Source organism: Vulpes vulpes, chromosome 16 (assembly GCF_048418805.1).
Source record: "Vulpes vulpes isolate BD-2025 chromosome 16, VulVul3, whole genome shotgun sequence".
Classification (NCBI taxonomy): domain Eukaryota; kingdom Metazoa; phylum Chordata; class Mammalia; order Carnivora; family Canidae; genus Vulpes; species Vulpes vulpes.
The window spans coordinates 78880415-78933766 of NC_132795.1; the positions used below are offsets into that span (position 1 = coordinate 78880415).

At 44.2% G+C, this 53352-nt stretch overlaps 1 protein-coding gene across 3 annotated transcripts; it reads left to right on the forward strand.

The window, feature by feature from the left end:
• The first annotated feature begins 320 nt into the window (after positions 1-320).
• STON1 (stonin 1) lies at positions 321-49901 on the forward strand. 3 transcript variants are annotated; one of them, XM_072741949.1, is made up of 5 exons: positions 620-796; positions 28141-28268; positions 34383-36359; positions 44357-44559; positions 46796-49901. In XM_072741949.1, the coding sequence occupies exons 3-5, from the start codon at positions 34430-34432 to the stop codon at positions 46868-46870; spliced, it is 2208 nt and encodes a 735-aa protein (XP_072598050.1). In that variant the 5' UTR covers positions 620-796; positions 28141-28268; positions 34383-34429; the 3' UTR covers positions 46871-49901. The 3 variants fall into 3 exon arrangements, with proteins under 3 accessions (XP_072598049.1, XP_072598050.1, XP_072598051.1); XM_072741950.1 differs by lacking the exon at positions 620-796 and adding an exon at positions 24826-25138; XM_072741948.1 differs by lacking the exon at positions 28141-28268 and having other exon boundaries at positions 321-796.
• Positions 49902-53352: the final 3451 nt, after the last annotated feature.

Consider the following 53352-nt stretch of genomic DNA (forward strand, 5'->3'; position numbering starts at 1 on the left):
GGAGGCATCTGTAAATATTTACCTCCTGCCCCATCCACACAGCTTGACCCCTCACAAGCCGTGCAGTGTCCTCCTCCTGGGTACTGACCCACCCAGGAAGCTGAGGTCCTGCCTGTACCTTTCACTTACCCTGACAAGGGCTGGTCCTCACCTGAAGGGAAAAGAGGAGGCACTCGATAGGCGGTTCAAAAATGATTCTTTAGTTTCCAAATCACAAGAGAAAAACCAAACAAAGCCTCAATGAAGCAGCGTGGAAAGCATGACCACAAAGACACCCTGCCTCCATCATCCCACACTCAGAGATGGTGACAAAGGCCCAGAAAGTGCAGGTCGGCTGCCTAGGGTCCCAGCCTCCTGCTTCCAGGGGGCGTCCGACGCTCCTGTGCTGCCGCGGACCTACCCCCGTCTCCAGCTCCTGTGGGAGGGAGCAGGCTCTTCCCCTTCCCCCTTGGAGGCCAGAGACTCCAGGGAAGGAAGATGCTCCAGAGGGAAGAGAATGGAGACTCGGACACCAGAAGGACTTTGGGGGGTCCCGGGCCGGGAAAGAGGGAGCGAGGAGAGAAGGGGAAGGGGAAGGGGGCCGGCGGAGAGCGGGGCGGGGCGGGGCGGGGCGGGGCCCGGAGTCTCCGCGGAGTGGCCGCCCCCTCCCCGCCCCGCGGCTGCGGCGGCTCCGGGCCCTCCCCCCCCTCCGCTCCCCTCCGCTCCCCTCCGCTCCCCTCCGCTCCCCTCCGCTTCCCCTGCTCCTCCTCCGGGGTGGATGGCGGCGGCCGGCGGCGGAGCCCCAGCAGCGCTGCGGGTGAGTGGCGGGCCCAGGGGACGGTCGGGGAGGCTTGGGGATCCCCCTGTCCTGTCCGGGGCGGGCCGCCCCCCGCGGCGGGGAACTCGGGCGCCCCCCGGCTCGCGGGCATCTCCGGGCTCGCCGGCGCCCCGCGGGTCCCCGCCGCCGTCCTCCGCCCCCGCCGCCCCGGGGCGCCCCGGGCGGGCCCCCCCGGCCTTCCCCCTGCACCCACCGCTGGGGGCGCCGGGCCCCGGGGCGGCCCTGAAGACGCGCAAAACTCCAACAGCAAAGAACCCGGCGCACTTCCGAGGGCGGGGGCGGGGGCGGGGGCGGGGGCCGGGGCTCCTAGCACTCCCCGACCCGAGAGGCCCCTCCCTGGGGGCGGTGGGTCCCCCTCCCGCGCCGGCGGGGACCGGGTCGGGGGCCGCAGGGGCCTCGCCCGCGGGGCTGCAGGGTGCCCTGGGCTCGCACGGGCTCGCACGCGCGTCCCTGTGGGTCCCGGGGGGGCGAAAGTACATTCCCTGCTTAGGATTTTACTATTTCGGTTGGCTGGACAGGTTGGCCCCCCCCCCCGCCCTTTTTTTTTTTTTTTTTTTGCTTTTCCAACTCTCCTTTCTGAATAATGTGACTTCATGTAATTAGCCTTTTTAATTCCGAAAAAAGTTAAAAGCCGGGGGAAAAAAAAAAAAAAAACCAATAGAAAAGAAGGGAGGTAAAACAGAATGCTTGCGGAAAATCCGGAGCAGAACCTGATCCCTGCAGAAGTGCTTCGTGCCCCGCTCAGCTGTCGTCGGGAGGTGGGGGTCCGAGGGCGCCCCATCAGGCTGCCCCAGCCCCGCCGCGGGGCCTCCCCAGCCCAGGTGTGACCCGCCCTCCCGGCGCCCCCGCGGGCTCCCCAGCCCCCCCCCCCCCCCTCCAGGCTGCGCAAGAGGCTGAGATGAGCAGGACCACGAAGGGGAAAACAGCCTCCCTTAGAGGCTGCTGCTCGAGCTTGCCTCCGACTGGGTGGTGAATGTTTAGTTCATTTGTGCGGTTTTATGTCTGGTCTCTTTCGGGTTGAATCAGTGTTTCCGTGGCAGGCTTCGTCCTCTGGGTGCTGAGGAGGGAGGAGCTCGTTAATTCTCGGATGGGTCTGGACCCATCAGGTCTGGCATCTGGAGGGGTTTGGTTGGGTTTGGTCTTAGGGACCCATCTGGGTTGAAGGCCAGCCTCTGCCCACTCAGAACTGGAGGGAGGTGGGAGGGAGCCCGGCTGGGGTTTGTGTCCACATGACTTAGAGGAAGAACAATCTTTCCTGAGGAGTGAGCTGTGTGAGCAGAACCACAGGGGGTGTTGAACTTTTATTGTTTTCAGGGAGAAAGCTCTTTTCAAGAACTGGAGGCATTCCCGTTTTTCTGTGTGAACACTAAATATGGTTGTAACAAATGTATTAAGGTCAGGTGCTGAGCAACCTGTCAAAACAGGTCAAGGGATTGAACCATTTGGAAGTAGAGTTGTTGTTGGGTTTTTTTTTTTTTTTTTTTTAAGATTTTTATTTATTTATTTGAAAGAGAGAGAGAGAGAGAGAGAGAATGTGAGCACGGGCCTGGAGGGTGCGGAAGGAACAGAGAGAAGAGAGGGACAAACAGACTCCCCACTGAGTAGGGAGCCTGACTTGACTTGGGGGGGTGGTCGTGGTGGTGGTGGGGGGTGATCCATCCCAGGACCCGAGATCCTGACCTGAACTGCAGTCAGCAGCTTAACCAAGGGAGTCACCCATGTGCTCTGGAAATAGATTTCTTAAAAAAGAAAAAAAAAAAAAAAAAAGAAAGAAAGAAAAAAAAGAATTCATTAGAAATACAGGAATTTAGTTTAAAAAGGATGTAATTCATTTTCTCCACTAATTCAGCTTGACAGTTCCCCATTAGTATGAATCAGTAAGGTTTTACTGTGGTCTCAAAATGTCACTGATAAGAAGTGTTGTTAACTCCCATTCAAGTAGAAAGCCTGTAAGTCTTGAACTTGTTTTTCCCTGTTAGTTAGAAAAACAATGCACTCAGATAAAAATCTTTTGTTTCTTCCTCTTCCTGAGAATTTTTTAATAGTGTATTTACTGCTCTAGAAGTCAGCCTTATGCTTTTGGGAGAGAAATTGCCTTTCTGCCTTACTAAGCTTTCGTGCCACTTCATGCAATCCTGAACTGGGTGGTTCGTCATCTGTCACAAGTGTTGGCTGTGCAGCCGGACAGGCTGTCCTGCATGATGGGGACATAGTGAAGGCCAGTCCAGTGGAGGCTAAGAAGCAGTTAGTCTGGATGGCAAGAAGAAACTGCATCCCCAATTAGCTAATAGAAAGCAGCCAGTTATCAGCTGGAGGGTCCAGTGGGTTGGAAGTACATGAAGTGTGGGGTCTGCAGAGCAGAGGGAGGGCAGGGATTGTTAAGAAGTAAAATAACCCAAACGATGTGGCCTTTCAAAATCATACCGTATAAGAATACAGAATGACACAGAACATCCTTAGGGTGTGTTGTGAAGTTTTAAAAGCAAGTTATGAAATAGAAAGCACTGTACTCTCACTCTTTGAAAATATATCCGGAAAATATTGGGATTATATATATCGAAGTGGATGGTGGGATTATAGGTGTTTTTGAGTTTTTTTTGTGCTTGGCAGTATTTGTCAAAAAATTTTTTTTCAGTGGTAATAGCAAACATTTATTGAGTACAAAGCACTTGCATATGGTATTTCATTTCAAAACTCTGTGAGGTAAGTACTGTTATTATTCTCATGAAACTATTATTCTCATGTGACTAAAATCAGAGGGGTAACTTGTCAGCATTGCATAGCCACGATGTGCTAGAATCAGATCTTGGATTCAGGTCAGTGCCCAAAGCCTACATCTCAATCACTACTGTCTACCATCATCCAGCAATATATTCTTCATATTATTTATTTATTTATTTATTTATTTATTTATTTATGATAGTCACAGAGAGAGAGAGAGAGAGAGAGAGGCAGAGACACAGGCGGAGGAAGAAGCAGGCTCCATGCACCGGGAGCCTGATGTGGGATTCGATCCCGGGTCTCCAGGATCGCGCCCTGGGCCAAAGGCAGGCGCCAAACCGCTGCGCCACCCAGGGATCCCATATTATTTTAATTATAAGGAAAAAATATATAGAAAAGGGAAGGCAAAGTATTTTGTACTTTTACTAAGAACTGATATTTTAGTTAATTATAAAATGTCTGTCTTCCATCTCTTCTGTCTCTCATTGTCACTTCTCTTCGGAAGTCCTTGGAAATTGCTCTAGACTTAGCCAGAGGTAGCTCACCTTCCCTTGGGAGCCCGCTGTACCCACAAAAGGTCTCCTGAATTCATCAGAAGCTTCCCAGGCAGCCTGGAGTTCAGGAACTCCATGGGATCCTAGGGCAGTCCTGCTAGAAGGCAGGATTTTTAAAGTAGTTAAAGCAATTTATGTCTTCAGAGCCCTGCAAGTACGGGCTTTCATTGCTCTTGGCATTGTCTGGGAAGTGTGAGGCATAGGAAGACCCAGGGAAATCTTCCAGGCTCCCATCGACCTCTGTATTACATGGAATCTCAGGGTGGATAGGTCAGAAATTCACCATGGAACAGGTAAGGGAGAGAACAGCTTATTCCCTCTTGATGCTTATTACTCTGAAAACACAATCATAAATTATTTTTTGGAAGCCTGGCTATATGAGTGATCCCATGCATTGGCAAAATGAATTAATTTAGTGGAGGTGGCAATATTTAGTGTGAGGGATTCTGGGGCAGTCTGGGAAAAAAGGCCCACATCCTAAACCACCAGGTACCCTCACGGGCAGCCAGAGGTCACCTTATCCATTCTCCTGGAAAATACCTAAAGATCCCCAGAAGCCTGGGTTGTTTTTTTTTTGTTTTGTTTTTAACACATTCAAATAATACATCGTAAGTAGGAGACTTTATCTCTTATATTCTTCTTTTTTTTTTTTTTAATTTTATTTATTTATTTATTTTTTATGATAGTCACAGAGAGAGGAGAGAGAGAGAGGCAGAGACATAGGCAGAGGGAGAAGCAGGCTCCATGCACCGGGAGCCTGATGTGGGATTCGATCCTGGGTCTCCAGGATCGCGCCCTGGGCCAAAGGCAGGTGCCAAACCACTGTGCCACCCAGGGATCCCTCTTATATTCTTCAAGGAAGAGATTCTGGAAGGCTGATGCTTCTAAATCATGTTGTTGAAAAAAACAATTGTAAGAGTCAGGGACTTCTTTCTCAAATTATTTTACTTGGACCAATGTTTTAGATCTTGTTTGTATCCACTTAATTATGTGGGAAAGGTCTTTAAAGTCTCAGGGTCAGGAATGGTTCTTGGAGCAATTTGGCTGTTTTGTTTTGTGGATGCTGTGAGTACTTTCACTGACATTTCCCGTTTCTTATTTGGCCCACAGGAAGCACAAAGCCAACTTAGTGGCTTATATACATGCTTCAGCATGTATAAAAGGTGTTATTAGATACCTTGTATTTTCTGCCTATATTTTTCCTTCAGTCCCACTTTTCTTAACTACTTTATAGCACCCCTCAGAGATATTGTAGATTTGGTTCTGGACCACTTGCAGCAAAGGGAGTATTGGAGGGGAGCCTGGTTGGCTCAGTTGGTTAAGGGTCTGACATGTGGCTTTGGCTCACTTTCTGATCTTGGGATTCTGGGATCCAGCCCCACACTGGGCTCTGCGCTCAGTGTGGAATCTCCTTAAGATTCTCTTCTCTCTCTGACCTAATCCGCATGGTCAATCTCCTCTCTCTCTCTCAAAATAAATAAATAAAATATTTTTTTAAAAAGTGAATATTCCAATAAAGGGATCCAGATGAATTTTTTGGCTTTCCAGTGCATAAAAAGTTGTGTTTACACTATATTAAGTATGCAATACGATTATGTCTAAAAAAAATGTACATACCTTAAATTAAGAAAATACTTTATTGCTAAAAAATGCTATCATCTGAGCTTTCAGTGAGTAGTAATCACTAATCACAGATCACCATAACAAATATAATAATCATGAAAAATTTTGAGGGGTGCCTGGGTGACTCAGTCAGTTTAGCATCCAACTCTTAGTTTCGGGTCAGGTCATGATCTCATGGGTTGTGGGATTGAGCCCCAAATCTGGCTCTCTGCTCAGCAGGGAGTCTGCTTGAAAATTCTCTCCCTCTGCCCCTCCCCTCACTCTCTCAAATAAATGAATAAATCTTTAAAAAAATAATAATGAAAAAGTTTGAAATATTGTGAAAATTACCAAAATGTGACACAAGGACATATAAGCAAATGTTGCAAAAATGGTGCCGATAGACTTGTTTTATGCAGGATTGCTGCAAGCCTTCAATTTGTAAAGAATGCAGTTATCTGCAAAGTGCAATTAAAACAGGTTTGCCTGTACACTGTTTTGTTTTATTTATTCAATGCATTTTGGAGACTGCTACTTTGATGCCCCATTTCTTCCTTCTGAGTTCATTTTTCTCATGTGAATTTAGTTCTTTCATAAAAGGGCTTTGGTAAACTTGAAAGTATTGATATTCCTGAAAATGTCTTTATTTTGCTCTTACAAAGGAGAGTTTGAATGTAGAATTTTTTAGACTTAAAATGATTTCCCCTGAGTACTTGGAAGATATTACTCCATTGTCTTGCATCTGTTGCTATTCCTAAGGGTACCAAGTAACCTTGGGCAAGTTACCTGATTTCTCTCAGTCTCCTTGTCTAAAAAATAGATAATGTTATCCACTTCAAGGATAATTGTGAAAAGATAATGTATACAAAATATTAGAAAAGTGCCTGCCATACAAGGAAGCACACGTTAATTGCTAGCTCTTAAAATTGCTTTTATATTTTTTTCATAATTTCTTGGCTTCCTTGGATTTTCCTAGTTCATAAAAATGTTAGTTTGTCTAGTTGCACGTAAAGACAAAATCATGTTGGGATTTTTTTTTTTAATTGAAATTGCATTCACGTTATATCCCAAGGAACTGACACATTTACAATATTAGGTCTTCCCATCTCCTTTTATTCAGGTGGATGGTGACTGGTAATTTTTCCCTATAAATGGCTTACACGACTTTTTCTATGGGTTTTGTTGATATTTTAGATGATATCTTTTTCTTTTTCTTTTTTTTATGATATCTTTTTCTTATTTTCAAGTTGGCTATTTGCTGGCCCATGGAAACATTTCTTATTTTGGGATTTTGATCTTGTATCTAGCATCCCAGCTGACTTCTTTTATTAGTTCTAAGAGTCTTTATGTAGATATATTTGAGTTTTCAAGGTAGACAACCACAAAACAATACAAATTTGTCTTTTCCCTTTCATTTCTTATGACTCCTTATGATCTTTTTCTTGTCTTATTGCATTGGGTAGACCTTCTAGTACAATGTTCAATAGTAGTAACATTGATAGCTGACCAACCAGCATCCTAACTCACATTCATGTGAAAGAAAAGGCTTTGTGGAGAGGTTCCTGTTCTTTTTGGTCATGGAGATGATATTCTTCCTCTGCTGGACATGTGGATTTACTTGTGTCTCTCACAGTGCAGACAGATTTCTACTGAAGGGTTGATTCTTTATGTGTGGCTGGCAGCATCTCCGGGAATGTTGTTTGATATCAGCAGAGCCTATTAATAGGAAATATTTAAGGAAATCTATATAAGCATACCTTCCCCATACCCTCCCAACAAAGCCTATTCATTTAAGGAAACAAATCAGCAAACATTTTTGGACTTATCTGGTCCCCACATCAGCCCTATGTGATAATGGAGAAGAAATAGACTTTGGAGTCAGGCAGATCTGGGTTTGAGTTTAAGCTTTGCCACTAACTAGCTGCATGGCTATCTTAGTGTGTTTGGGTTGCTTTAACCAAGTTCTATAGGCAGGGTGACTTATAAACAACAAAAGTCGATTTCGCACGATTCTGAAGATTAGCAGTCCAAGGTGAAGGGGCCAGCATGGTTCTGGTGAACCAAGGGTTGCAGACAGCTATCTTCTTACTATGTCCTCACATGGTAGGAGGGGTGAGGGAGCTGTCTGCGCCTTTATTTTTAAGGCACTGAATCCATTCAAGAAAATTCCACCTTCATGACCCAGTTACCTCTTAAAGTCTCCATCTCCAGATACCATCACCTTGGTGGCCAGTATTTCAACATACGAATTTTGTGGGGGACATAAACTTTCAGACCAATAGCAGTAGCCTCAGGCAAGTTCCTTAACATATCTGAGGCTAAGTTTCCTTCTCTACAAAACAGTGATAACAGGACTTGCCTTAAAAAGTTATTCTGGGGGCAGCCCTGGTGGCTCAGCGGTTTAGCGCCACCTTCCGCTCAGGGCGTGATCCTGGAGACCCTGGATGGAGTCCCGTGTCGGGCTCCCTGCATGGGGCCTGCCTCTTCCTCTGCCTGTTTTTCTCTCTTTCCCTCCCTCTCACTCTGTGTCTCTAATAAATAAAAAAATCTTAAAAAAAAAAAAAGTTATTCTGAAGGGGCACCTGAGTCGCTTAGTGGTTGAGTGTCTGCCTTTGGCTCAGGTTGTGATCCCGGTGTCCTGGGATTGAGTTCCCCATCGGGCTCCCTGCAGGGAGCCTGCCTTTCCCTCTTTCTCTATGTCTCTAACTCTCTCTCTATGTCTCTCCTGAATAAATAAATAAAATCTTAAAAAAAAAAAGTTCTGAAGATTCAATGAGAAAACAGGAAATAATGGGGACCAAGAGGTTGACATATATTGAAGCTCCCAGGTGGTGGTCTCCTGTCACGTCCCCTCCCTTGCTCTGTTTCAAATCAAGATTGTTCTTCAGACTAATCAGACGTCTTGGGAGAGACCATGGGTATACCTCCTAATAACTTCTGTTTTCTTGGTAATCAGTGCAGATTTCTCATGGATGAATGTCTTTAATACTTTGAATCACCATTTTGATTTTGCTTCTGTAGCAACAGCTCTTAGGTGCCCTCCCAGCCTGTTGAGGGATCTTACTGTTGAGTAACCATGTTGTTACTTAAGAACCATGCCCCTCTTAACCACAAGTATCTCTCTACTTTATTGGTGTTCCTGTCCTTCTGAAGATAAAAACTCTTCATTTCCTTATTGAAGATAACATTTTAAATGCAAAGACCCCACGAGTATAAAAGAAGTGAATAGCAAACTTCTGAGAACTAAGTTTTCCCTGGAGGGATAGGGTCGTTGGCGATGGGGAATTGACGAAGAAGAGGCAGCCATAGCGGAGCAGAAGAGCAGAAGAACCGAAGGTATCCCTTGACAGTTTCACGAGACCAAAATCTGCCTATTTTACAACATCATTTCTCTGGGCCTGGTGGAGTCTGTACTTGGCCTAGAAGTTTTTTGCAAACGTCTTATCAGAAAGAATGATGATAGCTATGACTGTTCTTACGTACATGAAAAGAGCATCATGAAAACAAAACATAATTGGAGTTATGGGGGATGTGCCTCCATATAAATATCTGGAGCACAAATATAACTTTTCCATTGCAGAGCTAAGCCAAGAGTTTGATGGAAGCAACATTGAGAATCTAATTTAAAACACCCATGGCCCAGAAATTCAGGCAAGACTGTCACACCGGCCTCTGTTCATCCCTTGGGAAGTGTTTTTCGCTAGCTCACGGTTACTAGTACTCAGGGCCAATCTGGATGCTACAAACCTTACTTTTGTTGGCCTCAGTTTAGCATTAATACCATCATAATGTTACTCTCACGTCTTTATTTTATTTTAAAGATTTTATTTATTTACTCATGAGAGACACACAGAGAGAGAGGCAGAGACACAGGCAGAGGGAGAAGCAGGCTCCCTGCTGGGAGCCCAACGTGGGACTCAATTCCAGAACTCCAGGATCATGCCCTGGGCCCAAGGTAGGCGCTGAACCACTGAGCCACCCGGGGATCCCCGACTCTCACGTCTTTACAACTGAGAACCTCCCCTAGTGCAGCTCCAGGCTTGTTGCTTGTTTGTAGCTTGAAGCAGAACCTCATAAATTTTGTGAAAATCCCTGTGGAGGCTGCCAGTCATGGCTTCAGTGGAAGGTGCCTGGTTGGGGTCAGTGTAAGTACCATAGTGGCTACTTACCAGGAGCCCCTGATTTTCAGAAAATTACCTGGAGGGTAAAAAAAGTGATCAGGCATTCCTGGGAACTGGGTGCTAATGTCAGAATCTGCCAGTTCCAGGGAGGTTCAGACTTGCCTGGGTGAGCTTTTTTCCCCCATAAAGGAAGAACTGGTTATTTCAGGCTTTCGATCTCATCCTCTTTATCATTCTTTGACTATGAACTCGCGGTGGGAATGGCATCCTGGCACACGTGATGCGGGTTACCCAGCTTTCAGCAGCCCTCTGCTTGTCAGGATCTGCCTGCTTCCCACCCACACAGTCCCCTCTCCTCCAGATGTTCTACTGAACTGCTCACACGTGCCCGTTCGCTGGCGCAATGGGCGTTAGCCAGCCGCTGGCGGGCACCGCGCTGTCAACACCAGCCCTTGTGGCCTGCCTCCTGCCCGTCCCCCGGAGGGGGCGCCTTCCCGGATTCCCAGGAGAGCACTGCATGGGCAGGCCCGACGGCTCTCTGCCTCCAGAGACAGGAGACGTTGGAATCGCACCACCTGAGACTGGTGCTGGCTCCTTTATGGGTGTCCTAGTTTGTGAGCTCTTTGCCTTCCATTCTTGGGAAAACAGTTTTTTATTGTTGTGTTTTTTAAACAACTTCCCTCTTAGAACTTTTCCGTTCGTCTTGTTTTTGACTTGTTGACTTGCTTGGACTTGACTTCTCTGTACTTCTGAGCCCCTGATCTTACCGTGTTTAGCAATTCTCCACTCACACCCTTTTGATGTATATGTCGGTCATGCATGCAGCCACCACTTACTGAGCACCTGCTCTGTTTGAAGCTCCTGCACATCGCGACTGATCGTGCCGCAATGGCTGACATCACGTTCCTGTTGCCACCAGGTCACAGTGGAGATGGCGAAGATGATGTAGTTCTGCAAAGCTCTGGGAACTTGCCCCCGGGCCGTGAGAGATGTACATGAGCACATCTCTTCTCGCCTCTTGTATTTCAGAATTTAAAACCGGTGTGTGGGGACTCCTGGGTGGCTCAGTGGTTTAGCACCTGCCTTCGGCCCAGGGCGTGATCCTAGGGTCCTGGGATTGAGTCCCACATCGGGCTCCCTGCATGGAGCCTGTTTCTCTCTCTGCCTGTGTCTTTGCTCCTCTCTCTCTGTCTCTCATGAATAAATAAGTAAAATCTTAAAACAACAACAACCAAGTGTGTGCAGGCAGGAGCTATGAGGTTCAACCCTGGTTTCTTTCTTGCATTCCGACTCTCGCCTCCTGTCTGGTTCCCTGCCTCCAGCATCATCACCTTCCAGTCCATCCTTCACTGTCAAAGCTTTTCTAAAATTCTGATCTAATCCTGTTTCCTTTCTCTAAATTCATTCACCACATCCTATGGCCTTTAGGATAAAATGAAACTCCTTGGCATGATACAGAAGGACTTCTGCACCTGACTTCTCTATCTGCCTCTTTGACAGCAGCACTGAGGTAAGTCCTGGCACCAGCTGGGCCCATCTTCTTGCAGAATCAGTTTCTCCTCTGCTGCTCCCCTGTCTGTGCGCATACACTCACCTCTCCAGTCTGCTCCACCTAATCAATTCATATCAGCCTTCAGGATTCAACTTAGAAGCCTGGTCTTTCTGAGGCCTTTTCCAACTATCAGGACTGGTAGCTTCATCCGTCCACTGTGTGGACATATGCACCCATTACGTGCGCTTATTACCATCGCTCTCCCTGATCTTAACTAAGCATCTGGCTCTGGGTCCCCACAGTACCCTGCATTAACACAACATTTGGGAATTGTCTGTGCTAGACAGAGGGTGCACTGGGGTAAAAGACTGTGTTGATGCTCAGCCATCGTTGAATGAATGTGTATATGTATGAAAGAATGAATTAAATCCCTACACACCCAATCCCAATGGGAAGCTTACTTCAAATCTCACTGAGAATATTTACAAAGCACATAGTAGGTGCTTAGTGAATGTCTGTTGAGTCAAAGAAAGAATGAATGCACATATCCACAAACTACAAAAAATTTACCCCAAAATGTACTGAGAGCCACAAGATAACTTCACTTCCTCTTGACTGCAGTAGAAAGAATGTGGGACTAAACAATCAAAGATTAGAGTTCCTCTTCCTGGCTGTGTTACCTGAGTGAATCCTTTTGCCCTTTGAACCTCTGTTTCCCCATCTGTCAAATGAGGTGTTAGAAAATATATTTAATGCCTACCGAACATTCTAGTTTCAGTCTTCTATAAAAGGCTGAAAGTCAAACGACCAGCTGCTTTCTGTGAAGTGGCGTGAATTCAGGAATCTTATTTTTTGGTCTCATTGTGGAATATTGTTTATGACAAGCCCTTAGCAGTGGGCAGAGCAGCAGAACCAGGACCATCTGGGACCAGAGTTTGCCCAAAGGGGTAGGAAGAGGCCAAGACCTAGTTGGGAAGCAAACACAGGTAGGGGTTATGGCCAGGATGAGATGCTCTGAGCAAGGCAGGGGCAGCAGTCAGCATCCCACAGCAGTCTGAGGTCAAAGCTAGCTAGAGATCACCAGGCACAAAGCAATGAAGAGGGTTTGAGAAGAACATGCTTTCAGGGGTGTGCTGAAGATGCATACCCTTCCTGGGTAAGTCTGTGGGGAGACCCAGTGCAGGTCATCGACATGAGCTGTCTCCAGTTGTCTGAAGAACAGGTAGGTGAATAAGTGTTTAGACGTAGCCTGTGTCCCTGCAGAGCATAGTTGGAAGCCAGGAGGAAGTTAATTTGGGGTTAATAGGAGGGAGAAGAGTTTAATCCTGTCCAAATGAGATGAACTGGCTTATAAAGTGATACAGTCTCCATAACTGAAAGAGTTCACGCAGCAGCTGGATAATTCCTCAGCAGAGATGTTGTGTTAGAGGTTCCTCACTTGTGAAGGTTGGACCAGATGATGTTCGAAGTATTTTTCTGATTCTCAGAGAGCCTTTGCTGCTTATGTCCTCCCCAAGTCTTGTTTGGGGATACACTCTCAGATTTCATTGCCCATCCTTCTGTGATGTGGTCTCAGCACACCCTACTGTCCTGGTGACCGGGCTTTGGGAATTCTTTATTCAGTCTTTGAATGTCCCCCTTAAAGTGGAGCACTGTGGATTGGATATCATGTGCCAGGATGTGGCCTGGCTGGTGCCTTTCTGAGGACATTATACAATTTTTGTAGGAAGTGGCCTATTAATACCTCATATCTCTCCTTGCTCTGAGCTGAGCTGTGAAAGCAAGCAGCAGTGAGCCGTGGCTTCTGGTAGCTCTCATGCTGCCCCAGGTGATAGATGGACTTCGTTTCTTTCTATCCACTTTTCTCTGCTGAGTTGAATTTCACATGTCTCTGTGGTGGATCTTCTAATCCAGACACTGACTATTAGGTTTGGGGCATCTCTTCTGTACTAGGAACTTCCATGGCATTCCATCTGGGCCTCCTCAAGTGCCTCACATTTCACCCCAAATGTCTTCTTGCTCTATTATTTGTTCCATGTTTCTTTCCCATCTCTTCTCTCTCAACCCTCCATGCCCGCTGAATACAGCATTTCAACTTGTGCAGTGTTTTTCTTTGCAAATTCTTTGCCTTCTTGGCATCCTGGTGAATAGGAATGCGGGTGGCCTGTCAGTTCCATTGTGCATCTGAAGAAAAATGCCCAGTGAGGTTAAGTAATGCGCTTAATTTTACTGGCAGGGCCAAAGAGGCCGGAACCTGGTTTCCTGACTTCCGGCCCAGCCCGTGGCCTGGAGCTCATGCTGCATTTGCTCATGGCACTAGAGTTGCAGAGAGCATCAAGCTTTGCTCTGTGTGTGGTCATTGTACCAAAAGAGTTTACTCGGGGAACAGTCCCAGTCCTCTAGAGACTCAGTCGGAGATAACACTGAAGTATACAAAGTAAAGAGCAAAAGAATTTACAGAGTGCTTCATATTTTTTGAAGAAACTTCTGAGTCCTTCAATTTATTTATTTATTTATTTATTTATTTATTTATTTATTTATTTATTTATAGATTTTATTTATTTGTTCATGAGAGACAGAGAGAGAGAGGCAGGGACACAGGTAGAGGGAGAAGCAGGCTCCATGCAGGGAGCCTGATGCAGGACTTGATCCAGGGGGTCCAGGATCAGGCCCTGGGCTGAAGGTGGCGCTAAACCGCTGAGCCACCTGGGCTGCCCCTGAGTCCTTCACCTTCCTTATATGATGCTCCCAAAGCCCTTTGAAATGGAAGAGCTCATGGGAGCCTCATTTTGCAGGGGAGGGTCTTGGGTGGAGTCCAGGCCTGAGGTGGGTGGAGGAGGCCCTGGGCAGACACTGGCTCCTGGTCCACAAATTTTCCATGTGGCTGTGCTCCATGAAAACTAGGGAAAGGAAATGAGTTGTTTCCCTCTGGTGTGAAAGGCAGTGGAGACCTAGAGTGCAGCCCTGGGGTTCTGGGTTTGGAGGTTGGCCCAAGGAACAGCCTCATGCCATGATTGGAGATGGGAGCTGGGCCAGGGGGCTAGGGTAGGGGCAGTGGGGCAGACTCTGACCCTGGAAATCTGGCTAGCTCCAGCAGGCTGGAATATAGGCCGGATGGGAAGGAAGCATGCAAGCGTGGAGAGTTGGTTGTTGAGATGTGGGTGAGGTGGGCTCCGGTTCCTGCAGAGATGGCCTTCTAAGATCTGGTACATACACCAGTGGGGATTCTGCGGAGCGGAGAGGAAGTGCTCTCACCAAATGTGCGTCTTGTTACAATCTTGGGGTTATTGGCCATTTATCCAGCGGGTACCAGTAAGTACCTACTGAACATAAGAAAATCTCTAACATATTTATAGTTTAGTTTTTCTTTTTTAAATTTTTTAAAAAATTTATTTATTCATGAGAGACACACAGAGAGAGAGAGAGAGAGAGAGAGGCAGAGACACAGGCAGAGGAAGAAACAGGCTCCATGCAGGGAGCCTGACGTGGGACTCGATCCCGGGTCTCCAGGATCACGCTGTGGGCTGAAGGCGGTGCTAAACCACTGAGCCACCCAGGCGTCCCTAGTTTAGTTTTTCTTATGAGGACTTCCTATGCATGAGTGTATATTTATCTATCTCTATATATCTGTATCCTCATTAATGTGCATAACCAAACCGTGGAAGTACAAAGTATTTGCCTTCATTTATCATTATGAAACTGCGACCCAAAGAGGGTAATTAGTTTACTTACAGCCCCACAATTACTTAGAAGCTAAGCCAAGTTCAAAATTCATGTTTCTTGAACTCTTTTATTGGTGCTTATAACTACTTTCCACATGCTAAGCAGTTTCTAACCTTCAAGGTGTATGCTTTGAAGAGAAATAGAGAAAAACACCTTTGTAATTAATACTCCGGTTTTTGCTTTATTTTTAAAGGCTGGTAAACCTAAATGCAGAGTTGAAACATAATGAGAGCCCTTTTTGTATAAATCCCAAACGGGCATTTGGATGGTTGTTATTCGCTCTTTATGTCAACCAGAAACAAATCCTCTTAGAGTCGGGATTCACGTCTGTGCTCTGCTGCGTCCTGACCTGTGTCGGGTGCCCTAGTTTCGTGGCCCAGCGGAGCAGTCCAGCATCAAGAGAACGGTGGGTTTCCTTGGCAAAGTGGTTATGGGTGAGAGGACAGGGGTCATGGTGCAGCCAGCCTGGCTCCTGTAGTGAAGGAAGGTCGTTGTCCTAAAGTTTCCAGGGCTCAAATCTGTGACTTAGCTCATCTTCCCAGTGCCCACAGCCTGTGCTAGGGCCAAGGCCTGAGCCCCTCCAGCCACTCCTGCTCCTGTAATGGGCACACGAGGCTCTACTGCCCTGAGCCTTGGGAACTCAGTGCGACGAGCCCAGCAGGGCTGATCCCTGAGATACCTTGTCCTGTTGGCTCAGCCCCATACCCTTCCCAAGGTCCCGTCAGGGGCCTGGGTCAATGTGGTGCTTCAGTGGAGATCCTGCACTTCGCAGGAAGCCTGGGCCTGGCTGTGGATTTTTTTCCTGTTGCTGCTACCTCTCCCTTCCCTTTCAGCCAGAAGCAGCTGTTCTGCACTTTCTTTGGCACCGTTCTTGCCCTACAGGGAGCCCATAAGAAACTCTGGCATGGCCCAGAACCTGGCTTCAGTTTCAGGGACATTTTTCACTCACTCACCAAATGTTTATTGGGCCTCTCAGCCTGTGCCAGGGCAGGGCACCCAGGCGTGAATAGGATCCTGCCAGTCCCTCTCTGGGGGTTGTGCCAGCCTAGAACAGAAACCCCAGCAGACACCCAGCCTTCTGTGATGGGTGCTCCTGGGAACTCCAGCCTGGATTCCTGGCCAGTCACCTACTCTGAGGGTGAGTGCCCTGGTGCTCTGTGTTTCTGCCAGTCTTCCCAGCTCTCGAAGTCTGCCTTAGGAGCCTTGCTCTTCTGTGCCAGGGCTGCGTTGCCCACTGCTCCACATATTTATTGCTGTAGAACAACCACTCCAAAACTCATCCATTGATGAGAGAGTAAACAGACTGTGGTATACATGTACAATGGAGCATTTTTTAGCCTTAAAAAGAAAGGCAATTCTGGCATTTATTTCAACATGGATGCACCTTGAACACATTATGCTAAGTGACATAAACCAGTCACAAAAGGACAAATAATGCATGCTTCCCCTAATACAAGGGCCTTAGAGTCATCAGATTCAGAGACAGAAGGTAGAGTGGTAGCTGCTAGGGGTCGGGACAGGCGTGCAGAGTTAGGGTGTAATGGGTACAGAGTTTTGGTTTGGGAACATTAAAAGTTCTGGAGATGGATGGTAGTGATGGTTGTGTAACAATGTGATCGTACTTAATACCCCAGAACTGTGCTCTTTAGAGTGGTTAAAAGGGTAGCTTTTATGTTAATGTATATTGTACCACACAAAAAATGTAGAGGGTTAAAATCACAACTTAATATCATCTCTCCTGGTTCTTTGGGTTGACTGGGCTCAGCTGGGTGGTTCTTGCTTGGGGTTTCTTTCCTTTTTTTTTTTTTTAAGCATTTTGGAAAACTGTTTTATTTAACATGTTCTGAATGGATTTGGCTGGTCTTTTCCATTAAAGAAAAAAAAAAAATTCCCCCAAAGAGGCCACAGACTGGGCACAGCACACCCCAGCCCAGGCCACACAGGAAGTTGGATCTGGGCTTCCAGCAACAAAAACCAGGCCTCTGACCCCTCGTCGTCGTCGGGTGGTTGAGGCTCCTGGCTCTCAGTCACAGCTAGAGATGTCACAGGGAACCATACCACATCTTCCCTGCCTGCGGTGCCCCCTTCCCCAGAGAGGTGAGCCGGGGTGATGGCACCAAGGCTGTCTGGACTGAAGGTGAGCAAGGGGAGGACTGGGTGGGACAATCCAACTTTCCCTTATGGTTTCAAATTCCTTGTAGGCTCCTCTCCTGAGGTCTGAGAGGCAGTTAGTAAACAGATTTGGGGGGCTTCCTGCAGCTGGACCGGCAGGGCTCGTCCCCCCATGCCCTCCCCCCCGCTCAGCACATGCTCTGGGTGTGCGCTGTTGGCTTGCCCACCACTTACATCCTTCTTGCTTGGGGTTTCTCATGCAATTGTAGTCAGATGGCGACTGAGGCTGGAATCAGTGAAAGCTCAAGTGTCCAGATGTTCATGATGGCATCTCAGTATGGTTCCCCTGCATGGCCTGGGCTTCTTAGGTGGTGGCTCAGGGTGCCACAAAACAGCAAAGGCAGCTTCTTTGTCACTTCAGGCCTGTGGCCAGAATAGTCAGTGTTACTTCAACCACCCTGTGGTAGTCTGAGCAATGACAGGCCCACCAAGATTCAAGGGAAGGGGAAATAGAGCTTCCCTGCTCTGTCACATTTCAGAAGAGCATTAGATGGGAGATATCGTTGTGGCCATCTTTAGAGAATTTCTATCCTGAAGCATGGTTGCAGGAATCCTGAAGACTTTGGATAGGAAGGGGTCTTCAGGGAGGCACATACTTCTCTGCACACCTCTTTTTTTAAGGACAGTTCATCTTCATAGATTGTTAGATTTTAGATCTTCATAAACTATTAGGACTTTGGGAAACGACTTGCTAGCAATGACTTGTTTTAACTTATAGAGCCAGAATAAAGCAGAACTGGAACAGCACTTCCCGAGCACTGACCTCCTGTCTTCCAGGCTGGGCAAACGGCTGTAGGGAACTCGCGCAGAGGGACATTTCTTGCTGGGAGCAGTAGTCGGGGTCTGGTGGAGAGATGGGTATGGCAAGAGAGGCCCTGGGGGTGTCCAGTGGAGGCCTGCCCACATCTTAGAGCTGGGTGAACCCCTTGTGCTGGGCTGACCTGTCAGCACCTTGTGGGCCTCACTGGGCAGTGATATGCAGAGGCACCTGGGTGCTCTGTGAGGACACTGGGAGCTACTCATTTCAATGGAGACTCAGAGTTGAGACAAAGGAGGCCAGTCTACTACTGGCTCAAGCACCCAGGCTGATATGTAGAGATAATAAGTATTTTTTTTTAGTGTTTTTTTTTTTTAATTTTTTATTTAAGTAATCTCTACACCCAACATAGGGCTTGAACGAATGACTCTGACTGAGCCAGCCAGGCACTCCATGATCTGTTAAGTTTAAATCTAATGCCTGTCACTGAGAATATCAGTGGACAAATCTATTCATTCACACCTACTTACATGTTTCTAATCAGACTTTGCTGTAAGTGCAAAATTCTTTGTTAAAGCTTTTAGTGGCCTCTGAAATGCAATAAAGTTCACAAATATTTTGTACACGCTCCCTGCAGAGAGACACAAATATTATTTTTGCATGTGATGTCTGCATTTGAGACTAAGAGCCCAAGTAAATGTTGATCTTCTGTAGTTGGTTTATAAACAGGACTTTCATAAGTGATTCTTAAAGTCTTAGAATTGCTTGGGTTGTTACTTATGTGTACACATGTACCTTCAGAGAATTCCCGGGAGTGGCTAGGCTTGAGCAAACGTGCTTTGGTTCTCTGTAAGTCAGTGGTTCCTGCCTGTGTATTCACAGTGATGTGGACATTTCCAGGTGAGCTTGGTGGTCAGCAACAGCCCAGGATGGGTCATGGATAAACCAAAATGCATTTGATCTGAGGCTCTCACACAGCCCGGATCACAGGCTGATGTCATCTCTGGCTTGTGGCCCAGTTTGGACAGCCAGAGGGGAGACCTGCCATAGTAACAATCAGCCTGTGCATAACTGGGTTTCTTGTCCATTTAGTGGGGAGGACTCTATCTTATGCTGGTGTCAATTGGCACATGAGCCAAATGCATAGGAGCCTGGGCAGAGGGTATGGTCACTGCCGTATCATCTGCTGCCTCATGTCTCTGCCCCAGCAGATGTCCCCTCCCCAGGGAGCCTCCCTGCCCCTGAGCCAGGGCTGCCCCCTCCCAAAGTCCCAGTGTGCTTTTAAGCTCAGGAGGGTGAGCACATTTTGTCTTTCCTACCAGTTTATAAGCACCTTAGGAGTAGGAATCTAGTGACAAGGTTCTCTGTAAGTCAGTGGTTCTAGCCTGTGTATTCGCCCTTTATGCCCTCTATTTATGCACCTGCCATCTTACAGGTGTGACTTGACTTAGTGTCACTAGAAGCCTGTCTCAGTGTGTTCTGGCTGCCATGACAAGAAAACATGGTTTCTGGGGCTTAGCAACAGAAATGTGTTTCTCAGAGTTCTGGAGGCTGGAAATCCAAGATCAAGGTGTTGGCAAGTTTGGTTTCTTCTGAGGCCTCTCTCCTTGGCTGTATCCTTATGTGGCCTTTCTCTGTGTGTCTGCCTGTCTGGTGTCTCAGTGTCCTGTCTTGCAGCGGTCAGACTGGCTCAGGGCCTACCCTAACAGCCTCATTTTCACAGAATCCACTCTCTAGAGGCCCTACGTCTAACTGCAGTCACATTCTGCAGTACTGTGCATTAGGCAGAATTTGGGGGAGGGCTCAGGTCGGCCCAGAGCAAACACTAAAAGTTAGGTGTCATTATCCTTTTAAAAAAATATATTTTATTTATTTATTCATGAGAGATACACAGAGGGAGGCAGAGACACAGGCAGAAGGAGAAGCAGGCTCCCCTCAGGGAGCCCAATGCAGGACTCAATTCCAGGACCCCAGGATCACGACCTGAGTGGAAGCCAGAGGCTCAACCACTGAGCCACCCAGGCGTCCCTCATTATCCTCTTTTTCACACCGGAGGAAACTGAAGCTCGGGAATTAACATAACCTGCCCCTTGTCGCACAACTGGTCAGTGGCTGTCCCATGATTCACATGCAATCTCTCTAACTTCCAAACCCTTCTTTCCCCACCACACAGATCAGGTCTTACTGGTTTCTGTTGCCTGCCTGATGTTTCACCCAGGGCCCAGCACTTAGAAAACCCTGCAACTGTTTGCTGAGTGAATGCACGGAGGTGGGGTGGGGTACGTGAATTTTTACCAGAACACGAGGCAGAAGGACCCCAGAGCCCAGAATCCAAGGATCAAGGTCCTGGGTCCTCCCAGCAGCTGATGGTCGTCCTTACCTTGTCAGATCATTCCAGTCTGAAGGCAGCATGATTAATGTGTGGGAGGGACTCCCATTCTAAAAAGCCTTAAATATCCTTTCTGGGCCATTTACCTACAACTTCTTCTGAAAACACTAAAAGTAATTACATGGTAATTAAGATAAATTACTTGACCAATTTTCATAGCAGAGTGGTTGATATTGGCTCCCCCCCAGCCCCCAAATATTTAAGTCCAGAGAGAGATCTTTAAACTTCCAGGGCTTTTCTGGTTATCCTTAGGCGGGGAGGGGGGCGCCTGGGCCTGCAGAGAAGATGGGAAGGAGGAGATTTGCATGTTTATGATGTGTGATCTGAACCAGGCCCCCTGCTGCATGCTCTATCCCACATCTTTTTCATGGTTTCCTTTGAGAATTCAGAATCCAAATCTGAGAGCCACTATCCAGTAACCACAGTGCCCTGCACCCCCGCCCAGCCCTGGGGGCCCCTGAGGAGAGAATTGCCCTTTCTCATTTCCTACTCTTGAGCGCCTTGCTCTTCCCACTGGAGAGCCCACGGGAATATAAATACCAGAAGGCAGCCCTGAAAGCAGGCCTTGTTTGCTGGCCCTCCCCCGCACCAAGGCTCGCAGGTCTGCCTCCTTCCCCTGGCCGGGGGGCAGGCTGGATTTTTTGGAGAGTGGGAAGCCCTGGGGCCCTTTAGTGCTCCTAAGACCAGAATGTAGATAGGGTTCAAAGAGGGGGGTGATTACTAGGCCTGCCAGGAACCCGTCCACCTGGGAGCTGCAGAAAGCCAGGAGGTGGGGACGGAGGTGGCCAAGATGAGGACGGCTGTGCCCAGCCTCTGCCTTGTAGGCTCCAACATCGAGATTCCCTTTGCTTCTGATTTTCTCTCCAAATACTGTCTTGTGTCTCTAGCCCCTTGCTAGATATTTCCAATGGGGTGTACCTCAGACCTGACTTCTTCATGTTTCTCCTGTGGCTCTACTTTTCTAAGTGGAGAACCACCGGGAAGAGCCATATGGAGCCTTGGGTGTGGGTGATGAGTGTGGCCCCAGGTTTTCACCTTACAGAGGCCAGCCCCATGTAGAGAAGGATTGCGTCATTTTTTTTTTTTTTAATTTATGATAGTCACAGAGAGAGAGAGAGAGGCAGAGACACAGGCAGAGGGAGAAGCAGGCTCCATGCACCGGGAGCCCGATGTGGGATTTGATCCCGGGTCTCCAGGATCGCGCCCTGGGCCAAAGGCAGGCGCCAAACTGCTGCACCACCCAGGGATCCCGGATTGCGTCATTTTTGAGCAGTCTTTTCCCCCATTGCTTTGGACATCTCCAGGTGCCATGCCCACTTGCATCAGTAGCGCTTTTTATTTCACAGCTGAGTTCAGTCCATGCTGGCCTTGCTCCGTACTCTTTTCTTGCCAGAGAATGGGAGAGCATTCGGGGCTGGACAGCGATCCCGGGGTCCTCACTGGTGTCCCCTGCAGGCCTGGCACAGCCTGCTCTTGGCCTGGGGCTGCTGGCAATGGTCAGCGTTGACTCAAGAACCCCTCTGTTGTGAGCACTGGGCTACCATTTTTTGAGGGCCTGTGAAGTAGCATTTTACTTACTAACTTAGCATTCATTAAGTAGGTGTTATTCATTTTCACTTTATAGATGAGGACACTGAGGATGCTAAGTAACATGCCTCCGGGATAACAAGCAGAGGAAGCGAGATGAGAGGCCAGGTGACCCGGGCACCAGAGCCTGTACGCTAGACTTCTGTGCTCCTCTGCCTTTGTGGGTTGAGCCTTTGCTGTGACTAAAGGGTAGGAGCCCATGAAGGACTCCTCTTAAGTTAGAGGGGCTCCTCTTAACTCTCACTCAGGAGGTCCCCATCTTGCCACCGGCAGGTCCTTAGGGCAGAGAGCAGATGTTTAGAGCAGGCAGGTGGCTGGTTGAGACCGTAAGTCCCAGCCCTGTGTCCACACCAGGGGGACCTTGATTGAGGTAGTTTCCTTCCTTCACACCATGGACAAGACTTGGCTATGGAGTGTGCTCGGTGCTCACTCTTCCCTAAGAGAATAGCCCAGGAGTTCAGCAGCACTCACCAAAGTGGCAGATGAGTGCTGACCGCAGCCCCATGGCCCCTCATGGTTCCCTCTCTGACCTTCTGTAGTAGGAGACTGAGGAGTGTCTAGGAGCCCTGTGAAGGGAAGATGAACAGGTGCTGGGGCTTTGTGGGGTTGCGGAGAGACAGGCTGCGGTTCCATGGCCCCAGGCTGAGTGTGCTCTGGGCATCTCACAACATTGCAGAGCCTGGTTCCCATGGGAGGGTCCAAGGGCCCCCTGCCTTGGCCAGGAGAGCCCTGGTCCTGGGGAAGGGAGGCTTATTGCTGACAGTCAGTGAAGGGAGCTGCCAGATGCTGCCCTCAAAGCCAGAAGATGACCTGGGGAACAAAACTTTCACATGCTTGCTGAGCTCAAAAGTAAGAGTTCACTCCAGTCATGGTCTATCTGGAAGACCTTTGGTCTTCTGTCTGTCTCGGTAAGCACAGCGAGTCTGTCCTCCTGTAAGGACCACTGGTGTCCCCGTGGAAGAACCTGTGGCTGCTGCTCATCCTGAGAACAAAGCTGAGACTCTGCTAAGCCAGGGAAGCTGCGGTGGGTCCAGAGCTAATCCTCACAGCCAGAGCACTGACAGTGGCAACAGAATGAAAAGGCCAAGGTATTCAGAATTATATAGGTAGACTGTGTGTTTTCTAGTTCCAGGCATTTTATTGTGGAAGAGCATGTTCCAGAATGTTCTGAGGCAAACCATCCATGTGGATCTTTGAGGAGAGGTGCATTTTACCCCCTCCTGGAGCCCATGAGAACGTTAGCATCCTATAGGCTCCGGAAGGGAGTGCTGTGAGGCGACCTGGTTAAACCCTTGTTTAATCCGAATTTGTCAAACACCTTTGACCATGGATCTTCTTCCCCATGCCTGTTAACTTCTCTCCACTTTGGGAGGTGCCATCTTCAAGGAGAACCAACCCCTGAGCAGGGATTTAGGTTCGAGGGACCAAGATAGGAACAGATCATGTCTGGAGAGCAGGGTAGATAGAGGCACGGTCATGTGGCAGACAGAACGGACACCCAGTTTTAGAAACAGATTTGTAGCAAGTTGACCTGATGCTAAAGCAAACTGCAGAGTCTGAGCAATTATCTTTCTTCCTGGCAAGAGAAAGGAAAGCCAGGATTGGGAGACAAGGGAATACAAAGGAGGGAAAGAGAGTGTATACCGAGTACCCATTATGTGGCAATTTATCTATGAGCTGGGGCATCTGGGGGGCTCAGTGGCTGAGCGTCTGCCTTTAGCTCAGGTCATGATCTCGGGGTCCTGGGATCGAATCCTGCGTCGGACTCCCCACAGGGAGCCCGCTTCTCCCTCTGCCTGTGTCTCTCCCTCTCTCGGTGTCTCTCATGAATAAGTAAATAAAATCCTTAAGAACATTTATCAATGAGGCAAGTATCACCATTTTGCAGATGAAGAAACAGGCTCAGAGACCTCTGCTCAGCAGATTTCTATCATCTGTGACACAGACATGAACATGGTGTGCCTACTTGCTAGCAGTGCCATGGTGAGAAGAGTGACGTTCTGAAATTAGAATGGCCCACCCAGCCCCGGATCTTTTCTTTGTTTGTATAAAGACCATCTCCTGGGACAAGTCAGTTTGGGTTGGTATCTGTTTATACTAACGCTCTAAATTTAGGAAACGAGCAGATGATTTACAAGAAGTTAAAAAAAAATAGCCAGGACCCAAATTCATCCTGGAGAAGTGGAGGTTAAATCCATGGGGGTGGCGCAGGGTTGGGGAGCTGAGCTGGAACCGACACAGATAATATTGGAAGGCATGGATAGGTTGTGCTGTGGTTTAGTATTTTACAAATGGCATTTCCTGTCACATAGCTGAACTAAATACCACACATGTTTGTGATTAAATAGGACTGGCTGCGGAACATCTGTGGTAATAGTGCCGGCACTCCACGCAGCGGGCACATCTGTGACCTAAGGTGAGGGTGCAAGCTGTAAGGGTTTTCACTTCACATAGAGTTTTGTGTTGTCTTAGGGTTCCTTTCTGTTTCAAAAGCTTGGTTGCCCCTTTAAAGGGAGAAGTTCTATAGGAAGGATATTTTAAACCCTCGCATAGCAAACCTTGAATGGATGCCTTCTGCACACAGGGCTGTCCCTGACTTTGGCTTTGTTTCTGGGACGTACATCCCGGAATAGCAGAGGAGGGGAACTAGACTGCAGACCCCCAAGCAAACAAGAACCACAGGGAGGCTTTGCACATAGAGCCCCGGTCTGGCCCCAGTGTTGCAGTTGGGGAGTCCAGTCCTGGGAGAGTCCGAGAATTCCTTCTTTGGGGGACAGCCAATGAAACTACACAGATACTGGCATGAAGACATTCTTTCTCTAGATTATGCAGCATTGTTGTGGAGCAAAAAAGGCACAGACATAAAAGGACTAAATCCAGCCCTTTGCATAAGGCTTGGGTGTTGCTGAGGGTCCAGATGTGTTCATGAGGCTCGAGTCGGAGCCAGCCTGACAGTGACAGTCGGGCGGAGCAAATAGCAGGAGGTTACTGCTAGGTGCCTGTGATGCTTCCCTGAGCTGAACACCCCTTCACCGTCTGTCCTCCTCCAGCATCTGGCAGCTACAAAGAAGCCAGGTCCTAGGGACCATCCGAGAGGGTGGTGTTCTCCCCAGGTGGGGACGGTCTTCAGCTGCAGATGGAACAGGAATGCTGATTCGCCAACCAAATGCATCTAATTTGATTTTGATAATCTGCAGGAAAAGGTAGAGCTTCGTTTTTACACTTTATTTGACTGGTTTCTGAAGAAAAGCAAAGGAAATCTACAAAGAACAGCAGGAGGAGACCCTCGAGAGTAGAGTGGGGGTGGGGGTGGCATGGAAGGACAAGTCGGGGAGTTGCATGAAGTTTGGAGAATTCAACAGTCTACCAAGATGGCCCTAGTACTGGAAGAGGGGGTGGCATCTGAGGGAATTTATTGGGCAGCAAGTCTGAAAAATTGTTCATCGCTAAGGGTGGGGATGCAGTCGAAAAGGGACAGAAGCGAGGACAGGCTGAGTTATGAAAGCCGGTCTCAGAATTGACCCAAATTTTTACTGAGCTGTTGTTCTTGAGCAATCACGGAGAAAACTGTCTCAGAGTTTGTCTTTCCCACAGCCTGGTATCCAGGCAGCAGGGAGGTGTGGTGGGCTCTGTGGAGAAGTAGGCTCTTTTCAGGTAGGAATAGCATCTTTCAGGCTTAGAGAGCTCCTGCCTCCAGGGACTCTCCTTCAGTGAAAAGTAGAGAGATGGGAAGTGTTCAGAAATGAAAATTAGGACCCCAACACCAGCAAGTAATCAGATCTCCTGGGACTTCTGGGGTGGTGGATGGTATGGGATCAGACCTGCCTCTTTCTGGCTGGGTGATGTTAGGCAAGTAGCGTCACCTCTCAGAGCCTCATTTTCCTCTTCTCCAAAATATTATTACCTAATGGGGTTGTGGGGATTAAATGCACACACGGCCCTTAGCGTACGAAGAACACATGGCAAGTATTTCATAAATGTTTGTTGGTGTGGTTGATTGAGCAGAATACCTCCAATTCCTGCCTAACTCTGAAATGGGGTGATTCTTTGAACTGAGGAGGGCAGTATAGAGATTTCCTTTATGGGAAACTGAAAAAGACTATTTAAAAGTATTTAGTCCAAAATGTACTGAATTGCGTGGTGATGTCAGACATTCGAGGGCAATGTGGAAAGTACCCTAACGAGTGAGACAGAGTCTTTCTGGAAAAGTTTTATACTCTGACTCTCAAAAAATATATGAGTTTTTCCTGCAACAACTTGATAATTTTTATCCCCAATTCTTTTTGGTGAGATAATTATCCCATACTCGTGCTGCTTTTTCATAAGGCTTGTTGCAACTAGTTTGCAATAGTTCTAATAATATTTAAGGTGTTGCTATTTTTTGAAAGGTTTACTTTTTAAAACAATTTAGAATGAATGCATATATTCCATGATATTCTTGGAAAAATTCCAGGATGATTTCTTCAGTGAAAGAAAAAGGTGGGGTCCAGGGATTGTGTGTAAGGGCAGACTTTCTCGTGTTTGCTATGGCCCGTGGCCTACCTTTCCTGATCCAACATTTAGAAAGGTGGGGATAATTATTTCAGGGCTTCCCTCAATATTTTTGGGGCTGTTAAACTCTGGGTACATCCAACAGAATGTGCCAGGCCCTGAATGCCATCTGTCACATGTATTGAGGTATAAGGTTGAAGACCATTGTCTACGTGTATCCTTGTTATTCCCAGGGTGAGGAGGCACGTGCACTTACTTTTAATTTGTGCTTGAGTTCAGCGTACTCTGATGCTACTTCAAAAGTGAGCAGCTCAACAGGATGTCTAATAGTTTAAGGAGAGGCAAACACTCCCTTAGAAACCTTCAAACCTCAGAGATTGATTTCTAGCAGCTTCCACCCTAGTACATTTTTCTTTTCTACCTGTGCCTCATTCAGCCTTGGTGTCTTGCCCCGTCTCTGAATTTTATCTGGCATTGTCTTCCAGCAGTTAGCAGGATAATCCAGATAGGCTGAAAACAGACCCAAGCATTAGAGCACGTGGGGGTGGGATGCAACCCACAGCAGAGGAAAAAGCCATGGAATCCAACCAGAGGCACTTTCCTCCAGAGGAAGGCAGCTGGGGATGTTGTGCCCGGGATCCTGGATTCCCAGCTCTGCTCTAAATGGATCCTGGACCTCAGAGAAGATGCCTGGGTGCCGTGGTCTACTCTGGATTGTCATCAATGTAAATGAGATGTTGCCTGTGACGGGGCTCTGGAAATGGTAGGACTTAGGGCCCCTCGGGGAGGCACAGACACATATTGAGATCCTGCCCCATTTGCAGTGCAGAAGAAATCCTGAGGTTAATAGGTGCTGCGGCTTGAATACTCTTGGTTCCAATGTCTTGAAGGAGGTGGGGTGAAGTTGGAGATGACAGAGGTAGGCACATTCTTGACTTCTCAGCCCTGAGCTTTTGCATCCCTCCCTGAGACCCCGAGGGGGCCTTGGATAGATGGAGGTTCTGGAAAGGATGTGGCCTTCTTTCCCAGCTGAAGGACGGGGTGAGTTAGGAGGGAGGGGAGGGAAGGGGAAGCCTTAGATGGAATCGATTCTAGTTGTTGATTTTGGGAAAACTGACGGGGGTGGGGTAGGGGAGAGACTTTGAGGTCGTATGAAAGGAAGGGGCAAAATAGGTCAGAGAGAAATGAAATGTGTGTGAAAAGGGGTTGGTTGATAAGAAGCAAGAGGGAGGCAGAAGAGGAGCCAGAAGAGAAGAGTGGGAAACACACCTGCCCTTGACCACGGCGAGCCAGAGTCTTAGCCCCTTATTGTAGGAGCATCCGAGTCCTGCCTTTTAAACAGGGACAAAGGTTTGGGCTTCTCTTGGGCACCATACAGAATTCTGTTTAGTTGTATTAAACTCACAGTTGCTGAGTGCCTCCCGTGGAAGAGTTCTGCTTTATTTAAGGTAAGAGATATTTTTGTGAGGTGTGTTTCCTGAAGTTCAAGGGTCACTTAAAAAGTCATAAAATTGATTTCTTTATCTGGTTTATGAAAATTACTTTCCTTTTTGTAAGAAGCAAAAACTCTGAAGAAACCAGTATCACTGTTCGAAATTTTGCAAAGCTACCGGTGGAAAACAGATGAAGCAAAATGTTTTGTAGAGATCAGAATAGTATTCCTCTAAAGCGGGCTTTATTTCTTCTCTTTTTCTTTCTTGTTTAATAAACCCAGCTAACGTAAATATTTACATGATGTCTCAGTCCATATGAAGAGTTATTTTGGCTGGAGTCCTTCCGAAGACCATAGGATAGGATGGGTCAAGAAACAGTGCTGCTGATTCCCTGCCTCTGAGCCTCCTGGTACGTCCCATTGAAACATGGTCTGCCTGCTTCCAAGGGAAAGTGCTTTGTGGCAACTCCAGCCCAAGGGCAGTGACAGTAAAATGCCCTCCAGAGAGAGCCAGCTGGCCTGGCCTGCTGCTCCACTGTGTGTTTTTGTGTCCTCAGGAATGTGCGGATTTAGCAAATGACAGCACTGAGCGTGCCCTGTCCCCAGTAGAGCCCCGGGCTTGCTCGCTCTCTATAGGTTGGCTCTTTTCCAAGCGTGAATGATTGCATTGGTTGAGCCCTCATTATCCACCAGGGGAAACGTGAAGGCCGGCTGGAGGGAGACAAATTCGCCTTTCTCATGGGCTTTATTCCAGCAGGTTTTGAGTTTTCATATCATTGAGTTTCACTCATGCAGTTTTACTCTCTGTCAACTTGGAAGTTTTGTCAAAAATCCCAGTGGCAGGGGTGCCTGGGTGGCTCAGTTGGTTAAGCGTCTGCCCTTGGCTCAGGTCATGATCCCAGGGTCCTAGGATCAAGCCCAGCATAGGGCTCCCTGCTCAACGGGGACCCTGCTTCTTCCTCTCCCTCTGCCCCTCCCCCCGCTCATTCTTTCTGTCTGTCAAATAAATAAGTAAAATCTTAAAAAAAAATCCCAGTGGTAACATAATATCTGCTTTTGAAAAAAAATTCAATTGGATGTCAGCCACGACAGAATTATTTTAGAGTGGGAAATGACCTCAGAGATGATTCTGCTCGAATGGCTGAATGTCCGGAGGGGCTTTGCACACAGCTAGTGAGTGACAGAGCAGCGCCCAGCATTCTGGGTGCCCAGCCCCCAGGTCAGTGCTCTGGCCCTTACAGCTCATTGCCTCTGATGTCATTAGATTAATCTCAGTTATTCATGTTGTATTAGATCAGGCTCAAATTCTGGTTCTTTCCCAACTTAGGTATATACTTGAGAAAAATGATCACACAAAAACTTATATAAAAACTTAGTATTCATAGTAGCCAAAAAATAGAAATAAACCAGATGTCCCTTGACTGATGAATGGATAAACGAAATGTGGGCTGCTTCACAATGAAATATTCTTCAGCCACCAAATGAAATGGAGTACTGATATATGCTATATTGTGGATGAACTTTAAATGTCCAGACCCAGAAAATTAAAAAAAAAAAAAGTAGATGAGTAGCTGTCAGGGGCTTGGGGGTGGTCGTGGGGGGAATGAAGAGTGACTGCTAATAGGTACAGGGTTTATTTTGGGGGTGATAACACTCTGGGAATGTGCTGGCTGCACAACTCTGATTGTACTAAACACCACCGAATTGTTATTTTTTTTTAAAAAAAAGATGAATTTTATGTGTGTGAATTGTATCTTAATAAAGCTGTTGTAAAAAAAATCCTAGTTCTGTCTCTTAGCGGTTGGGCAGCTTGTAGGCAGTGACTCTAAACCTAAGCAATCTCGGTTATGAAATAGAAATGATGATATATACTTCCCAGGGTTGTTTTGATAAGTTAAGTCATGAATTTGAAAAATGCTTCTAAACAATAAACCTCATATATTTTGGGAGCAATCAATGAGTTATAAGTATAAACTCATTATGAATTGGGTTTTTCTCTATTTCCTATAACACTAACAAGGTCTGACTGCACAGTCATTCAAATAAAGAGTTTCTGAATTGATTAGAGTCTTGCAGTTTTTTTACTTTAATTATTTTTGCAGTTTTTAAAAATTGTGATAAAAAATAACAAATTTTTAACAATCTTTTTTACCCTCAACAAATTTTTAAGTGTACAGTACATGTTGCCAACTATATACGCACTGTTTTACAACAGATTTCTAGAACTCTTTCATCTTGTCTAAAAGTCTATACCTGCGGAACAGCCACACCCCTTCCCCCCCAGCCCCACATGCTCCTTTCTGCTTTTATGCATTTGACTACTGTAGATACCTCATGTAAGTAGAATCATATAATATTTGTGTTTTTGTGCCTGGCTTATTTCACTTACCATAATGCTCTTAAGGTGCATCCATGTTGTAACCTGTGCCAGAATTTCCTCCCTTTTTAAAGGCTGGTATGTACCTATACCACATTTTCTTCACCCATTCATCAAAGGATGAACATTTGGGTCATTTCCACATTTGGCTATTGTGAATAACGCTGAAAGGAAGATAAGAGTGTAGATCATCTCTTTGAGATCCTGTTTTCAATTTTTTTTTTTTTGATAAAATTCCTGAAGTGGGATTGCTAGATCATATACGTGGTAGTTCTATTTAAAAATTTTTTTGAGGAAACTTGATACTTTCTTTTTTTTTTTAAAGATTTTTTAAAAAAAGATTTTATTTATTTATTCATGATCGATAGAGAGGGAGAGAGAGAGGAGCAGAGACACAGGCAGAGGGGGAAGCAGGCTCCATGCAGGGAGCCTGACGTGGGATTCGATCCTGGGTCTCCAGGATCACGCCCTGGGCTGAAGGAGGCGCTAAACCGCTGAGCCGCCTGGGCCCCCTTGATACTGTCCTTCATTTTATATTCCTACCAACAGTGCACAAGGGTTCTAATTTCTCCACATCCTTTTTGTGGGTTTTTTTTTTTTTTTTTGTAATGACCATCTTAACAGGTATAAGGTGATATCGTGGTTTTGATTTGTACTTCCCTGGTGATTAGTGATGTTGAACATCATTTCATCCACCTGTTGTCCATTTGTATGTCTTCTTTGGAGAAACATCTATTCAAGTCTGTTGCCCATTTTTAAATTGGTTTATTTGTTTGCTTTTCTGCTATTTAGCAGGAGTTCCTTATGTATTTTGAATATTAAACCCTTATCAGATGTATGGTTTGCAAATATTTTCTCCCACCCTATAGGTTGCCTCAACACTGTATTGTTTTCTTTTCCATGTGAATTGGAATCCGATGAAGTCCCAATTTGTCTATTTTTGCTTTTGTCGCTTGTGCTTTTGGTATCCTGTCCAAGAAATCATTGATTGCCAAGACTAATGTCATCAAGCTTTTCCCCTATATTTTCTTGTGAGAGTTTTATAGTTTCAGGTCTTATGTTTTAAGTCTTTAATCTTTTTATAGTTGATTTTTGTGTATGGTATAAGGTTCTTTTTTCCCCCCCCTATGGATATCCATTTTTCCCAGCACAGCTTGTGAAGACATTATCCTTTTCCCATTGTATAATCTTGGCATCCTTGTTGAGGATCATTTATCCATGTGTGTGGGTTTATTTCTGGGCTTAATATTCTGTTCCTTTCGTCTATATGTCTGCCTTAATGCTGGTACCATACTGTTTTGGTATTTGTAATATGTTTTAAAGCCAGAAAGTGTGAGGTCTCCACCTTTATTTGTCTTTCTCAAGGTTATTTTGGCTATTCAAAGACCTTTGAGATTCCATATGAAATTTTGGGTTGTTTTTTCTATTTCTTCAAAAAATGTCATTAGGACTTTGGTAAGGATTACACTGAATCTGTAGATTGCTTTGGGTAATATGGACATTTTAACAATATTATGTCTTCCAATCTATGAATGCGGGACATCTTTTTATTTGTGTCTTTTTTCATTTCTTTTTTTTTTTTCTTTTTTCATTTCTTCTAGCTATATTACTATGTAGTTTTCAGTGTAAAAGTCTTTTGTTCATTTTGTTAAGTTTATTTCTAAATATTTTATACTTTGTGATGCTGTTGTACATGGGGTTGTTTTCTTAATGTCCTTTTTGGAAGGTTAATTGTGTATAGAAATGCAATTGATTTTTGTTTGTTGATTTTTATCCTGTGACTTTGCTGAGTTTTTATATTACTTCTAATGGTGTATGTGTCTGTGTGTGTAATTTTTAGGGTTTTCTATAGATAGATCATATCATCTATAAATAGACAAAAATGTAATTTCTTCCTTTCTGATTTAGGGATGCCTTTTACTTCTTTTTCTTGTCAGTTGCTCTTGTTAGGACTTCTGGAACTATGTTGAATAGAAGTGGTAAGAGTGAAGATCCTTACCTTGTTCCTGATCTTAGAGGGGCTTTTAGTTTTTCACCCTTGAGTATGTCTGATGTTAAATATGGGCTTTTCATAGATGGCCTTTATCATTACTTTGAGATAATTTCCTTCTTCCTAGTTTGTTGGCTGGTTTCTTATCATGAAAAGGTGTTGAGTTTTGTCAGGTGCTTTTTCTGTGTCTATTGAAATGATCATGAGATATTTATGCTTTGTTCATCATCTGGTGAACTGTCCTTGCATCCCAGGGATAGATGCTGCTTGATAATGGTGTATCATCCTTTTAATCTGCTGTTGAAGTTGATTTATTAGTATTTTATTGAGGATTTTTGCATTTTTATTCATCAGAGATATAGTATTTTTCTTTGCTTGTAGTGTCTTTGGCTTTGGTATCAGAGTAATGCTGGACTCATAAAATTAGTTTGGAAATGTTCCCTCCTCTTCAATTTTTGGAAGAGTTTGAGAAGGATTGGTGTTAATTTTTCTTTAAATGTTTGGTAGAATTCTTCAGTGAAGCCATCTGGGCCTGAGCTTTTATTTTTTGGGAGGTTTTGACTACCAGTTCAATCTCCTTACTAATTATAGATAGGTCTGTTCAGATTTCCTATTTCTTTATGATTCAGTTCTGGTAGATTATATGTTTCTAGGAATTGGTCCATTTCTTCTAGGTTATCCAATTTGCTGCCATAGGATTGTTCATTCTGGTCCCTTATAATCATTGTTTTATTTCTGTGACATAAGTGTATTATTTTATAATAAAATGCATCTTTTATTTCTGGTTTTGAGTATTTTCTCTTTTTTTCTCAGTCTAGCTAAAAATTTGTCAGTTTTGTTGATTTTTTTGAAACAAACCAACTCTCAGTTTCCCTTTTTTCCCCATTTTATATTCTCTATTTCATTTATTTATGCCCTAATGTTTAGTCTTTCTTTCCTTCTCCTAACTTTGGGGTTAGTTTGTTTTTCTTTTTCTAGCTCCTTGAGCTGTAAAATTAGGTTGTTTATTTGAGATCTTTCTTCTTTTTTAATGTAGGCGTTCACCACTATAAATTCTACTCTGCTGCCTTTGCTACATCCATAAGGTTTGGTATGTTGTGTTGTTACTTTGCATACCTCAGAATATTTTCTCATTTCCCTTTTGATATCTTCTTTGGCCTATTGGCCAAATTCAAGAGTGTGTTATTCAACTTCTACATTTGTGAACTTTCCAGTTTTCTTTCTCCTGTTGATTTCCAGTTTCATTCTGTTGTGGTCAGAAAAGATACATGGTATGAGTTCAGTCTTGATAAATTTGTTAAGACTTGTTTTGTGACGTAACATGTGATCTCTCCTGGAGGATATTCTGTGTATGCTTGTGAAGAATGTATATATTCTGCAGGTGTTGTGTGGAATGTCCATTTGGTCTATCGTGTTGTTCAATTTGTTTCCTCATTGATCTTGTATCTGGATATTCTATCCATTATTGAAAGTGAGGTATTGAAACTCTTATATTACTGCATTGCTGTCTATTACTCCCTTCAGTTTTTTAATTGTTGTTTCATATATTTGGGTGCTCTGATGTTGGCTTTATATATATTTGTAATTGTTATATCTTCCTGGTGAGCTGACCCATCATTATATAATGTGCCTCTTTGTCTCTTGTGACAGTTTTTAATATAAAGTCTATTTTGTCTGATATAGTATGGCCATCCCTGCCTGCTCTCATTTCTGTTTGCAGAGAATATCTTTTTACATCCTTTCACTTTCAGCCTGTGTGTCCTTAAATCTCAAATGAGTCTCTAGTTCACAGCATATCTTTAGATCTTGGTTTTTTGTTGTTGTTAATCCATTTAATCATCAGAAGTGTTAGAATTCTTAAGCATTTCTTTGAACTCAGTTAATCTGTAAATCTGGTTGCTTTTAATTTTTTTATTTTTGAACTTTTATTTGTGACAATATTTTATTTTACCTTTGTTTTCTTTTTAAGTGAACTCTATGCCTTACATGGGGCTTGGACTCATGACCCCAAGGTCAGGAGTCACAAGCTCTACCAACTCCAACCAGGGTACCCCCTGGTTGTTTTTTAGATCTAAGTATATTTCTCAGAACTAAAGTAACTTGATTTTCCTCCCCCTCCTCATTTAATATTCGTATTGTCTCTTTCTCCTTTCACAGACACTGCATATCTGATTCATAGACAAGACCACGATTTGATTCCAAAGATGTGTTCCACAAACCCAGGCAACTGGGTCACATTTGATGATGACCCTGCTTTTCAGTCTTCTCAAAAGTCAAAGAATTTACCTCTGGAGAATCAAGGCATTTGTAGGCCCAATGGACTTAAGCTGAACCTTTCTGGTGCTAAGGAATTTCCCAGTGGATCTTCCTCTGCCAACAGTACGCCTCTCTCCTCTCCCATCATAGACTTTTACTTTAGTCCAGGACCTCCAAGTAACTCTCCTCTTTCTACACCTACCAAGGACTTCCCAGGTTTTCCTGGCATCCCCAAAGCAGGGACTCATATGCTTTATCCTATCCCAGAATCATCCTCAAACAGTCCACTAACAACATCAGGAGGAGGCTCTTCCTTATTGCCTACTAAATCAACTTGTTTATCCCACACTTCCTTACCCAGTGAGCACGCATGTACACATCCTGCTCCCAAAGTGGGTCTTCCAGATGAAGTTAGCCCTCCCCAGGCCGAAAGCCTAGGGTTTCAAAGTGATACTCCCCATTTTCAGTATTTTCGGGAGGACTGTGCTTTTTCAAGTCCATTTTGGAAAGATGAAGGCAGTGTTTCCCAGTTTGCCTTTGACCCTCCAGGAAGCAGAAAGATGTACGCATCAAGAGACAAAGACGTGCCTGTCGATCAAAAAAGCTTAAATCAGTGTTCACTCAACTACATCTGTGAGAAACTTGAACATCTCCAATCAGCTGAGAACCAAGACTCCTGTGGAAACTTGTCTATGCAATGTCTGTATGCTGAAGACACTGCCTCTTCCTTTGTCCCCCACACACTCTTCAGGAGTCAGCCCAAACCTGGATGGTCTTTCATGTTGAGGATTCCTGAGAAGAAGAACATGATGTCTTCCCGTCAGTGGGGACCAATTTTTCTAAAAGTCTTACCTGGTGGAATTTTGCAAATGTATTATGAGAAGGGCTTAGAAAAACCATTTAAGGAGTTACAGCTTGATTTGCACTGCAGGCTTTCTGAACCCAAAGTTGAGAACTTTAGTGTGGCAGGAAAAATCCATACTGTGAAGATTGAACATGTGTCTTACACAGAAAAAAGGAAATACCACTCTAAGACAGAAGTCGTTCACGAACCAGACATCGACCAGATGCTGAAGTTAGGGTCCACAGAGTACCACGATTTCCTCGACTTCCTGACTACTGTGGAGGAGGAGCTGACGAAGCTGCCAGCTGTTTCGAAACCAAAAAAGATCTATGAGGAACAAGAAATTTCCCTGGAAATTGTGGACAATTTTTGGGGTAAAATCACAAAAGAAGAAGGAAAATTGGTTGAAAGTGCTGTCATAACTCAAATCTGTTGCCTCTGCTTTGTGAACGGGAACACGGAATGCTTTTTAACCTTGAATGACCTTGAGCTGCAGAAGCGAAATGAACGCTATTTTGAAAAAGACCCAGAAAAGAAGGGGATTGATATTCTTGACCATCATTTTCATAAGTGTGTGAAAGCACAAGAATTCGAGCAATCAAGAATCATTAAGTTTGTCCCGCTGGATGCCTGCCGGTTTGAGCTGATGCGTTTTAAGACTTTGTACGGTGGGGAGGATCTTCCCTTTACCCTCAAGTCTGTCGTGGTTGTCCAGGGGGCGTACGTGGAGCTTCAGGCCTTTGTCAACATGACCCCATTGACTCAGAGACCATCCTGTGCCAGTTCCTTGAGGTCCTGTGACAACATAATGATACACTTTCCTGTCCCATCACAGTGGATTAAGGCCCTCTGGACCATGAACCTCCAGAGGCAGAAGTCCCTGAAAGCCAAAATGAACCGCCGGGCGTGTCTGGGGAGTTTACACGAACCTGAATCTGAACCTGTTATACAGGTCACTGTGGGCTCCGCAAAATATGAGAGTGCCTACCGGGCCGTGGTATGGAAGATTGACCGGCTTCCCGATAAAAATTCAAGTAAATAGTCAACATGCCAAGTTGATTTTCTTGGGAAATAGTTTCAATGTTTTCATCCCCCTCCTTGGGTTGAAACCCGGCTGAGACACATGATAACTTCAATCCCCAGGGGCCACACTCACATTGCCTGGTGGGAGGCAAAACATTTAGTCAAACAGCTGAATTTGTTCTCTGTGCCTATTTCTACCAGATAAGTTTAACTTAAAAAAAAAATTTTTTTTTAATATCATTTAAAAAATACCCTCTGCTAAGATTTTGTTGTGGATGGTGGCACTGAGGGAAGATTTCTAGTTGGACTTTTTGACATCAACCACCAACCTCAAATATTAAAAATATTGCTCACAGAGCTTAGATTCCCTAATTAACCTTTAAAGATCTCTCATCCATGAACATACCTGCACTTTTTTGTATTCTCAGCCACTACCGTGTTCTCTTTAGGTTTTGTTCCCTGCTCTCTGAAATAAGACTGCCTTTCATTTTTACCTAAATTGATTTCTTTTGTAAAATTTTTTAAATCAATCAATCAATTAAATTGAGAGAGAGCAAGCATGAGAAAGAGAGAGCACGAGCTGGGGTAAAGGGTAGAGGGAGAAGCAGACTCCTGGCTCAGCGTGGAACCCAATGCAGAACTCGATCCCAGGACCCTGGGATCATGACCTGAGTGGAAGGCAGATGTTTAACTGACTGAGCCACCCAGGTGCCCCCCAGAATGATTTCTTTAGCTGAATTAATTTGGCCATCTTGACTAGTTGTTTCAGAATTAAGTAGACACAATCCAAGCATTAAAAAAATCAGTTAATGTTTTAAATGTTTACAAAGCAAACGATGAATCTAGAAGTTCAAAACTTTGAAAAGACAGTCCTTGCACCACGTTTATTTTAGAATAGTAGCTTCGTTGTGGGTGTATATAATAGAGCAAAAAAGCAAACTTTGAAATTAAGGCTGCTCCCTGTTTTAGTTCAGTTATTTCTAGCAGAGCACTGGGATATGGAGGCAGATTTGGGGGATCTGCGTTGATGCAGTCACTCATTCAATCAAACCTTTATTGAGCACTGACTGTAAACCAAGTACCACATCAGGTGCTGGGGTTAAAGATGAATAAGATCTGAGTCCTGCTTCTAAATAGTTCACAGCTGATTTAGTCCTTCGGGGAAATTTAATTTCAAATTGGGACCCTTCAGGCTGTGGACTCTGGAGGAAGCACTTTTATCTGGGGTGGGCTTATAACAGTGTTTCTCAAACTTGGCTGTATGTTAGGATAGCCTGAGAGCTGATAGATAATTTTAATGTTCAGGCTCTCTTCCATGCAATTGAATCAGAATGTCTGGGGGAGGGGCCTGAGCACCCGTATGTTTTGAGAGCTCCCCAGATGAACGTAATTGTGTCAGGCTTAAGGAACTGCTCTGTAGGCTTTGGAATGTTCTGGGAAGGAAGGGCAAACCTTAGACTGTATTGGACTTGAGGGGTAGAAGGGATCATGCCCTTGGGCGCAGAACCATCCTGTCCAACTTGGAATTTACTAACTTTAACAGCCCTTTGGACTATAATTTGGGCAAAGGATAGGTTCGAGCAGGCGAGAGAGACAGCTGGGTGGCTGAGGAGTCCCAGGGCCTCGTGCAGATGGGAAGCCACTGCACAGTAGTCCTCCTTGACACTGCCCCCACCTCTCGGTTGATGCCAAATTCTGCGCTGCAACGTTCTCATGATTTATGTTAGTTAGGATTCTAGTTCCAAGGAAAATGAAGAACAGCTCAAGCTCAAGGCAGGACAAGGTGGCAATGGGGTAGCATGGTCACACAGATGGCTTCTAATAGTGCCTCCTGGTCAACTCCAGCGTGATGGGAATATGTAACGTGATACAATCCACAGAGGTACTGTTTCCTGCTTTCTTTTATAACTTTGTTGGAGAAGCAAGTTGAAAACTATTCTCAGGTTATCTTCATCCTAGGGAACAAGTTTTGAGGTTGTGAGTACAGGGTTCCAAATGCTATTTTCCAGGTTATCTGTGCTACTTTTACGTGAGGGGATTGTAGAAATCAAATTATTGCCTTTTATTTTGCTAAACACAAAGAGAAAGAGAGGAAGGCAGGCTGGGATACCTACTATAATCTCCTCAATTTATAGATGTCCCCTGCTGTCCGGGTGATAACCTGACTGCTGCATATGCCTCAGAGAGGAGCAGGAGGGCTCATCCTGCTGGTTTGTCCAGATGGGGTCAGAGGCACAGGGAGACAGGCCTGCAAAGAGCCCATTCCAGTTGCTGTGCCTCAGAGGAGACACTGGTTAGATCTCATCAGAGCAACTATGCTTATTTTTCAAACTGAGAATCCATGCAAATCATTCTTTTTTGATTTTGGAAGGGGAACAACATGGAAATGTTCTTGTGAAAATGATCTTGTTTATAACACTGCATTTTCCCAGAGCTAACGGTATATAATTAATTGATTCGATCACCAAGAACATATTGAGAAGAGGGCTCACTCATTCATTTCACAAGCACCAGTAAATTTCCCTTAGGTGCGGGCTCTGCACTTGGTGCTTGGGAAACAGAGGCAAACATGCTCCTCGCTCCCCAGAACTGCAGCAGCCTAGCAGCGGAGGCAGATCTAGAAGCAAGTATGCAAATACCGTGTGGAATTGTGCTGCACTCTAGGCATGAACAAACATACATAGTAGGGATTCCAGAGAAAGGGTGATACACCGCAGGGGCCCCTCAGGAAGTCTTTGCTGAAGAAGTGATGGATAAACTTGGTGTGGAACAATCAGTAGGATCCTACCAGGGAAGAAGAGCAGAAACAGGCACGTAGGTGGGAGGTCTTAATTACGATATGGGACTCAGGGAGCAGTAAGAGAATAAGCCAGCGCATGAAGGATGTTGTGAGCCATGACTTGGGATGTGGAGTCTGTCAACAGGGCATCCGGGGTGTTTTCAGGTTCGACTACGACAGCATTATACGTTGTTGTAGGAAGTTAGGCATACATTGCAGAGAAGGGGTTCACGAGTATAGACATGGGGAGGCTAGTAGAAGGGGAGGCCTAAGAAGCAAGGCCAGGGGCAGGAAGAAGGAGTGAAGGATGGGTGAGGGAACTCAGAGGAGATGCCCTTAAGGACGGATTACCTATGGGCCTGGGAGGAAGGGAGGGGTGCACGGAGGTTGGAGGCTCTGGCTTTGGTGAACAAGTGGGAGGTAGTGCCATTAACTGAGATAGCTCGGGATCCTTTCACTACTTTTATTTAAACGTTTTTAAAAAGTATTTATTTATTCATAAGAGACCCAGAGACACAGGTAGACAGAGAGAAGCAGATTCCCTGTAGGGAGCCCGATGTGGGACTCGATCCCAGGACACTGGGATCACCACCTGAGCCAAAGGCAGACGCTTAACTGCTGAGCCACTCAGGCATCCGTTGCTACTTTTAAAATCTGTTTTCCAGCCCCGGCAGCATGTTGGAGTCCTTAGAATTATTAGAGGTTAAAAACATATCCCTATTTAGGCTCCATCCCGACCAGACTCTGGGGGGGGGTGAGGCCCACGCATTGGTGCTTCTAAAAGGCTCTCCTACACCTGGGGGTTGAGAACTATCAGCCTAGTAGCTCTGCTGTGAAACTTGTTAGGATTCTGTAGGCACCGGTCATTCCTCCCTTCTCCATGTACCCAGGTCTCCTAGAGCTATTATTGCCTCCCACCCATATTTACTAGCAGCTGAGCTCACTAGGAACAATTACAAGAGTGGATATTTCCAGAGAGGCTGGCCTTCAGGAATTCTCTTGGAAGATGGTCATAGCACCAGGCCTGCACAGAACCGTGTTTTACGAGCATTCCAGCCAATTATACGGTGAAAATTCACGGAACAAATTCTTTGGGATCAAAGAGGCTTTGTTCAGATCAGATTGGTGGCCCAAAAGCGGCCAAGACAAAAGGCAGAGGGCTGGGTCAGGTGAAGTCTAGAGGGCAGGGAGAGGCTGGACTTGGACACCTGGGATCCCCTGGCCTGTCCTTGGCTTCACCATTGTGGGTGGGGAGCATCATGCAAAGTGAGTGGGTGCCTGGCAATTTGCCTCTGGTGGAGAAGCATAGAAAGAGTAAGGTCAGGGCAGAGAGGAAATCTGTATTCTCAGGTAATGTTTCTTAAACTTGTGTGTGCACTTGAATCACCTTTTAAAATGTAGACTGATTCAGTAGGTGAGGCCCCCCAACAGCTTCCCACGTGGCTCACATGATGCCAGTGCTGCTGGCTCATGGACCACACATGGAGGACCAGTTTCTTGGGATGCATCTTTATTTTTCTATACAATTGTTAAATCGCTTAGGTATTAGGAGAACAGATTTTTTTTTCTTTTAAGTCTTTAAAACATTACCCTTTATCAGGGAGCCTGGGTGGCCCAGTTAGTTAGGTGTCCAACTTTTGGTTTCGGCTCAGGTCATGATATAAGGATTGTGAGATCAGCTTGCTTCAGGCTCTGTGCTCAGCAGGGAATGTGCTGGAGATTCTCTCTCTGTCTCTCTCCCTCTGCCTCTCCCCCTGCTTGCACACTCACTATCTCTCTCAAATAAATAAAATCTTAAAAAAAAAAAAGGTAAAACAAACATTACCCTTTTCCAGCAAGTTTCTGAAGAACCAGTATCATTAGAATATTTTAAAATTGAAACTTAAAGAGACTATATGAAGCTAGTCTACTGTGCCCATCATTAAAAACAAACAAACAAACAAACAACAACAACAAAAACAGGATCCCTGGGTGGCTCAGCGGTTTGGCGCCTGCCTTCAGCCCGGGGCATGATCCTGGAGACCCGGGATGGAGTCTCACATCGGGCTCCCTGCATGGAGCCTGCTTCTCCCTCTGCCTGTGTCTCTGCCTCTCTTTCTCTCTCTCTCTCTCTCTCTGTCTCTCATGAATAATAGGTAAAATCTTAAAAAAAAAAAAAAAAAAGACCTTTTTTTTTTTTTTAATTTTTTAAAACTCATGATCTGAGATCAAGACTTGAGGTGAGAGTGAGTCAGATGCTCAACTGACTAAGCAACCCAGGCACTCCTTTCCTGTGGATTTTTGAGATCGGTATTGACTTTTCTTTTTCATTACCATGTGATTTCAAAGGAGGTAGGAAGGGATACTGGCCCATTCCATGTCTCATTTGCCAGCATGCCAAAACTTAATATTCCTTTAACAAAGTGGGGAAGTCTTTCATTTAACAGCAAAGGTTGGCCTTGGGCAGGTATCTCAGATAGCTTATTCGCACTAAAGTGTGAATGACCACAGAGAAACAGGAAACTTTCCTGACCACAGGCTTTGAGGGGTAGGGTAGCGGAGAGTGGAGAAGGACAGATGAGAACACTGGTTAGCCACAGGAGGTGCAGACACAGCCTAGAATTAGAAAGGGGAGTGGGAGTAGTGGAGTGGTGGAGGGCCAATTAATAAATGTATCTATCTCTACCTTCCAATGTTACCAATTTTTAGATAAAGCTTGCGTTTTCCATTGCTGTCATCAGCACGTTGGTGGCTCTCTTTCCACTTGTGTCATCTCCTAACATTTATTCCCTCCAACTCTCAACAATTCACTTTGAGGTGTGAAATATGTTGGTTCAAGAAGGACCAAATATCAACTCCACTGAAGTAGAGTTTGTGACTCCTCTTTCCAGTCCTAAACAGTTGGGAGAGGGTAGCCCTTACCAAAGCCCAAGAGTGCCCCCTGCTGGAAACTACTGAGATAAGTAACGTGATTGACAAATGTCCCTGGAGCCTTAAATGTGCCTGATGGTACCTCTTTGCACAGAGATCAAAGTCTAAAGGGGAGAGTATGTGATTAAACATTGTAGAGTATTTAGAGTTTTTAAAAGCCAGGAAAAATATGTAGGAAAACTTGAAGCGAAAAATGCTGTCCTTTATCTTTTACCACTTTTCTTTTTTTTTTAGAAAAGCGGATAGAAAAAGGGTTGTTTCTAACATTTTTGGAATACTACTATGTCTTCAACTTGAGTCTTGTTTCCAAAAGAATTTTTTCCTTTAAAATGTGAATATCAAATTACACTGTCTCCGATATCATTTTCAGCTCCAAAAGCGCAGAATTCAGTCTCTTAATTATCAAAATTACAGTCATTAAATCATAATAGTGAATTTATTATTGAGTAGCACTTTGCAAAGTAGTCCTATACAGCCAGCACTTCTGTGCCACTCTCGTATGCCACGGCTCTAGAGCTCTCTGTGTGACGACTGGTTTGTGGGTCCTCACAATGATCCTAGAAGGTTCATGTTAGCATCACCCACATCATTCTCATATTCAGATGAGGAAACTGAGACTCAGAGAGATCAAGGAACTTGCTTATGATCACACAGCTATTAAGCAGCAGAGTTGGGTTTGGGCTCTGGGCAATCTGGGTCTTGTGTTTGTGTTCTCAGCCACCGTGTCATGGATTTAAGAGTGCCCGAATTAAGTTTAAATAAATTTACTGCCTCTTTGCTGCAGACAGAAAACTAGAAAGGGTAATGGATTGTGGAATCCCCTCTAGGGGTGTGTGTGTGAATAAAGTTATCACTTGCCTGCAGTGATTTGGGTAGCTTTAGAGCACCTCAGAGGCCACTGTTGTCCTGCCCTATGTGTAAGTGGTGGAGATGGCTAATGAGCTTCTGTTGGTTAATTGATTGATGACTTTTCAAGCCCTTTTACAGCCTTAGAATTCTATTAGTCTGTCTACAAGGAACAGGTTGTAAGGAGTGAAAGGCAATTTATCTTTTAAGAATTAAGTGAAATCCTTTAAACTCTTGTTTTTGTGTGCCTAAAGCTATATGCTGATGGAAATGTTCTTTCTCAAGGTATGTCAGTGGTAAAGTAATTTAATCTGGCTTTTCGAATAACTGTCATCTCATACATTTATTTAAATAAAGATAGCTGTGTTGGATATGTAGATGCTGTGGACAACACAACAGGATCCTGGAACTTTGTAGCCTTACTATAGTGATTGCATTGGAAACATTTTTTACTCCATTGTAACACGTGCACGCACATACACGTTACAAGACCCCATTTAAAATCTTTGTGTAGGGATCCCTGGGTGGTGCAGCGGTTTGGCGCCTGCCTTTGGCCCAGGGCGCGATTCTGGAGACCCGGGATCGAATCCCACTTCGGGCTCCCGGTGCATGGAGCCTGCTTCTCCCTCTGCCTATGTCTCTGCCTCTCTCTCTCTCTCTGACTATTGTAAATAAATAAAAAATTTAAAAAAATAAAAAATAAAATCTTTGTGTATATCCAATATTCTTGGGTCTGGCACAGAGCCTGGCCTAGCATAGAGTAGATGCTCAATACATGGCAAATTGAATTAAGTGGAAACAAATATTAGATTAAAACATTGAAAGCAATATGCCCATCTCTACACTGTACATCTGTTCCAGGCAAAGCTTTTAGGGGATGAGCAAGAATTACAGCAGTAACAAATAATCTGTTCTACTGAAGAAAGAATTCTTGGCCTAGAGGAGTTTCTAAAATGTAATAAAATTTTTAATAAGTTTAACTTAAAAAAATTAGAATTTTTAATAATATGACCCAATTTGGGCTGAAGTTTACCTTTGTATTATCTATCAAGAAACAGAGTGGTAAGAAAATTAATAAGGTTACAATTATTGTAAGAGCTTATTCAGTCTACTTAAGGGAAAGGGTTTGTTAAAACACATCCAATTGTACATTATAGCCAAATAAGGATACTTCATACAAATATTAGTCATATTTAGTTAAAGAAACAACATACTGTTAATTAAAAACACTTCAGGAGTTAATATATATATAGTAATGAACTTGTACTTGTTTTAAAGCTGGTACTTAAACACAGATTTCCCCTACTTAGTACAAAATTGTGAATTTTGATGGTATGTTGTTTAAACAGAACTTAAACTGCCACAGTGCTAATGGAGTTGTCTATTAAAGAGAGGGATGAGTGCTGCTTGTGTTTAAGAGGAATGTTCAATGGCCGTTGAAATATTTTGACCATTTGATTTTTTTTCTTCAAGGTCCTGATCATCCCCACTGCCTGTCTTACAAACTAGAACTTGGATCAGACCAAGAAATTCCCTCTGATTGGTATCCATTTGCAACTGTTCAGTTCGGAATGCTTGACACCTGTGCCTCAAAGACGGAGGTCAGGTCTCTGGGGGTAGAGAGTGATGTCCAGCCACAGAAACATGTTCATCAGCGAGCTTGCTACAACATTCAGGTATGTCCCAAAGCCCCTTGGTTCAACTTGAGGCTTCTGGAGCTAAGACCTGATTTGGCTTTAGATATATGTTTTGCCCTCTTAAATGACCGTGTATGTGTGTATGTAAGTGTGTTTATTTGATCTAGAAAAGAGCCCAGTCATGGAAACTTGATGGTCGCCAGTGAACCAAGTTTCTCTCACTCCTAGAAAACATCAGGAGCCTGAGCACACAGTGTCACTTAATTCTACTCTCAAAGAAACACAGGGCATTAAAAAACAAATTCACATTTCAGAAGCATCTTTAAAATAAAGTGTGTTAGAATAGCATTTCCCCAAGATGTGTTCTCTGGAAAAAATATAATGATCCAAGGAAAAAATAAGTTGAGGAATGCTGTACACTATGCTAATCTAAATAAAGGCTCTGAGAAATTCTGCAATAAATTAACTTGTTAGACTTAACTCAATTTCCCCCAACTCATTTATTATACAATCTTGTTTCTAGGGGCATGTGCATGTAGCACACCTATCAATACCTTCTGAAATAGTATTCTGTGGAGCAGTCTTTGGGAAATGCTGGGTTACTCTATTTTAACAATTTTAAATGCTCACTGCCAGGTCTTCTGTATTTTCATGCCAGATGAGTTAAAGAGTGACATACACTTGCACCTGTTTCCAAACTTGCTTTTCCTTCTCATCTTCAAAGTTAGCGAATATGGAGATAAGCTCTGCCACACATTTCCTACAGCATCGTGAAGTGGTGTGATTATATAAGACATCATTAACATCAACTGGTAGTTTTAAAATATAGTAATATTATAGTAATTTAGTAATAGTATAAGTGAGGATTTTTTCTTTATTCTGGACCATCTGTTTATAAACCTATGTGTTTGGGTCCAGTGATTTTTTTTTTTTTTTTTGTCCTACTGATAAAATTAATGATGGGTGAGTGTTGTGGTGTGCAGCAGCCCCTTTGGGACTAAAGGACTTAACTCTCTCAGCAGCTAGGAATTGCTCTGCTGAAGTAAGCTGCCTTGCCCCAGATCACACCCCCTTCCTGGTGGATGCAGGTGTATCAGGACCCTCTTGCCTCAGCCTGGATTGACTCTGCAGTCCTCCCAGCTCCAGTTCTCCCGGGAGATCAGCTGAAGCCTTTATGGTGACTGCACTGCCATCCAACTTCTTCCTTTCTGCCTTCTTCTGTTACCTTCTTTCCCCCACAGGCGTCGACCCAGACAGTACTCCCCAGTAGCTTTCTGCTCATTGGTCTCCGTCTCAGAGACCGCTTCTTGGAGAACTTGACCTGTCACACTTGGCATATAAGTATTATGTGTGACTGCAATGTTGGCCAAGCACAGTGGAGAATTCATTTATGCCTATTTTCTTATGCATGGGTTGTTTCAGGTTGCTGGTGTTTTTTAGAGAAATAACCAAGTCTCTGCCACTTTAATAGCATTTACTAGTTTCTCTACACTTGGTGACAGTCAGGTTCAAAAAGGTACGTTCCATCTCACAACTACTTATCGAGCAATTTTAAAGTGCCAGGTACCGCCCTAAATGCTGGAGACACAAAAGTGAACAAGAGATAGGTTCCCATCCTTGTGAAGCATACCTTCTAATGGGAGAAGAGAAAAATCATTCATAAACAAATAAGTAGTGTCAAAGAGTGACAGAGTCTAAGAAGAGAGTAATAAACTAGGGGCACGGGACAGAGAATGATGGAGGGCTTCCTGATCTCAGGTGGTCCAGGAAGGCCTCTGTGAGGAGGTAACATCTGAGATGAAATGAAAAGGATGAGGGGTAGGGAGATGGTTCTGTCCAGCTGGTTACTAGCTTGTAACCTCGTTCATTTTAATTAGATGACTTGGGGTGGGTTATAAATCTCAAGTGGGCAAAAAGCTATATAGTTGATACTTGGAGGCATAACTGATTACATGTCTGGCCAGGACTCTGTCTTATCAATATGTGTATTCTATGTACATTTTATTAACCCTATGTCTGACTGGATGGGAAAGGAGTTTCAGTCCTCTTCCAGATTTGACGCTAGAGAGAAGGATTTGGGGGGCTCTGTTGCCCAAAAGGAGAGCAGCCTGCCTCACTCTCACTAGGAGCCAGCATGAAAGGGTGGAGGCGCTGTGTCTGTGTCCAAAAGATGAGGTGGCTGTAGTCCTTGCGTCCTGTGTGAAGTAGGACTGAGTGACTGAGCGGTGATAGTGCTGTGTTGGTTAATGCTGCCATGTTTTGCTTTTGCATACAGGTCGAAATAGAAAAGAAGAGGATTAAAATCGATGGAGAAGACCCAGATAAAGCTGGTGACTGTGTAACTCAGTAGGAGCAGCAAGAGTAAATGACGACCCACTTTTCAAATATGTAATTCACAGCAACCACACAAAGATCTGCTTCTGTGTCGTGGAAATGACTTCTCAATAGAGGGCTTAGGACAGGCCCAGTGGTCATGTGTAGAGAAGTGAAGACCTGAAACCGAACAATCAATATTTTATGCTTTTGATATGGTTGTGCTCCAGAGGTTTCATATAAAATGTGTCTATCATTTGTATGATGTTTTTGCTTCCCATTAAGACTCAGTCGCTGTTGCTCAATGTGTTACCAGACAGCCAGCTTGGTTAAAGGGTTTTGGATTATTAATTACGCAGTGGCTGAATGTTTTGCACTCTGGATCACCTGGGTACCATATTTATCATCTTCCAGTCCCCATCTCTTCGTGCTCTGTTAGCACCTCTTCGGGGGGGTGAGGCAGTCAAAGGAGACATAAACCGAAATATTCAATCTTTCCTCTTGCTCATCTCTGGAATGTGGCTAGGTGTGGGATGATGCTGAAATTATAGGCTAAAAGGGAGATGTGGAAGTATCTGTGATTTTGAGTAATTTATCTTCCTGTCCTCTTACTACATTGGTGAGTAATCAATGACTGTATTTGGTACCTGTCTTTCCCCCATGGTGTTATCATTTTCAAAATGTATTTGTATTCTGGTGTGTGTTGCAAAGAAGCTATTTCTGTTGATATACATATTTTAGTACAAGTCACTAAGACAAATCGCCTTTTGGTTGGAGAGGTTCCTTTCAGAATGGAATGGTGTTGGACACTAGTTAAAATATTTATGTATATTACAGATGAATTTTTAAAGTTCATGAATATTGTCTCCCAAAAGTTCAGACTCTAAGAATGTATTTTTGATAAAGTATTATTTGTAATTAACACAAGCCTCTCTTGAGTAGAAGTCTAAATCCTATTATGATTATTTTATGCTGGTTCTGCTATCATGCTATTTATGCTAATTCTGCTTACTTTAGGGTATTTTTTCTTTAAAAGATAAAGAAAACGAAAGACACTAGATTATTTTACCTGTATTTTTAAGAGGTAATGTTTCTATTCTTCAAAGTCAGGTAAATGCTTGGTTTCTAATAAAAAGTCAATGGCTTTAGTAGTTATAATTCTGTTTATAATTTTCTTTCAGTATTTACAGTGAAAGGTCAGACTTAAAATTTATGAATTCCATAGTCTACGTATTTTTTTGCCTGGAGAAACAAAGTCCTCCTTGGGGTAATAATACACCTTCAATTTGTATTGAATCTTAAATATGATTAGGAGGCATATTTCTCAATTTACCAAATTTGTTTTGAGTCAAAGCTGATGATATAATAATGTTCTTCCAAACAACATTTATTTGTCAGCCCACAGACTTGATACCATGTTTTATTTAATATTGTATTACACTCATTTTAATCTGTTCAAAAACAGACTAAAACCAACATTTATGATGGTCTGTATCAATCAGCAGATTGTATCGCTCTTCATTATTTTTACTTTAAAGACAAAGGATGCAAAAGGTAACAAAATGAATTGGTATTGTTCTTTTTAACTTCACTTGATGCATTGCTCATAATGTCACGCTTGAGATTCACTGTTGATGCTTAGGAGGGCAAGTGTGTGTGTGTGTGTGTGTGTGTGTGTGTGTGTGTGAGAGAGAGAGAGAGAGAGAGAGAGAGAGAGAGACTGAAAAAAAAAATTCCACTATCTTTCCCCATCATCTGGTGTGGTACATTCTGGAGTGACTTCAGTTAATGCTGAGATCAAATAAGGAGGCAGGCTAGACCTGATGCTGCTCCATGGTTCTAAGGAAGTCAGCTGGGTTAACTTGTGCCATTCCTTTTAAATCTGTTTTATGGCATCCTGCCCATTAAGAGCTCAGAGTCTGATTCAGGTGAACTTAATGAATATTTACACCTCCAAATAATTTCAGCAAAGGGTTCAATTAATCACCCCTCATGTTTCACAGGTTGTCCAGTTTTGGTGGGTACCTCACTGCTGGGGTCATTTACCACCAGCCATCCAGCCTTCAGGAGCATCTCAAGATTCAGTGTTGAAAATATAGTAACAAAAGGCTGACTGAAGCCCAAACTGAGTTTCTGCAGCAATGCAAAGGTTGATAGCATTAACAGCGGGGTGCTACAGCATAATTGTTAATTTGCACATCTATTAGGATCCTTAAATATTCATTACTTAGCATTAAATTAACATTCTGTGAAGGGAGGAGAGGTTTTTTAATACAATTCTTCTGACCTCAGAAATGGCAGAAGGTCAAATGTGACCATGGTGCTCTAAGTGAAAAATCAGGTAGGCTTCACTTAGACTTCCAAATTAAGAAGTGAAATTTCCTTTGCCAGAAAGCAAATGATAATCTTCGAAACAACCACAAAAACCTCTGCTTTTAAGGTTGGGAAGGGAGGAAGGATGTGAGTGAAGGAGGAACTACTCCTTTCTAACAATTTAAGTAATTTAGATCAACCCTTTATGGGTTTGACCGTTTCGGGGTCAGTTGCCTGGTGGACACAATGGTGGAGTTCCAAGGAGTTGACCAGTGTGAGGCTAATTCTGCTCTCATTGTTCTGATCTCTAGTTGCCTTACTAGTCAAAGCATTGTATTAACTGTGTACACAAATTCATGGCTTGATGGTTACCTGATAAATTGTACAGGTCTAAATTTAAGTACATTTCCTTATTCTATTGGAATAAAAATAGTTGATCCGTTAGAAATGTATAAAAATGCTTTCCAGCACATAAATAAAGGATGGAACTTTTTTACCTGATTTATATATTAGACAGTTTTAGGGTTTTGGTTTCCTTCATTCAGAAACTGTAGTTGTGATACAGCCCTTTTTCTTATAAATTCAGTTAGGAGGCCTTCCTTAATAATAACTAAGTATTGTATCTTACTCAAAATATGATTTTTATGTCATATCAATAAAAATAGAAAACAGATTGAGCTTTAATAGTCATGTAACAAAGTATTTTGTAGATTGCATATTGATTTTTTAAAATTAAAGATGTATTTCAAAAGGTTCTTACTGTGCAATGGACGTATCTTTTTTTGCAAGGTCTGGGACTATTTTTTTTCTTTTGAAGGTAAGATATTGATTTCAAGGATCTTAAACAATTGACTCTGTCAGGCCAATGTATACTGCTTCATTGGTAAGGAGTCCAGTAAACATGGCATCTTGGCACATCCTGGAAAAATCTACAATTTGTGATGTTAAAGGATGATTTTTAAGAGGATATAGTCATTACTCTCATAAAGAAATGATATAAGTATGTGCCCAAGGTTTTTGTTAACTCATTAGCTAATGAGGGAACTGGTAAGATGTTACAGCTGGTTTCAAGGACGATTGAAAGAACAGAGACATTTATAGGCAATAAAGATTCTGAAATCAATTTACAAATAGACACAATTTACAAATACCCCCACACAATTTGTTTGCATTTGTTTGGACAAAGATCGTGCGCATTTATATCAGTTTTCTAGAGTTTACAGAGTTGGGAAATAAAGAAAACGAAAGGTGTTGGTAACCTGAATGAATGAGCTAATAGGGCACCTGCTGTTGAAAGTCTTGCCCAATTTTTCCTGACAGCCATGCACACTTTGTCCACAGGAGAATTCTAAGGAATTTTCAAACTTTGACAAATAGTATTAAAGAAATGATGTTCACTTAATGCAACTTTTTCAGTCTAGGAAATGATTTTTATGCAATCGTATAGAATATATTTCAGATAAGTGTGTACTGGGGAGAGGCCATAAAAGATAGGAAGATGTATCAGCTAAAACCAACTTAACAACCTCTCTACCTGTCCTTTTTGTAAGAAAGCTGCTGTGTGTTGAAATTCAATTTTTATCTAGCTACAGAAGTTAAATCTCAAAACTGCATCCGGAAATAAGCTTCATAGTGGTCAGATCATTAAGCAGTGCTTTAGCCTTTACTAGAATAAGACCGAGTTTGGCTCTAGTTCTGCAGAAACAACAAAAGAATCAAATAGCATAAACTGATTATATTTGTAACAAAATTCCTCAAATTCCCGTCAATCCTTTCCTGTTTTGTCTCAGCTCCACTTAGACTACCCTGCCCGCTTTGTGTGTAGACACACCCTGATTCCACTAGATTGTGCTGTGTCTCTCTCAGACCCTCTTAGTGCTCTAACCCAGGCTTCTAAGGCACAGGGCTGGGTGTATTTGATGGAACCATATTAAGTGGCCAGTATTTAACCATTCTTGATGGCAATTTCATGGGGCTCCACCTCATTCCCTGCTTATTTTCCCAGTTCATATTGAAACAAAAGATTTTTCTGCTTGTAATTGTATGAATACGTTCCTGCTTAAAAGTGCCATCTAAGTATGAATTTGTATATTAATTTTTAAAGCAAGAGAGGATTGCTAATCAGAAAGCAAATAGTTGAGTTACAAAGAATACCTTACATAAAAGCTGCAGGTACTGTTCCTCCTTTAAAACCATGTTCTGCCTATAAAGAAAAGGAAAACAGATAAGACTAGTTAGTTGCTCCATTTTTTAAAAGATTAAAGTTCATTTCTCAGAGATTTCCCGGGGATGAAATGCAAATCACCATTAACATCTGGGGTTCCGACTTTCCTCTCCTCCTTTCTGCTCCAGAACAGCCTGACCAACCTCAGGTGGAGGACAGCATATTTAAATATGACTGTGTGTGTTGACATTTCCCTTAAAAACCCATGTTGTACCACCCAGAATTGCTGTGAATCCCACGTAATGAAATTTGTGGAATACTTTTGTGACAGAAGAGGGCGCTCGCAGGCAAGCTGCTGCTACACAGAGTTAGAAACCGCATTTGAGTTTGGTGGTGCTTGTATTATGATTAATAAAAGATCTTGGGGGCATTTTGTAGAGCATTTCAAAGCGTTGTGAGTCCAGTGGAGTATAATTAAAATTAATGCAGTAGACAAACACTTTAAGTATTCTTAATGCCCTGTCTAAAAATGCTGTTGAATACAATTTTACACATCCCGGAGATTTAAATACCATGCTTATCTCTAAACATTTTAAGTACTAAGGAGATAGAAAAATGGTGCCTTCCCTCTCAACAGATTTCATTTTTTTCCCTAACAGATTTCAAACAATTTTTGTTTAATGAGAGTTAATAAACTCTAAATCTGCTTATTTAACATATTTATAAAATATTACAATGAATCCATCCTGTTTGACTTCTGAGTTTTCAGTTGCGGTATATCAACTTGCATGTGATCTGTGAAAAGCTCTAGCCCAGGATTGTACTTAGGTTCTTAGGTAAGCAAATACATGCTTTCAGGAGAATATTCCCTACCGCCTTGACTCAGGGACAGGCCTTCACCCTGTGCAGTCCTCAGAAACCAGCAATGAGCATTGTCTTTTCAAGATGGGCTCTGCCTTTCAGAAATCTTTCTGGGTGGATGGTTGTCCTTCTCTTATAAAGCCTGTTAAAACAATATATTTCCAAAAACCTTACAGCATGAGTAAGTGTATGGATGTGGCTAAATGCCTCTGGTGTTCCCAAAGGTGCCTTCCATACTCTGAAGGACAGGAGGCTTGTTTGACATTGGCTGCCTCAAGAGGTCACTTTGAATCACTGTAGAATGCTATGTGACCATTGTTCCAATTCATTGTCTTGTTGACTCTAATGTTTCTTGTGTGGTTAATGTATGTGCTTGCATTTTTCTAGGCACTGGGGATAAGCAATCACAAAACAGTAAATTCCTGTTCTTGTAGAGGATATTTAATAGTGGGGGAAATCGGACCATAAACAGATACTGTGTTGCAATCATTGCAGTGCAGGGAGGTGAGGGGGAAGCAACAGAGTGGCAGAAAATTGAAACCTATTTTGGATAGGTTGGCCAAGGAAGTCCTCTCTGATGAGATGACATTTCTAACAGAGATCAGAAAGAAGTGAGGAAGCAAGTCCCCCAGATCTCCCAGAGGAGGGTGCGTCCAACAGAGGAAAATGCTAGGGCAGAGGCGCTGAAATCTGAGTGTGCTTAGCCTGTCAGAGAGACACCAAGGAGGGCAGATGGCTGCTAGGTGGCAGGAGCAGATGGACAGGAGGATGGATAGGGGGGGGAGATCAGAGAGGTTGTGGGTGGGTGAGGGAAGCAGATCATGCAGGGCTCTGTAGTCTTTGGGAAGGACTTGGGTTTTATTCTGAGTGAGACTGGAGCCACTAGAAGGTTTCTGCAGATGAACGACAGGAACTGAGTTCCATGTTAAGATGATTCTAGGGGCGTAGATGGGGGTAGTGACAGAAGCAGCGCATGGTTGGGAGGCTATTGCCGTACCCCAGGAGAGCGGTGATGGTGACTGGGAGTGGTGATGGGGGGTGAAATATGGTTGGACACGTGTGAAATACAGAGCCAGTAGTGTGTGCTGACGGATTGGATTGGCCTCCCTGTGTGGGAAGGGGGCGGGAGGTGGGGAGAAGGAAACAAAACTGACTCCCAGACTTTTGGCCTGAGCAAATGA

What these genes read in the sequence shown, in the direction of transcription:
- STON1 (XM_072741948.1), top strand. Translation starts at nt 478, where the DNA reads ATGCTCCAGAGGGAAGAGAATGGAGACTCGGACACCAGAAGGACTTTG. An exon ending in GAGCCCCAGCAGCGCTGCGG is followed by an intron (nt 797 to 34,382) that starts GTGAGTGGCGGG and finishes CTCCTTTCACAG; the next exon opens with ACACTGCATATCTGATTCAT. An exon ending in GCTTCCCGATAAAAATTCAA is followed by an intron (nt 36,360 to 44,356) that starts GTAAATAGTCAA and finishes TTTTTCTTCAAG; the next exon opens with GTCCTGATCATCCCCACTGC.